The following is a 71,345-nucleotide window of genomic DNA, read 5'->3' on the forward strand; positions in this document are numbered from 1 at the left end:
ATCGGGACAACTGGACACAGTGTTTCATACACAAAAAATAAAGATCTCAATGTATAAAATGTGCAGAATTTAAAGGAACAGCAAAATAGATGAGAATTTGTCACAGACAGCATTTCACATAGTTCGAGTTTATCCTAACAACTGACAGTTGACTGTATTTTGTCAAATTTGACTTGTATACCATCATTAAGCTAAGACACGCTTTAGACATGGAAGACGGGCTGGTACAGCGATGAACACGTTTTACAAGGGTTAAACACAACTTATTGTGCGACATTTAATGGTAACTTTACAATAAGGCCGAACATTGTGCTCACAAACATCTGCTGCTAACCATGGCGGCTTGAGAGAGCTCATACATGTCATTTGCATGAGAGGTAACCACATGTAAATCAGGTGGCGCGTGATCCTTATAATTCCCTGTAGGCCGGGACACCCCGACAGCCACCGCATCCTGCATGGATCGCATCCTACAAAAGAAACTTGATCCAGTGCTTTACAGACCACCTTGACAAGCAGGATGATCGATCAGTGCATGTTGGTGATCATGTACGCTTGTATTTAGAGTGTGCTGGGATCAACTAAAACAAATTTTAATGCTGGGTATAAATGGGGTCATAGTCATTTTTGCAATTTCTTCATCAAAGATACACACAAATCACAAGTTATTCTGTTTTAATTACATAAACAAACATTAATTCTCCTGTATTTTGGCCTGAATGTTGTAAGTCTGGAATAAAACCTTTCTGTCTATGTTGTGCTGTTCTTCTCCACAGGGTATGCTATGAGCGCTGTGCCATCAACCCCACTGCTGCCACCTTCCTGCTGTCGGCCATGTGGCACGGGGTGTACCCCGGCTACTACCTGACCTTCCTCACTGGCATCGCCATGACCATGGCTGCGCGGGCAGTAAGTGTGCACACTGTTTTCCCTCTCTACAGCAGCTTTTGTTGGAGCTTTCCTTTCCAGATTGAGTCAAATAGATAAAAATCACAATTCTAGAGTCGTAAATGATTCTCTTGCAGCCTCGGAATCATAACATAGAAAGTCAATCCAGCGGACTTAATGTAAATCTGGGCAAAAAATTAGATTTATTTGTTTTTCATCATCCTGCAAGAGTCTTAGAGCTCCTTAGATTTACCACTGCTACTTAGCAGACCCACAAACACACAACCAAATCCCTTCACGGAGAGTGAGGGGATAATGATAAAGTAGTATACCACTTATAGCTCATGTTTCAGAGTGAGGCCATTACCACTAATCTCTGCTAAACCAGACCTCTTCACTCTAGACTTATGAAGGCGAGAGACGAGAGGATGTTTATGTGGAGACAGTGGAGTGATGGCACAGGCAGCGACTCGCACTGTAATTCCGGGTAATCTACTGGGAACGCCTGCACAGTAAATTTTGTTGTGCAGGTGAGTTCCTCCGGGGACTTCATTTCTTCTTTATTTGAAGGAGGGCAAGGAGGCCCCTGACCCAGTTATGCCACAAAACCACTGGCCGCCGCCGCACGGACGTGTTCAGAACTAGATGTCTCTGAAGAGTTATGAGATGGAAAAAGACTGAGAGAGGGGGAGAGGGGGAAAATAGAGAAGGATGAGCAGAGGAAGGCATTAAAGCCTGCTGTCGTGAAACATTTCTGGAACTAGGTCAATTTGTTCAATTGATGTCTGGTTTACTGTACGGTAAGAATAAGCGGAGTGCCAGTTAGAGTCTTTTGGATTCATTCACTTGAAAATGACTTTTTTTTTCCCCTGCCCTTCCAGGTAAGACACAACATCAGACCGTACTTCCTGGTCTCTGACTCGTACAAGAACGTCTATGATGTCGTCACGTGGGCATCGACCCAGATCGCCATTAGCTACACAGTGGCGCCGTTCGTCCTACTCGCCGTGGGACCCTCACTCAAATTCTACAGGTATGTGTATTTGACTGAGTTGTGATATTGCTTTGAGCTGTGTTGTCATCACAGTGGAGTCTATTAAAATATCAGCGTTGGAGAGAGAGTACTGTCGATTCTGCTTTTTCTGTCCCCAGCGCAGTGAGCTTTCTGCATTGCTGTCGTGTCCAGAGACCACTGCATCAAGCATGTAAATGAAGCAACCGGCCGGAGTGTAGAAATTAACACTTTTTCATTAGCCTGGTTGCCTCTTGTCAGGCTGTAACGGTTAACGAGGCAGCTTAATGAGCGGAGGATAGGGAGGATTGATGAGGAGCAAATGAAATGAGCGGCCTTAACAGCGCTCGGCCACTGCCGTGAAATAAAGGCCCAACAATGGTCAAGCGCCATTCAGTCGTTAAATCCGCGCGTGGCCGCTAAACGGCTGATATAAAACGGACTCGTTAAAGCAGCTGGTGTGGGGGAAGGAGGAGGCAGAGCTGAAAATATACATAACTGTGGATGTTGTTTAGATCAACCACATAATGACCAGAGCTGAGCAGTCTGAAAGGGTACATTTCCCTCCACATTGACGTGAGTTTGACACAGAGCTGCCTTGTCTTGTCGTGCACAAATGAGCTATTTTAGATGATTTCAGCAATTTTTACAGCTTTTTTGTTTTTGTTTTTTTCAAACTAGACTTATCACCCAGCAGAAATAAAAGATTGTACATCCAGGTTTTAAAAAGAAAAGGTTTTGGTCTGTATAGCTAACTTCTTCTGTACATTTTTATGTAACTCACATGTTTAAGTGATATTAATTCTAAAGTTATGCATAGTTAAGGGTGTAGGTGCCTGGACTAACAGCTAGCTCCCAGCTGTCTGGCCTACTGTCAGTAACAGGGTGTCATTCGGCCCGTTTCCTCTCCGCTCTAATCTTCGCCCAAGTTTGGATTTCCCAAACAGCTGAGCTGTGGTCACATGTATGCAAAATTTCCAGGCCAATTCGGTTCGCTCCCATTAACGTGAGAGGTGAAAACAACATTTTGCATCCAGTTGCAAAGTAAATCAGCATTTGGGCTTTGCATAGAGTTCAGCTTTGAGGGCCACAACAAATAGCAGAGACGTACACCACAAACAGACTATAAACCAGCACACCCTGTGCCGCTCATCCTGCACAGCTCACTTTCAGCCCAGGCAGGTGATTTTAAACCACCACGGTGACTTTTCAAAAACCTGTGGGTGACGTCCATATTTTATACGGTCTATGCTAATTGTCACTTTGGATGTCTCTGCAGGTCCTGGTACTTCTGCCTACACCTCCTGTGTCTCCTGACGGTACTGGTCCTACCCGTCAAATCGAGACGCAGGCAGGCCAAAGAGCAGCAGGACGGCCCACAGAAGGACGGCCTACAGGACAACCAGACGGACCACAATAGCACAGACAACAACTGCAACCAGAAAGACAAAGCCACATGAGGCTCGGAAACGGCGACGCAGCAGCAGCAGAAAACACTTGAGACGAACTAGAAACCACTGAGAGCCGGAGTGTGGCGGGTCCGTTTACCTGACGAAGAACCAAATATCGGACGCTCTGAAAAATCCTAACAGACAGAAAAACACGAGTCCAACGCTCTGTCAAAACTTCCAGTAGCAAGGATGACAGCAATCACACTTCTAACACGGAAATACGAGACCTGGATGTAACAATGGCCATGGTGTAAACTAATGAGTGATAGTGGTTACTTTACATTACATTAGCGGAAACGAAGACTTCCAAGCTGCCTTAAACCCTCTATGTACTCGTGTGGTGAAATAAAAAAGTCGGATCGGCACACTGCAAGAAACCATTGTGGTGTCAGGTTGCGCAAACAAGTGCAGTATGTGGAGGGTTTTTGTCATTGTCTGGATACAAGCCTCTGTTAGGTCGCAACGGAAAAATGTGTTCATGTAAAAGAAACATAACCTTTATCATCAGCTGCCAACTTCAAACAGGCCTTAGGATTCTCAAAAACATTGTTTGGTTTCTATGTCTTTTTTAAAATCTTTATTGGAGAAGAAATTCACATTGTACGTGTTTTGTATTTAGATGTTTGTGACAACACTATCTGAAATCCATTCTCCTGCTTGTTTTTTTTTTTTTTCTTTCTTTTTCTTTTTTTTTTTTTCTTTCCCTGGGATGATTTAACTTTGCCTGACATAAGTGAGGCCCGAAGTGGAATTCAGATCTCGTCCGGCTCCAGCAGTGGAAAGTCTATACAAGGCACTCAAGAGTTAATAAATGGATTTTTGTTTCTTTTTTTAAAAATATTTTTCATATCTGCTGCTTTTTCTTTTCGACAGACCCATCAGATAAATGTGTGTTGCAAAGGGAGTTTGTTTTTTGTTTTTTATTTCACCCTGGCGTGATTTTTAGATTTTTATTTTTCTTAAGGATTTCTAACATGGGGTTCGGGTGTGTGACCTTTTTTTTTTTCTGTCTTTTTTTTTTCTTTCTTTCTTTCTTAGTGTGTTCAGATTTTTCATGCAACGGGTTTCCTCTACGTTCAGATGTCTGGCAGCAGTTATTTAAGTATCTGAAACTATTTGAAACTAAAAAATGATTAAACATAATAATCCAATAAAGCTAAACTTGTACGCGCAGTCGATTGCTAATGTCACTGTTGAACACTATTTAATTCATTGTCTCAAATTCTACAAACGTTCCAGATGACCACGTTTGCTGAAGACTTATTTAATTTATACAATTCTAAAAGCCATAATTATTAGAAGCCAACTGAATGTAAAAGAAAAAAGTTCCCAATTTGATGCACATCGCCTTCTTTAGGCCGAAATCTGTCACAGTTATTTATGTAAGCTACCTGACATCATACTATTGTACAATTCTCAAAGATACAGACCAGCTGTTGTGTCGATGGTCTTATTTCATATTATGTGCACTTATGTTAGAATAGGGGGTGTTTCAGGGTGCATTTACTGTAAGGCGTAAGAGACACTGGATCCCCGTGTTGTTATGGTCCACGGCTCACCTTAAGCCTTTTTCAAAAATCAGCCAGTTCACAGCACGCAGCAGCTCAAAAAAAAAAAAAAAAAAAAAAGCCACCCGTGTGATTCCTTTGTTTCATTAAACGCTCAAGAGGATGTGGAAATCCGTTGCAGAGGAGGCAACCTAAAAGACACATTTTAACGGATCCGTTGGAGCAGGAGACAGTCTGGGGGGGGATGTGAAGCCCACAATATCATAAACACTTTGAAGTTGTGCTATTTTACTTTTTGTTTTTCCCAAAATACTGTCAACAGTTTGATTTGATTTGGTGCATTTGTGTTATGTAAAAATAACAAAGCAGCAGAGGTGAGCTTTGACGTATGGACCTCTTTCATTTCTTTTAAAAGGTTTTCTAACATTTGCATATTCCTGCCATAAATGTGTGTATGTATGTATGTATGTGTGTGTGTATGTATGTGTGTGTTCCAGTATTCACGTGATCCGTACATGTCGATGTGGTCTCATGTGAACTATATTTGTAGCCTGGGCCCTGTGTAGGTGAGAGCGGCCCACTTAAGGGAAAGGGATGTCATTCTACGAAAAAAATAAAATAAAACATAGCAATTATTGCACTGCATGGCCACCCAAACCAGCAGAACAATGCAAACTGCTCCATATGTCCAAAGTGCCAAATCAAGAATGGCGCATTTTTTTTTTTTTTTTTTTTGTTCTTTCGCGTGTATCTGAGCATGTGTGCCTGCGTGTGTGTGTTTGCGTGCGTGCGTGTGCATGTGTCGCTGTAGTATGCGTGCGCCTGTGTAACATAATGGTTATTTTTGTGTCAGAAGGAAATTTATTGAAAGATTTGTATAACAGTACATTAAAATTCTGATTTATGTGGCAAAATAAAGAGAAATTATTTTTAAACACTAAAACAGATGTTTGAAAATGTCTTTCTTTGAATAGAGGCTATAGAGTTAAAGACAATATGTTATTTGTTAGTGACAAAAACTAATATTAGCGGTAACACTGATGTTTAAATTCTAGCTTTTTATGCACACACAATGTCCCTGCATTGCTGTGGTGCCACATTATTGCATTATTATGAAGGACCCTTTATTACAGCCAAAAGACATTTCATTGGCGATGGCTCACCTCCATCAATTTTCCCATTAGTCATGACAGTGAGCCAGCACGCGCCTCGCTTAAATGTCATGCAGGTGTTAATAATTTTGTTAATCACACCTTTGCTTTTTCTGCTATAATGTGAAAATGTCTACTGTTAGAAATGTTAATTACTGCTGAAATTTGACAGAATTACATAGATTTTGAAAGGGGAAAAAGAAATAAAGAGTTCCCCGCCACGCCGTCTCCGTATGACGCTGAAATGCTTTTGCCAACGTGACACGTCTGGCTGTGTACCTCCTGACTGAACGTCGGTGCAGATTAATAACAACTGTGTTTGGCTGCTGGGTTTCAGAATGGATGGAGCCATTGTCAGTGTTATCAGACACACCTGTGTATCTCCTTTTACAACAAGTCACAAAATGTCAACTGTAGAAAAATTAAAAAAAAAAAAAAGGGTGTGTGTTGTTCAACTGTTCTCATGATAACAGCTTGTTTCCGGGCTTAACGTGTACTTAATACTCGTAGGGTGGAACTCTGACGTTAGACCTCTCTTCTTACCTAAAGCGAAGATCTTGGTGTCAAACACAATCACAGATCACTGTATGAAATATAATTCAGATCATTATGTACGCAAGACTTTTATCAGTGTGGTTATCATTTTATGTGGTATTAGACTGACCATTATCTGTCCTCATCTATTGTTTCATATCAGTGGTGGAATGTAACTAAGTATAATAACTCATGTACTGTACTTAAATCCAGTTTTGCAGTACTTGAGTGTTTCCATTACTTCTACTTTATACTTTCATTACTACAGTTTTCAAGTAATATCAGATCCATTAATCAGTCAGAAACATTAAGACTTTCACTAAAGCACCAGTTGTTTGGGTGACTTTCACTTTGCCCAATGTCAAGTATGACTTTTGATACAATTTAAAAAACTTGAAAAAATTTTTTTTTAAAAATCCTATTGTAGGAATACTCCATTATGGGAAAGAGTTCCGCAAAGTACAGAGTACATTATAAATGATAAAGAAAAATCATTGATAATGCAGACAAATGACCCCTGTGAGTGCTGTATTATTCTCCTGTTTAATGTCCTGGGAAAGTATTGATAATATTAATATTTTATCATCTCCTTTTTTTTTGTCAAATAAATGTAGTGGAGAAAAAGTACGATATTTTCCACCACTACTACTACTTAGTACTTCACTTGATTACAGCATTGGAGTGATTCCTCCACTGCTGAACATTCAGAAGCAGTGGACTTCTGACAAGTTCAGCTGATGCTTGGTATGTGACGTTTAAAGGTTAAAGTTAAATAAATAAATAAATAAATAAATACAGTAATCCTGTAAGCTGAGGTAACCAGACAAGGCATGATAATGCGGGGGAGGGTGTTGAGGACCCCGGCTGCTCCGCCGCTGGAGCTACGGGTAGTCGGAGGCGGAGCTATCGACTTGACTGTAGCAGCCGGGGGAGCAGGTTAACGCAACACCGCAGCCACAGTATGACGTGAAAAAATAGCGTCTTTTGGTCATGTTCTCCGGACTGGAATCAAGACATAAACAGTTACAGAGCAGCCCGGCCTAGGTAAGAGGACTTCATGGTGTTCACTATAATATATGTCACCTTAAAAGGTGATAAAAGTAAGTGAGGACCTGTTGGAGAGCTAGCCGCCATGTTAGCCGCTGGGAGTTTTCGCTCGCTGGTGTTTTGCTGTCGCTTCCTAGTAACAGTGTTAAACACGGGAGGTCTGTCTGCCTGTCACATCTTCGTTAAAACCCGTCCATTACAGAGTAAATTACAGCTCTACTCGTCTTCGAGGCCACAAGTCATGTGACGTGTGGTGTCATCCAGATGTGGGCTTTCTCGACCACGCGACACGCAGTGGAAGCGGCTGATGTTTCCACAGCTGTTCTCGTCAGATATTGTTGTTGGTTTATTTAAAAAAAGTTGCAGAATCCGGAAGGAAACGCACTGTTGCTACATCACCACGAAACTGTCTGTCTGTTTTTCTCCCAACGGCTGACGGGGATGTGTTCCAAACAGGAGCTTTAATCATTTTTATGGTTAACAGAGTCAAATCAGAGTAGAAGTGCCTCTATTATTGACCGCTGCAGGTTTTGCCCCCCTACACCTCCTTTAAAGTTTCTCCGACAAGTCATTAAAGCAGTTTTTTGGAGCAGACCCAGAATGTGAGGAAACTGAACCCTCAGCAGTTTCATGCCCACATGACAAGACACCAAGAGCTGACTGGTTAAATTTAGAGATCCTATCCAGTGCTGGCCTCCAAGTTCATGTTTGTGTGTGGTCAGATAACAGCACAGCCGCCATGGGCTTTATCTGAATTTGTGTTTTTGTTTCAATACTGGACCATGTTTGACCTGAGATCTGGGTGATTCTGAAAATATAAATAATCATATATAATAACTGGTATGCAGTCAAATCACAAATTTGTCAATAATTGAATTTTTTATGCAAAAAAATGCCACAAACTTACTGTTTGCTGCTCCCCCAAATGTTTGAATACTTTTATTGTTGTATTGGACGGCTGGTTGAACAAAACAAGCGACTTGATGATGTCACCCGGTTTTGGGGACTGTTGTAATATATTTCACTCTTTTCTGAAATTTTGTGGTAAAATAACATAGAGCTGCAGCGATTCATCCACGAGTTATCAACTCAAAACATATTCGGACACTGTTTTTGATAGTTGAACAATTGGTTTGAGTGATTTTTTTTTTACAGAAAAAATGTTAAATTTCTCGGATTCCAGCTTCTCAAATATGAATATATTCTTGCTTCTTTAATTTGTAGATTTTGTTAATATTTTCCTTCCAATCCTGGAGCTTAGGAGATTTCCTATGGCCAATAGAGCTTATATTTAAATGCTGCGTTTGGGGATTATTTACCATTTTGGCTTTAACTGCTGAGCAATTGAGTCATTTAAACACACTGAACTGACATGAGGGATAATCTGCCAGTGACAGCTCCCATTAAAAACAAATGCTATTTTATTGCATTGCTCATAGAAACTAAACTGCACAAATGAGGCCAGTATCTAAATTGCCTCTCCCCTTTTATCTGCATCAGTTGGTGCTGAGCCAGTGCATGTAATGAATGAGAATCCGGTCGCGTGTGTCTATTGTGTTGGGAAGAGACGGGCGTAGGCCAGCCCCCCTCATCTAATATTCTGGCTTGAGTGAAGGGGGGATGCTGAGCGTTCGCCGGGCAGTGCTTGTTGATACTGTGTGCGAGTGAGCAAAGGATAAAGATTGGTGCTGAATAGCCAAATAAATACCTGCATCACCCTGCACCAAGGTAAGTGGAGTCTTCTGAAGTGTTTTCAAAAGGCAAAATGCCCCTCTTGTTTCAGTGCCTTTTAGTGTTTTTATTGGTGTTTTGTCTTGACTGGTTTTCACTGGGTGCCTGTTCTGTTTAAAATAAATGTGTGTGAGCTCCTGTCTGGCCATTGCTCAACAGTGAGGGAGCTAAATGTTTACTGATTGGTTCTTGTGTGCCGTTATCGTCCACCCATTGTCCTGAGAGAGAAGGAGCTGAGGAGGGTGTGTCAACAGGCGCCTATTGCCTTCACTGTAAACAAAGGATTTTTTTTTTCAGTTATGTGTGATACTGTCCAATATGGGAGAACAGCTGGCAGGGGATTCCAGACTTGAGATACAGTGTCAGACTTAAGAAGAAAACAAAGACTATATAGTTGTTTATTGATCGGACTCTCTTAATGATTGAACTGAGTGTTTTTGGGGCCTTTGTACCGACAGCCCAATAGGCATGTGACATACTAAGCATTGACTGACCTGAGCCCGAGCTGCTTGACTCGCAGATTATGTTGAAATAAGTAGCAGCATGTTTGCTTGTGCTAATGTGAAGCCCATTGCCACGGCAACCTGCAATCAACGAAGGGAGCTCATTAATTCTACAATACTGTGGGCAGGAAGTGAGTCTGACCATGATGGAAGAGCCCAACTTGATGAATCATTAATGAGTTTTTCATCGATTGGATGAATCCCTACAACAGCTACAACAGAAATGTCTGAATGGGTGAAGTAATACACTTAATAAAGGGCTTGGCAATATGGCCTCAAAGTGATATGACTATATTTTTAGGCGAATACAGGACAGACATCATATTTTTCAATATTTTGAAATCCCCTCATAAATGCTTGTAGTATACATTAGTATTGTGGATATAATGACTGGGTGGGTAAGGGCAAGTATTAGAACAAGAAGAGCATTCTGGTAAATCCAGATAATCACTTGACTGTAATGCAGCCATTAAAACCAGGAAATGACAATACCTATGTCATGTCACAATATAGTGATATTCAGAATTTGAGATGATGCATAGTCTCCTATCAGGATAGTGATATAAAGTAGATATATTCCCTCTTGGAAGCTTTAATATTTTACAGTATATTGTTTTTGGAGGAGGTCCTATCAGTGCCCAGTAGTTACAGAAGTGTCACGTGTAAGTACTCCTGTTGAGCTCCAGGACGAAAATGTTTAAAATGACTTAGATGTTAGAAGAACATGCTGGTCTGCATTCTGTGTAATAATCTGTGGATAATCTCCCAAAGTGAGCTGTCTGCATTGATTTGTTAGATGCAGACAATTGCCTGACTGTTTCTTACTACTATTTGGGTTCAAAATTGATACAAAGCTGTTCCAGTGAAATAGTGCACATGCTGTACTCTCAGACAGTTAAAAAAAGAAGTACTTTTCCTCCACAAAGTCAGATCCAAGGCAGTGGAGGAGGGTAGACTTAAGTCTGTCTTGATATAATTAGAGCGCACAGTCGAGCGCACCTATTGTCCCTTGGCATCATTACCTCAAAGGATCAAAGTTTGACGACTGTTGTTTGTTTTCACTGAAATCTGATGACTTAGTGGACTTATCGTGGTTTAACTGCCTTCATTATACTGAGCAGACCAATTTCAGTTCACGTTTTCAGCATGAGCAGACAGACTGAGCTAAACTGAAGTGAACCAAGGGGCCTCAGTTACCTCTTGAGTAATGAGCGTGTTCAGTGCATAGTTCAGTTTAACCCATAGTTTCATATTCTGGTTGAAATACATACATTGCTGCAAATCTTTTTGTGGGGATCCAACTGATTTATGGAATTTATTGTGATGAAGAAATGCACTGGCTGAATAGTGGTATTGACTGATATTCGCCTCGTTGACCACAACCGATTGTGTCACATAAATTTTGTTTGATATGATATCCCTGCCATCAATTTGCAAGTTTTTGTGAGAACTGAAAAAATCTTAACATTATGTTGGTTGTTGTATCACAGGCATGAAAGGCCTTTGAAGCAATGATTTACTTAAAAAATCATTGTTCCACATTTAAAGGAAGGTTATATGATAAATATTGTTTCCTACATTTGCATGATTTAAGGTTTGACCTGTGAAAGGTAGTCTAATTAAGGGCTGAGTTAAAATTGTTCCATCGTTTTTTGTTTTTTTTTTTGTAATCAAGATTTATGTTTTTACCTTGGCACAAAAGGGAGGAAAAATAACAACAAACACAAAATAACAAGGAATTTTTCAGAATTGGTGTGTTTGTGCCTGGTATGGCAGTGAAGGCAGACAGAGGTGCTTGTTCAGCCAAGTGACAGTTTCTCACAATCTGTTTTTCATTTAAATCAAAGAATAATAGAAATAAATGGAAAAATGTACACATACAAAGGCAAGCTATACTTGTTGTAAAGCAAGCTGTGTAACTGGTTCAAAAATCTTTTATTTATGCATAATTTATGCAGCAGAATTTTCTTTTTTAAGTGAGACTTGCTCATGTTTTTAAAAAAATCTGACTTAGTGATGGCATGTCATGATGATTATAGCTGAGAAAAAGCTCTGGCATGGCCTGTTTTTTGTTTGTACGTCTGAGTATGTGCGTGTGAGCCGGGCCTGGACAGGACGCGTTTGTTCCCGAGCATCACTTCAAAGACACACCACACCCTCTTCCCGGCCTCTATTTTACTGACTCTGCTTTCTCTCCTAGTTCTGTACATTTCACTGTGCAGGCCAGATACATACCACTGGTGTCTTAAGCCTTCTGTAAATGCTAATCCCTTTCCTCTATATCTACAGCGGTGTACAGGTGGTTAGCAGTCAGCCATGGATACCACCACCTCCCTGAAGATGACCTCTCTGGCCATCCAGAGTCTGTTCACCTACGTGGAGGAGGAAAACCTGGCTGCCATCAAAACACATTTGGACAAGTTCAAAGATGTGGACAGCAGGAGTGATGTGAGTCAGTCATTAGTTAGTGAGTGTGTGAGGTTATTAGAGGCTCTTTGAAATCATGTGTTTTGTGGTAAAAGGGGTAATAGAATAATTTGTGATGATGTAAAGAATACTATGGAAGGTAATATGCAAAGAGAAGACAGAGCATAGTGTTTGATATGATGTTTGGCGTCTGGACTTTCATCTTTTCATATGAGACACAGTGCATATAAGGAGTATTCAGCCCCATTGGAAGTTTTCATGTTTCATTTTGTTAATTATTTTTTAACACTCTGACATTTAATGGTGTTGATGTCCATCAAACAGCCAGTAAGAAAATAATAAAACATGAGAACTCCTAAGGGAGGTAATTAGTTTTTGTAGGCATTAAGCATTCATAAAAAGCCCTCATGAAAAAATTAATGTTGTGCACCCTGGATGGAACAAATGAACAGTTTAGAGGGGAACTCAGGGCTGCTTTATTTTGATCTATTGCAGCTGCTGTCATTGTGATGTTAAGTCTGGTACTAGTACATACAGTACAAGACTAAATAATCAACTGGACACTTAACAAACTAGTGAACCCTTATAGTGATCAGTAGCTGTGCAGCCTCCACCAATAAACTGGGGATATACATCACTGTTTTGCATGAAGGCTCCATATGCGAAGTCAGGGAAATAACATTGTGCACTATATAAGACGGCTTTATTCATAAAGTTTGGGCATGATAAGTTTGTAAGTTCTTGGATGACATTGTTAAACTGAAGATAACTGCTGCTCATCAGGTCAGCTATAAACATATTGTTGCAGTAACAACCTTTTAAACCAGCAGAGGCACAACTTTTAACAGAGGTGGTATCAGCTGATCAATCAGCTATCTGCTATATTATATTATATTGACCCTTTAAAATTCCCCTGTCTGTTGCCTCCAGTATTATCTCTACTGTTACAACCTGTTAAAGCCTGCTCCTCTACATTATAGCTGTCCATTGTTGTCCAAAAATACATCAGTGAGCCAGTCAGTCACGCTGTCTGACCTGCTGCTTCATTTCCATCACTGTAGTTTATTTTCATATCGGTCACACACAAACCGTCTTCCTGATGTAGATACTCAACAGTGAACCACATCTACCTCTGACAAAAGTCTCCAGCTAATGTACTTTTACTACTCTCAGAATAACTTTTGCTAAAATGTGTAGTTTTTGATGTTTTAGGGAAGAATTCACCCTTTTTTAAAGTGCATTTATGACTTATTTTTAAAGTAAGAACAAATGGGCCCAGACTTGACTTTGACTTACCCTGACATTGGCTGGAGAAATAATGAGTTAGGACTTGATCCAAAAGACCTGAGTCACATCTCTCTTTTGGTCTTTTCATGACATTTCTGGACGTTAACATTAGATGATTGCATCAAGTAATCTATTATCAGGTTCTCCTACAGTACAAGACCAGAGATGAATCATCAAAGAGTCTCACTGCCTGCCATTTTTTTTTTTTTTTTTAACCAGTGACCTCACAGAGGGTCACTGAGAAAACAGTGTAATTAATTGGCTTGTTGGTTTCCGTTCCTTCCCTCTCTCTTTGTTCCAGAATGGGCAGACTCCCTTGATGGTGGCTGCAGAGCAGGGCAGTCTGGAGATAGTACAGGAGCTCATTAGGAGAGGAGCCAACGTTAACTTGGACGATGTTGTAAGCATGCACACGCACAAACGTGACCTCTCAAACTCTCTAATGTGAGCACGCCCTCATGTGCAGGTACACGTGGCGTTATAATAGATCGCAACAGGGTCCGGGCACAGGTGAAAAACAATGCGGTCATTTTAACCACATCATCCACTTCACAAAGAAGACGTCGACGAAGTAGTGGTCTTGATGTTCCATCTTGCTGAACTCACCACACTCGGGCTTAGTCCACAGCTATTATGAACCATAATGACGACCTATTATACACTCTTACCTTCGCTCTTTTGAGTAAATGACAGGATCCACTGGGTGGCCAACACCCTGTGCCTTCGAGAGCCAGCCCAACACACGCACACACGCATGCATGCATATACCCTCCCACTTCAACACACGCATGCATGCTCACACACTACACCTCACATCAACCTTTCAGGTACATGCAACCTGCTATTACACATAGCAAACTCATTCTCTTACTAACGCAGAAGAAGAAAGGAGAAGATACTGCAGTCGCTGTTGTTTTTCACACTCAACTCTCTGACACTCCTCTATGTCCATGCGACACCCGGTTCAAATGAGCACCTGGTATGACCAGCTGGTAGGTACACTGCTTTGACAGTTCCCGGGGCGTCCCACATAGAGCTCGGAGAGCTCGGACGTTTGTCCCGCTGGATTTGGAGTCTGATGGGAGTTCCCAGGTTAACAGGTTGTCTGTGTGTGCAGGACTGCTGGACGGCGCTGATCTCGGCAGCTAAGGAGGGCCACATCGATGTGGTGAGGGAGCTGCTTGAGAACAAGGCAAACCTGGAACATCGAGACATGGTGAGGTTATAGAAAATTACCATAGGCTTTTTCTTCATTAAAACTGCTGTTTCCACTGATAATATCATGTTTTCTGAAAATGGTAATAGTATCCTTAAGAACACGTTCAAGTTTAAAGGCTGTCCTGGTGGCGTCGTGGATGAAAAGCGTCACGTAATCACAGCGTCCTCGGTTTGTTTTTCGGAACATGTAGCATATCATGATTTCTCTCCTTATAGGAAAAAAGAGTCAGTAGCTCTACAACATGGTACAATAAGACGCAGTGTTAAACTTCTAAATATACTTTAAATGTAAAAAAGTATAAAATTAGAGGTTGATAAACAAGCTGCTCAAACTAGTGCTGTAAGTTAACTCTTCTTATGTATCCAATACACACAATTTAGATTAAGTCTCATGTGCATTAATGATTTGTATAAAATGTGATGAGCCCAGTGCTGGTTGAACAGGATGAACCAGTAGCCTTGAAATGGACACAAAATGAAATTACTTTATGTGCGATGGCTCCTTTCGACTAGTAATCCCATTTACTGAGCTCTGGTTGTCTCCTCATGGGGCAGTGATATGATTTAGTCTTGTCAGAAGCAGACAGTTGTCTGCAGAGTTGCTACAGAAGCTATTCTGTATACAGTATTCATAAGCAGACTTTTGGCAACATGCAGATGAGACGCACATGTTTGTACAGTATCACCTGGGAATGAGTGTGTTTGGTATCAGTGATTATGTGGATGTGCCTGCTCAAGAGGTAATGTGCATTTCAAACAGAGGGAACACTAAAAATGTAATCCTTATGAGCAGCAACTCTCAGGAGGTAGTCTAAGTGATGTTTTAAATTTCTGTGCCGGCACTCAAAAGATAACACTTTTTTTATTTACTTCACTATTTTATCACGTATATGTCGAGACACTTTGAGTTGATTTCTTTCTCGAGTGACTATGGAAGTGACTCATGACATCAACTGACTCACTGCCGTGCGGGATGTGTCTAAGCTGCACAGGATAAATCACAGCCAGTCATCACGGTGGGATTATGATAAATCGCACTGTGCGATACTGTTCGCTCACTGGAAAGTGTGTCACACCAGCTGTAAATAGCATATTTTCCTACCACAAAATCTGCTTGGATTTCACCTTTTCTGTAAGGCTTGAATTTAATACTGTCGGTACCCCCCTTTACACACACAGTAAATATTAAATATATGGATGTGCTTTGCCATCATGTACATATTTACTCCTCTCGCCTTTCAGATTTGAATAATTTTTTTGTTAATCTCAACTCTGTTCTGTGTATTTATCCTACTCAGGGAGGATGGACTGCTGTCATGTGGGCAGCCTATAAAGGTCGAACAGATGTGGCCCAGCTGCTTTTGGAAAAAGGAGCTAACCCGAACATCACTGGTCAGGTACTGCGACTGGACACGCTGTGTAGCATTATTGGCAGTTGTTGTTGCTTAATATCAGCATTGAAAATGATGCATATAATACGTACGTGCAAAGTACAGGAAATAATAATAATAATAATAATAATAATAATAATAATAATAATAATAGATGGACAAAATGTATACTGCCCTGGTCAAATTGAAGCTCATGGTAAACCTAATGACATTGTTCACATGATGTGTTTAATTTTGATTGCTCCAGGTAATGTTAATGATATAAACATAAGTTGTAAATGTCAGTAAGCAGAACTGACAAAACAATGTAAACACTACCACAAACCTACACAGCGCGATACCTTGCTCCACCATCCGCTGTTTTAGTCATGTAAGGTGGTTTAAAGCATTTGTACGACCGCAGGCCAGACACTGATCATTAGTTACTGTCAGCATGACTTCACCCCTGTCCTCTGCTCCAACAGTACAGCGTCTACCCCATTATCTGGGCAGCAGGTCGAGGCCACGCTGAGATTGTCCATCTCCTGCTGCAGCACGGAGCCAAGGTCAACTGCTCAGACAAGGTAACTACATACTGACAGATGTTTGTCATTTACTTGTTTTTAATCACGTGGAAGATGCAGTTAAAAGATTTGTCCTTTATTGAGTATCCTTCCTTCTTAATTATTTTCGAGTCCCCAGCTCATTGACTAAATCATCTCTTGCCACTCGTGTCATGCACTTTATTGCATATTCTTTTTCTTCTTTGCAGTATGGCACCACTCCTTTGATCTGGGCAGCCAGGAAGGGCCACTATGAGAGCGTGATGCACCTTCTAGCAAATGGAGCAGATGTGGACCAAGAAGGAGCGGTAAGTCGATTGTAGATTTTCTGTGAACAGCTGTCAAAGATGTCCCTTTCATACCCGGTCATGGAGCTGTCACCTGTTAAACTGTCTACCTCTGGAATTTTCCAACTTGCCCACCCAGTCTTTTGCTGCCACTGTCCAAACATGTTTGAAACGTGTTGCAGGCATCAAATACAGACTAAGCATATCTTTCAAAAATCTGTGGAGTTGCTGAGGTAAAACATTACATATGTTATCTTTTATAGTGTTTTCAAAAGAGTATATCATCAGAGATGATCAATTTATCACATTCTGCTTCATGTATGGTTTACAGAGTGTAATTATAGTAAACATAATAATGATGACATCTGAAAATAATGACTTTAGTGCATATACAGGGTCTTTCAGAGCTTAAAGTAGACAAGATATTGGTCGAAGTAGAATATAATATTCTTAAAAATGAAATATTAGATAATGTTTATTAAGTTTGTTCACAACATCTACACAAAAATCTATAGATTATTGGAAAGTGTAAAGTCTGGAAGAATATGGAGCATTTTTTATCTTTAAAATTGGTGGTACAATGTCCTCTATGTGGCTTTGCACCCACAGTTATTTTGACCTTTTATAATATTTGGCAGTGTTTCCTAAACAGTGTTAATATTTGATTTGGTAGTCTGAACAGGTAGCTCAAGAGCTAAGCTAGTCTAATTTTGTTTTGGGTTCATCGTGGGTGCCATGAAACACAAAGCGGCCTGTTCTCGTGAGTGTAGTTTTCACACAATCAAGATTTAATGCTGCCAAGCGCCACAAACACATTAGTGAACTTCAATATTAAATAATTGATTGCGTCTGTGACGCAGCGCATCTGTGCTCCTTCGAGTCATGTTGCATCTGTGCTGACACAAAGTGAACGATGTGATAGCTTGATATGTAGCATCAATAATCAGATGGAACTATAGTAGCTAATGTTGCAATTAATTTATGTCTAATTTATGTCTAATTAAAAGACTGAGAGAGAAAAAAATATGAGTTATTGTGCTTGGTAAACAATATTACAATTATAGATTGTCATTGAGTCTGTAATGTCTCCCAGAGCTGCTCAAATAAACTGATCACAGTTGGGAAATATAGTTTGTTAATCCTCAACTCTAAATGATTGAACAGTTGACATATTGGACACATATTGAGTTAAGTGTTAGCACCCAGTCTAGTCAAGATAAACATCTGTAATCCTTAATGTTCAGGTCAGAGCGATCCTCATTGCTCCATTCTGTGTGTTTTCAGAACTCAATGACGGCTCTGATTGTGGCAGTGAAAGGTGGCTATACAGAGGTTGTGAAGGAGCTGCTGAAGAGAAACCCAAATGTCAACATGACTGACAAAGATGGAAACACAGCCCTGGCCATCGCTGCCAAGGAGGGACACACTGAGATCGTGCAGGACCTGCTGGACGCCGGAACCTATGTCAACATCCCAGACAGGGTGAGGCCGGCCTGCAATAGTATTAAAAGCTTTCTGTTTGAAGATATGAAAGAGTAGTTCCTATGAAATGCAGACGCTTCATGTCTCTCTCTGTCTGTTTTTCCTTTTTGTCCTACTTTCAGAGTGGGGAAACGATGCTGATTGGAGCAGTGAGAGGAGGTCATGTGGAGATAGTCCGAGCTCTGCTGAACAAATACGCTGATATTGACGTCAGGGGCCAGGTAGGAGCTCCTCTCTCACCGTCTTTGCTGCCTTTTTGATGTTTAGAAGCAGGCAGGAGGCCTTCTTGTGTTCCCCCACTCTATTGACTCTTGGTTAAGTGAACTTTAATCCATGGATTAGGATTACAAAAAGCCTCCACAAGTAGTATTGCTATATAAACAGACATACTTTGATGCTCTTATTTGTAATGCTCAACATTATACATTTTCTGTGCACAAAACAAAGCAACATAATGCATTCTCAGCTTCCATATGTGTTTTTTTATGCCTGACAGTTTATTTTCTCAAAGATAAACAAACTTGTATTTGCCTTGTCTTTTCCACTTCAGGATGGAAAGACTGCCCTCTACTGGGCAGTGGAGAAAGGTAACGCTACCATGGTGAGAGACATCCTGCAGTGTAACCCTGATACTGAGAGCTGCACTAAGGTAAAGCATTAAATGTACTCTCTCTTGAAATAAATATATGTGTTTAATAATATAATTTCTTCATTTCTCATGATTTCTTTTTTTTTAAAGAAAAGGTCTAAAACAGACAGGTTTAGAATATTTGCATTCTGTATTAAATTACAATAGTAACAACAGAAATCACCCGTTGCTGGCAGGGGTCGCCAAAGCTTCACGATGGAGTCCTTTTGATTTTAAGGGATGTAGGAAACCTGAAAAAAATATATACAACAGTCCGTTTTGGAGCTTTACTTTAATTTCCTTAAAAAAGTTCAAATTATTGTAAGTTTATAAAACGTCATAGGATAAGAGTGATAACCAGATCATTCACAGAGTCTTCACTTCCTGTTAAACAGGAGCTCATTCTGCATTATAACAGTTCATGGTTTATAAAACATAGTGATGACAGAACGATAACCAAGCCAAAAAGAAGCCTATTATGTATATACTATATGACTGGTAGCTCATCTCTGATACAACATTCACATGAAACCTGCTCAAAATGTGTTTCTCCTTTTCCAACAAGTTCCTGCCGTTCATTGTTTGTGTTCATTGTAAAGTTGATTTAATCTTGCACCTTTCACAGAGCAAAGTCAATAAAAGTGCTTCACAAATAAATCCAATCAAAATGCATCAGTTGTTCTTCACTGTTATTGTCATGCATTGAATATGATATATAAATAGGTTAATTAGTCACGGGTCATCAGTAAAAATATTGGGACCTACTGTTCTTGGCTTTCTTTCTTTCTGAAAAACTGTTGTGTAGAGGTGGTGGTATCAAAATAAATTTCAGAATGGTATTGATGAAAATGTATATCTTTTTTTTTTTAGGAGGGAGAGACTCCTCTTATCAAAGCCACTAAAATGAGGAACATCGAGATAGTTGAACTGCTGCTGGATAAAGGAGCCAAGGTGTCTGCGCTGGACAAGGTACTTTTTGAATACACACATTACACTCACCACAACAGGATTTCTATGACGTTATTTAGTTCAGTGATGTGGATGTTTCTTTTCCTCAGAAAGGAGATACGCCCCTCCACATAGCCATCCGAGGGCGAAGCAGAAAGTTGGCCGAGCTCCTGCTGAGGAACCCTAAAGATGGCCGCCTTCTTTACCGTCCAAACAAGGCTGGAGAGACACCGTACAACATCGACTGTACCCACCAAAAAAGCATCCTTACGCAGATATTTGGAGCGAGTATGCCCCATTTTTCGATCTTGTTTAGAAAGACTTGTGATAAAACAAGCTCATAGCCAAAAAAAACATTAAGCTCCTTTTTGAAAATCTTCGTACTTTTTATCTTTTCCTCCATTTACATTTATCTCCCTCTCTCTGCTCCACTCTCAGAGCACCTCTCCCCCTCAGAGTCGGATGGAGACATGTTGGGTTATGACCTGTATAGCAGTGCTTTAGCAGACATTCTTAGCGAGCCCACCATGCAACCCCCCATCTGTGTTGGACTGTACGCTCAGTGGGGCAGCGGCAAGTCTTTCCTTCTCAAGAAACTGGAGGGTAAGTAAACCCACAACATTGAAAAACTGTCTCATTCAAAGATGAAAAGTCCTGAATTGTGAAAATTTCTTCTTGGACAGCCTCCGCTCCTCACTAAAAATCTCCAATATTCTTAATTCAGTTATCTGACATAACATTATTTATCCTCCCTCTCGTCCCACAGATGAGATGAAGACCTTTGCAGGCCAGCAGATAGAGCCGTTGTTCCAGTTCTCTTGGCTTGTGGTCTTCCTCACCCTGCTACTGTGCGGCTCAGTGGCCGTGGTCCTGGGCTTTACTGTTAATCCAAAGCTGGCCATTGCTGTCTCCCTCAGCCTCCTCGCCTTGCTCTACATCTTTTTCGGTAAGGAGATTAAGCCGAAGTTGGAAATGCAATGCTGATGTGCTAAGTCACTGGTTCTCAACCTGTTGGGGTTGGGAAAGTTGCCTGTTTCAGCTTAAAGATAGGATCCTACTGAAGTTACATAGTGCAGAGAAGCCTCCTTAGAAGTGTTTGAATTGCATACTGGGATATTTTTATGATTTTAAAGAGTTCTAAATTGAATAAATATAAATGCTTACCACATGTTTATTTAAAGTTGTTACAAAACAAATGGCACCTGTTATAATTGTAATAATAATCATCTGTTCTCCAGTGTTGGTGTACTTCGGAAGTCGGCGTGAGAGGGAGAGCTGGAATTGGGCGTGGGTCATCAGCACCCGCCTGGCTCGACAGGTCGGTTACCTGGAGCTGCTTCTCAAACTGATGTTCGTCAACCCGCCTGAACTTCCTGAGCAGACCACCCGCGCACTGCCTGTCAGGTGACTATTACCTCTACACTGCAACACTGTTAAAATAAATACTTAAGTCACAGTCCCGGATGCAGTTTTCTGTGTAACTGAGCGAGTCAAAGCATCGTTTCTCTTTCTCGCATGCCACACAGGTTCTTGTTCACAGATTATAATCGACTGTCCAGTGTCGGAGGGGAGACCTCCATGGCTGAGATGATCGCCACGCTCTCAGATGCCTGTGAGAGGGAGTTTGGCTTCATGGCCACCAGGCTCTTCAGGGTTTTCAAGAACGATGAGGTCCAAGGTGAGGTCATAATCAGACCTTTTACTGAGTTCAGCAGAGTCCTACATTTGCAGTCACAAGCTGTCATTGTTATCAGTCCGTGGCTGACATTATGATGTAGGTGCACTGTGCAGTTTTTGGAGATTGTAAAACCATCATTGAAAGAAGCAAAATATATCCCAGTTAAATTACAGTAAACGTGGCCCTCTAAATCAACTGTGATGTTATTGGTCTTAAACCCTTGTATCACTTCAGATTAAGAATGGAGCTCTTGGTAATATAATAATGAACTGTGTGGCAATCTTTACAACATATTTTCTCAGTTGATCTGTATGTAAACATTTTGGTTCTTTCAGGGTACATTTCTTTCTCAATAATTGTGATCTGACTTCTCTCATTCTCCAGGTAAGAAGTGGAAGAAAACGTGTTGTGTTCCCTCCTTCGTGCTCTTTGCTCTGACACTGGGATGCCTGATCACTGGTGTGGCCCTGTTGGCCATCTTTAAGGTGGGTAAGAGCAATTAATCGAGGACCCTGCATTTCAACAGTACACCCTGGAACCACTAGGTCAAAGAATGCCCCAGTAATCAGTTGAAATCCTTTTTTGCCTCTTAGGTGGACCCTGAAAATTTCACAGTAAACGCAGTGCTGATAGCCATGGCCAGTGTGGTGTGCCTGGCCCTACTGTTCAACTGCAGGACCTGGTGGCAGGTGGCCGACTCTGTCCTTAACTCCCAGAGGAAACGACTGCACAGTGCTGCCAACAACTTGCATAAACTCAAGAGTGAAGGATTTATGAAGGTATACTAATACATTTAATACATAGTACCAATGGAAATCCCTCAACATCCTCTTGGCCAAAGGGGCTTTCCATTTGTCTAAGAAGTTATGAAGCTGTATGTCCTGATCAAATCAGTTTCCTTTCTCACATTAGCACTGATAGTTGAATTGTTTTTGATCCATTTATTCTTTTCCCTACACCAGGTTCTGAAGCATGAAGTGGAGCTAATGTCAAAAATGGCCAAAACCATTGATGGCTTCACTCAGAACCAGACCCGCATGGCTGTCATCATCGACGGACTGGACGCCTGTGAGCAGGACAAAGTGCTGCAGATGCTGGACACGGTGTGTGTTTGCTCTGCATGGGCGCTTGAATGATGAGTGCAGCTTCCTCTTTGTTGACACGTAAATAAAATGAAGGAAATACTTTTTGTTAACATCTGTAGCTCACGCAGAGCAGCTGCCATGTGGCCTCACAGTAACTTTCAGTGGGTCTTTTCCCCCATGCACACAGACCCCACACATCTTCTGTATCATGCAGCCACCCTGGTGTTCCCAGCTGCCTCAGCTCGCCTCCAACTTTAGATTCATCCTCCCAGCTGCTGTAATAGAATTTCCTTTAGCTAAATGTTATTATTTAGTGAAGTAATCCCAAAGAAGATGGCAACCTTCTGTGTGCTAATGTAATCTTCTCATCTCTGCAAGCACCTCCCAGTCACTCTTCTTCAGTTCAGAGAGATTCAGACACAGCACTCTGTGACCCAATTTTTGCAGGTTGCACAAATAACAAAAATGTTTTTTGTCTTTTCTTAAGTCATTTTTTTACCGGGTAATATACATGAAAGATGCAGATCATGTGATGGCGCCTTAGTTGAAGGTGCTCACAGCTGCTGTGGGGACAGAGGTCCATCATCCTGTGGGGGCGAAGCTAAGGGTGTTGGCCAGGGGTTAACAAACCATGTATGCATGTAACACAAATTGATGTCCTGTGACCATTGAACAACGTCCCTTAGTTAGCAGAGTGGAAATCCCCGACACCATGTGCTGTTGACAGTCAGTTCTCACAGGGATCATTAAGCTCAAGTCTACAGCTGACAGTTAAAGCCACTGTTAAAGTAGTGACGACATGCCTCCACATCCTGCTCTGAAAAGTGGACTGAAATAAATTGGTTTCAGTAGAAACAGTAGTGCAACAGGCTGATGGCATTCTTTGAAAAACATATTTTATGGAATAATTGTGAAAAACTTGGTGGATGATGTCCTTTACATAATAACTCATGGTTCCCTTCTCACTCCAGGTTAGGGTACTCTTCTCCAAAGGCCCGTTTATCTCGATCTTTGCCAGCGACCCGCATATTATCATCAAAGCTATCAACCAAAACCTCAACAGTGTGCTGAGAGACTCCAACATCAATGGACATGACTACATGAGGAACATCGTCCACCTACCAGTATTCCTGAACAGCCGAGGCCTCAGTACGGCCAAGAAGCTCTGCATGGTAACCCCCACCAATGGAGAGGCAATGCCTGCCGAGGGTAAGGACCACATATCGTACTGTACACACATATATAGAGGATTGCACACTCTTTTGAATACAAATCCAATATTTGGCATTTAATTTCAGCTGTTAATCAGCTGTCATTGTCTCTTCCATCTCGTCTCCCTCCACAGGATGGCATGAAGACTTGGACAGGAAGATGTCCTCGACTAGCCTGGGCCAAGACCAGGCCAAGTTTGGCAGCAAGAACGCCCTAAACCGCAGGGTAACAGCTATTCAAGTCATGGGCATATGTCACATGCAGTGTTTTGTTGGGGTTTACAACCACATCAGTGTTCCTGACCCCACCCAAACTCTCTGACTTGGATGAATGCAGTATGAGTTGTAGATGGAAGAAAGGCAATAAAAATAGACGGCCAATACTAGAAATGCAATCAAAGAGCAGGATTATATTTATTCCAAATTAGATATACCAAGGCAAACAGACACCCCACCCTAATGCACAACAACCAGATCAAAAAAGCCAAATGATAATAACACATTTCAGTGGAGGCAGATATGTTGTTTTTACAGCGAGGTAGAAATAAATGTGCTTCCCTCCAACACTTCGGAATAATCAGAAAGCACGAAATGAATGCTTGATGTCCTGACATTAATCAAGCCAAATTAAAATGCAGTTAGCTCACCGCAACTTGAATAGAAAGCACTGCATTAGGAATGGAGATGCTGCCTCGTCGCTCTCTCTCTGTTTTTCAGCCTCCTCCCTGAAGGGGGAAGTGGGGGTTGTGTTTAGTACAGGCGTGGTGTTGGCAGGCAGCGCAGAGGCCAGAGGACAGAAGGAGACACACCGAGACGAGAAGAGAGAGGTGCTCGGTGTGCGGCCAAGGTTCCTGGTGTAATTGATGTAATGACTGTTTATCCTTCCTGCTGCGTTGCCACAGCCTAATGACAAGGCCTAGCAGCAGTGGGTCCCTGTGACAAAACACTGGCACCAGGTCTGCTGGCAGGAGGCTAAGTGACTCTGCTGCTGTCGTTGATGCCTTCCTCCCCCCCTGCGAGACCTTCCTACTACCCCTCCTTCCTTCCCGCCTCCCTCTCTTGTTTGTTTGTTTGACATTTGTTTTGTACCCCGGGTTTATCTAGTACACTCAATTATTGGTGTTGGCCTTTTATTATGAGGCATCGTGCTCTTTTTATTTGCCCTCCGCCACTAGCTAGCTCTTGGCAGGAGGGCCCTCTTCCTACAAGTGGAGATTAAAATGAGGGCAGGAGGGGAAAATGAATTAGTGGCTCTCCATTTTCATGTGGCTCCTCAAGTTGAGGATGACATTAGGAGTATCTCTGCCATCTTATTGCCATTTACTGGAATGAAATGAATCCCATTTACAAAGAAAACATCCATTGGAAAATGTTGTTTTTAGAAAAAAATCTAACTCAATACGTTCTTCTCAGCATCAAAGTATATCAGCAGGGGGAATAAGAACCACTATAAGTAAGCCAACATAAATACAATAATCTAAATGAACCAATAAAGCTGTAAAACTACAGTAAAGTCAGCCACACAGGGCTGCCTGTATGATAGACCTTTCTGGTTCTGACTGAGTGGTGGCCATATGTTTCATCTCTCTGAGAAAGAGGTCATGAGACTGGCGTTACGACTTCAAAGTCAACCAAAAGCCTCGCCTTGGCTCATGACCATGGCAGCTGTCTGATATCATCACAGATGTTCTCCGGTAGATCTGTGTCAATAGCTCGCCTGTGTGTCATGACTGTTTGGTTTTGGACAGTGGCTCTTTGATTTTGATTTGCAGTCACAGGAAATGTTTATGTTTTTCTCATGAAACATGGACTATATAGGAAGGGGGAGAGAGACGAAGCTGGTCATTTGAATGACAAAATGTTAAGAAGAAAAACAGTGCTTTTAATTGGATTCAGTCAAGTTTTTATGGCATGGAAAAATAATTATATTAAAATGTATGTTTTTTAGTTTTGAATGAGAGCAGTTGGGTTACATATAAGTAGATTCCAACATGGATATAGTGCATAGGAAGTTAACAGTATGAGAACTCCAGGCCCTGTCCGCCTATCTACATGTATCTCTCAATCTGTTCAAACATATGGCTTTATAGTGACATGACCTGAGATCACATGGTGGCCCTGAAACGCCTGCTCTTTTGTCTCATGATCCACAGCTTGCGGCAGTGATAATGTAGATATGTACAAGTAATCACACACTCTACAAGAGCCAAGAGTGATATACAGTAATGCCTTATGTTTAACTTGTGCTTTCAATTTGTCTTTGAAGAGATCGAATTTGTATGCTCCCCCGTACGTTAAATGGTTGTTAAATGCCTCCTTTTACTGTCACTAAGAATGTTCCTGCTCTTTCTTACCCACTCATATACTGCTTTAATTGACACTGTCACAGGATTTGTGTCAGTGCTTTCTGTTGTGATTTTCCAGCATCATGTCCTGTCACTAAAAAGACCATTGTGTAGTATTTCTTGGCATCTAGCAGTGAGGTTGCAGATTGCAAACAGCTGAACACCCCTTGTCTCACCTTCCCTTACAGTGGCTCGCCAAAAATACAAAAAGCATGCCAGTGTTTGGTTTGTCTGTTATGTACTACTGTAAAAACACAGTGCAACATGGCGAACTCTGTGGAAAATCCGTAGATGTAAAGGGCACGTTATAATGTAACAAAAACACAATCATTCTCACTTTCAGGTGATTATCTAGTGATGAAAATGTAATTGTGAATATCATATTCCATTTACATTCCTAAATCCCCTTAAATAGTAAACCCTGGACCTTTCATGCCATGATTGGATGATTCAAATTGCATTAAAATGACAAATTTAATTTTAGTCCTTGAGTTTTTTTTAAATCTTGCCAAGCCAGCTGGAATCATGACCAATTCAAATATGTAAAATTCAGATCATTTGCTAATTTGATTTTCTGCTTTTTGTCTTTGTGCTCTGTTCAGGACACATACCGTCGTCGGCAGATGCAGAGGACCATCACCAGACAGATGTCCTTCGACCTGACCAAGCTGCTGGTGACCGAGGACTGGTTCAGCGACATCAGCCCACAGACCATGAGGAGGCTGCTCAACATAGTGTCTATAACCGGTAAAGAGTTAACCATATTCTGCTGTAGCACTGCCCTCATCTCATAATATTAACAAAAGACATTTTGTCTATCTAGCAACATCAAGGTTATCAAATCAACCCACTTCAAGGGGATTAGATGGCTTACGTTTGTCAGTCATTGACAAGATATGACTGTGGACACAAAACAAAGCTCTGATGGGATATAATTTGAGACTGGCAGAAGCCAACATGTGGTTGCAGAGGCTGCGCATTTAACCAGGGGTTTCAGTCAAGAATACATTTTGCAAGTCTTAGAGGGCATTTCAGTTAACAATAAATAGTAACTGCATTTGCAGGAATGACATAGCAGCATGCAAGGATTCTAAAACGTTGGACACAAATTCATGAATATATTGATGTCCGATAATACGAAGATAACAGAAACAAGCAGTAGGTTGAGAAACCGTGGACCAGCTTTTGTTGAAGTTGACGGAGACAATCATTAGGATGGACTTCTGCTGCCTCTAATCCTTGATCCGTCCATTGTTGACAGGTCGTCTGTTGCGGGCCAATCAGATCGTCTTCAACTGGGACCGGCTGGCGTCATGGATCAACCTGACAGAAGAGTGGCCTTACAGGACTTCGTGGATCATCCTGTTTTTGGAAGAGACCGAAGGAGTGTCAGACCAGGTCGCTCTCAAGACCATCTATGAGAGGTATAGAAAATCACGATCACTCCGTCTTTAGTTACCTATTTGATCTACAAGGTGTACAGTCTTCTTTGATACACCTGCATGCTTTCTTTTTTGTTTCAGTATCTTTTTTCACTCTAATTTCCATTAGCCTCTTTCTTACTTGGGGCATGACAGAGGCTACCTTTAGCACAAGATAAAATGGAAATAAGGTCAGATGAGTTTAGTCAAAGGACCAGCAGCTCATGTAAAATGCTGTAAAGTGGCTCCTGTGTCCTGACCATCATCAAAAAACCATAAAAGAATTAAGAAGTGGAAGTCAATAAATAATTGTATTGTTTTATATTCTATATGAAACACTGACATAAATAGCCATGACCAGCAGGTGGCAGTAGAGTATTTTGTTTTTGGTATGGGCTGCATTAGTCCACAGCTACTGCCAATGGCTGTGAGTGCCACACTAATTGGCAACTGACAGACAGATTTTGTAATTGATCATAATGCACGAGGCAATGATGACTGTATTATAGCTGGGGCAACAGATTCATGAAAGGACACAATTTCCTTAAAACTGCACAGGAGACAAATAGCGCTCAGTCGTCTTCAGCTGAGCAGTGATGGAAAAGTCCCGTACCTCTGTGTGTGTGTGTAAACAGTACGACTGCTCATGGATTTGTATGTGTGTGGTCATGGATGCTTTTAGGCGTGCTCACCGCAGATGAGAGGAGGAGAACCGACACAGGCTGAGTCGTGCATCAGTCGCTGGCCTTTAAAGGTTGCACTCTGTCACAATACACTAGTGCCTATGATTCCTGCGGCGGTGAAGTGTCACAGACCGTTACTGTCAGCCAGTCAAGCCAGCAAGATTCAGCAGACAATCCTCCCTCCCCCAATTCCAAGGCAAACCACTGCCTCATTAGACTAGGTTTTCTCTGTTTGGTTTTCAAAGGACAATAGACTTTACCTTGTATTTGTATATAGCAGTCAAGTGTTATGGAGGAGGTCTACAGTATGAGAGGAGGACAAGAGTACAAGGCATTAAATGAGACTCTTCTTTGTCGGAAAGCTGAAATCAATTTGTACTTGCTATAATTGTTAATTTTACACTTCTCTGCCATATATCTCTGTCATGTTTAAGTATAGTGGACACCCTTAAGGAAATGTCCGTACTTTTACCACAATTACTGTGTAATAAAACTGAGAGATGGAATTAGACAGCCATACAATTCTACACCAAAAGGCCTGGATTAGAGTGCCTGTACCGCAGCATGGGACTGGGGCTCACGCTGTTCGTTAGACTTAATACAGCCATCATCTTGTTTTTGACCAACGGTCCTGTCTTCCTTTATCTTCTTCCTTGTTGAATGTCTTTCCAAATGGCTGCTCTGTTCTGCAGTGGCTGTCGGAGAAGCGGCCTTAATGATGATGACAGGAAGCCTCAAACAGGCTAAACACAACGCCTTGCCTAGAGGCCTTATCTCTTGCACTAATCTTCCGCTGATAAGAGTCAGGCCAGTCTGTCTGTGTATCTTTTTCCGTCTCTCTGCTCTTTTCTTCCTCTTTCTTATCATCTCAGGCTCTAAAGGTCCCTTTTTGTTCTGGATGAAATATTCTGTCTTTTACCCTTAGCGATGGACAGGCACTTGACTGGCCTCTCAGAACCCCAGGCCTCCTTCTCCCGACTGTCCCTCTGCTTGAGAAATGGATAGCTACCTCTCTTTGCTTCCCCATGCCGCAGTGTGTATGCATAGGCCCATGCACAGCAGATGTGCACACAAATAACGCATCTTTTTTTCGTAGCCTAAATTCAAATGGTGGACCATTTCCTGCATGTTATACTTAACATCTTTTTCGTTAAATTCTGTTACCGCGAGACCTGCGTGGTTCAGACCTCATGCACGTGCTTTGTTCTTGTGTTTTTGCATGCATATATGTGTTGTGTTCAGCCATTTGTACACAGCAGAACTGCACATCCCCTGAGCGTTACTAAGTGAATATATTAGTGGTGAAGTGAACGTGGGGGTGAGTCAGCCCCTTATAGGTCAACTGTCGCCCTGCATCTCAGTCACAAGGCAGCATGCGCTTCCTCTCCGCATCTCTTTGTAAGGCTTGCTAAAGCTAGGCAGGCCACAGCACACAGAGAATTTAGAATGGTTAGATTTTTTTAAATCCTAGTCCTAGATAACCATTGTAGATAAATCTTTTTTAAGGTAAAAATGAAATGCAGGTTTGATTCTTGCCTGAGGTCCCTTTTTAAATTTGGCCCAATATCAAGATACAGTCTCAGTTTAGACTTAATACCCTACCTAGCCTTCTAAATTAAAACTAGATTAAGCCATGCTAAACAATAGGGAAGGCAAGAGTACCTCTCAGTGTGGAAGGCGACAGATTCTCTCTGTGGCATATACCTGAACTCCTAGAGACGACAGAAAAAATAGACACACGCCCACCTTCCCTCATATCTCGCACAAACACACACGCTTTCAAAAACGTCTGAAAGCTGTTTTTAGCAACTTGCCTGGCAATAACAAAACGTCCACGAAGGACTGTGAAGTGTCATTGTAGGACGTGGCACAAAGAGAAAGTCATGGCGCTAATTCCCGTAGCGGGAGCGGACCAGTACAGCCCTGCTAATCTGATGGAGAATGTGTAATCGGTTAATAACCTCAGCGATTTCTATCATTAATGGTAAGACAGGGGGCTGCCCACACTAATGCACAGTAGCGGGGGGACGCGAACTGTGCAACAAAGATGGCACTGTCTGCAGGAGATATTGGCTCACAGCAATCAAGCTCACACACACAAAGCGTAGCTAAACTGTTTGTGTCACTAGTTGTGGAGGGATAACTACACATTACACCTCGAGCAGTGAGCCAGCGTCATGGCCTCTCCCTGCACACTGACACAGAGAAAAACAAAACAAGAAGCTTTTTGGACCGAGCCTTGTATTTGTAGCCGTCAAATTAACAACCCTAATTCTGTGTTTCGAACACAGTTTCTTTTTATTTATTTTTTTTATCACAAGCAAATTGAATTTGGAGCCTGCAGCCTTGTGACTATCATTTTCAGCGTTATCATTTCTTTCCTCTCAGTATCGTCTCTTCTCAGGAGTCAGTTGTTCCTTGTTTTAGCTGCCATTAGAGACTTAATGACTCCAGCTAACCTAGCTCTCTCCTGCTTCATGGTTATTGCTCTAAAGCAGCCCAGCCATTTCCGAAAGAGTGTTAATGAGCTTTTGTATTTTTTATTTCCTCGATGTTGTTTAGAGCCATTACGTTACATCGAGCCTTTAGTGGAAGCTCTTCAGTAGAGTGATTTCAAATGAGTGAGCAAGTACAGGTTCTGGGTGTTTCTCAAGGACGCTCTTGTTGGACACATGACTGTTGTTCTCCTCACCTTTGTTGTTGGAAATATACACACCGTTATTATTTTAATTCTGAATTTAGATCCCCATCAGCTTTAATCAGGTGGTTGGTCCTTCTGTTGGCCTGTTTGATGACATTTTGTGATTCAACAACTACAATGTTGTCCCCTTTAATGATGCATGTTAACACGGGGGCACAATATTTAAAAAAATATAATAATAATCATGTGATTATTTTGACAGATATTACTATTGGGATTTTTCCGCCACAGTTTTCTTTTTCACAGAAAACACCATTAAAATCATGATGATATAAAATTTACTGGTGTTGTGCACCAAAGAAACACGCTGTAGTACATCTGGTGAACAAGATTGTGTCTCTGCAACACTACAGTACCTCAGAGTTTTTAAAATATCTCTATGATTTGTGCAGGCCTTAATGTTACAAAATAAATGTGATTTGTTACATAGAGACATGACCATACAGTTTAGTTAGGTTTCCTCAATAGATTAGTTAGTCAGTTAATACCTTACTGATACCTAATATCTTATTTTTGTTATGATTCTGTTGTTTTTGATAATAATTTTAGTCATTTTTCCAAGGAAAATGACAATAAATGTTGGAGTCCCAGCTTCTAAATTGTCGAGATTTGCTCGTTTTCATTGTTATCTATGCAAGTTAGCTGAAGATCTTTGGCTTTTGACTATTGATCAGATGAAAAATGTTGTGTAGATGTCAACTTTCAATCCGCAAAATTATGATGGGTATTGTCCAAAGTTTTCCATTATATAGCAGCTCGTAGTACCTTCAAGGACTCTTCATGCAGTCTGTGATCAGCAGTGATTGTCAGTGTCCCTAATTATTAGTGTTTAATTTTTTGACGGTAGTGATTTGTTTAAAAGCGGTTCTGTGTTTCGGCTGAGGGGTTAACATATTTGTACATAATGATGTATGGGGGTGCGTTCAGTCAGCCCCTCAGAGAGTTTATTCCTGGACACCCAGATCCTGTTTTCAGCTCAAAAAAAAAAAAAAGTGTCACTGGTCCACTGAGCAGGTTCCTGCACTGCTCTGACATCTGGTGCCCTGTCTGTGCCAGGATGCCCCCGCCGCACTCAGGAGTGTGTTTCTGGCGCTGCACCTGAATCTTCTGTTCATTACACACACCCACACATACATACACACAAAACTATTGCATGCCATACACATATAGACACACTCACATGCTCTGCGTGGTGAAATTGAAGCTGTGCACACAATATTTGCCACTTCAAGCATAGTGATCAAACATGTGCATGTGCTACACATTGCAGCACACACAAACACACACACACACACCTAGCTCTCACACCAGTGCAAGAACATATGTCACCCCCAACTCCTCTGAGAATCGGTGTAATTAATCAGACCCTGAGATGCAGGCTGCATTCAGCAAACACACATATGCACACACAGTGCAGGAAGCAGAACACAGCAGATAGACTGTTGTCAGGTAAAATTATGGTGTCTAGTAGTGACTTTAATGTGCCAATATTTGGGTGTAACAAAAATCTCGATGCACTTCATGCTTTTCCTTTTATTTCACAGCTTATAAAGATTCGACTCTTCCTCTCTGCCCTTCATCCTCTCTTCAACCTCATTTTTGTCGTCCTGACCCTGTATTCAAACAATCCTCTTCTCAGTGACGTGACTAGAGCCAGGCACTCTTGGACACTTGAAAACTTTTTTTTTTTTTTCTTCACTAATCGCACTCTGAATGAATATGTAGCCAGGCAATTCAGTCTTAATTAGAGAGACTCTTATCCCAAGTACTGAAACATTAAGATGACGCTCTCCTCTCGTTCAGGATTACTTTAATTGGCACAATTATTGTAATTTGGATGCAATTATGTGACGGGATAAAAGTGCTGTTCCAAAGCTCATGCGGGTGATTCCCTTTATGTGGAATCCTTTAATAAGCTCTTAAATATCTTGCTGCAGAAAAATGGCAAGATCCTATTCTTTTCTTATGATGAATACTTTTGAACTTTTCCTGCCCTCAAATGAAAAGTCTTTATTCTCTGCCACACTGCCTATTGTTCACGAGAATTCCCGTCTCATTCGTAACACTTTCAGTCATCTGGATGCACGGTCGGTAATGCTCAATGTTTTTTTCTCGCTCCCTCTCCTCTGAGGGAGGAGGCTATTGTCCCCATGCTGAATCCCTCCAGGAGGTATTTCAGTGGAAGACGGAGTAAAACTGCCATCGCTCATCGCACTGCCTTTTGCCAAGAGGCTTGGAGATGTGTGTGAATTTGTAAAGGTTGGTGTGAAGCTACCTGTGTCTCAATAGAAATCTGGCTCCTTCACTACGACGCCGTCATTGATTCTTCTACGCGCCAGTGTGCCGACCGACCACCTGACTGACGAGCAGATAAAGACAGACAGAGACAAAAAAGAAAGTATGGTAGGCGTGAGATAAAGATGGCAAAGGGAGAGGGGTTGGTATTTGATAAGGAATGGCATTAAGAGCGGTGAGAAGAATACGAGAGTCCAGTCTCAGGAGGTAAAACGAGGCGAAGGAATCTGTGTGTGAATGGAGGATCAGAGCAGATACCAGCAGGATTACCGCTAGCCGAGTTTGCCACTGGTGGGTCTCGAGTGTATTTAAATCCTCAGGTGGTGCTGCTGCTCCAAGTGAGATAGTCCGAGTGGTGGGTCCACGCAGATTCATGCACATGTCCCCTGGGTTCCCACATGGGGGTTGATACAGTGAAACCCGTCGTCTACTGATTAAATGTGTGCACGTGTGTCGACCCCGCTTGCATTATCGTTCCTCCACCTCTCAGGTGTTTGGAGATGGTGACTCATTGATGAATCAGCCACAGCCAGTCCCACCACCACTCAACCCCTGCTGAGCTGCTCACGATGTAGAAAAACTAAACAAAACACACCACACAAATCCCCACAGGTGAAACAGGAGGAGTTTGGGTGCAAGGTGATTTTTCTGATAGCGTATTCATGTATGAGCAGGCCACGACGTGAGGACGGAGAGAACGTCATGCGGCATTCTTTGTCAGAAAATCCTTAAAGCCCTTTTCATTTCTGCCTGTAAGCCGAGGTTGAGGGATTAGTCTAATTGGTCTGAAACAAGAGAACTGTACTGTTCCCGTTTAGTACAAAGCAGTTATTTCAAAAGCAATGAAACCCTCTACTACACCTCTAACTGGCCTCTGCTCTTCAGGCATGGGCTCGTCCATCAGCGACGAAAGGTTGGATTAACATTTAAACGTGACACTGAGGTGGAAGTAAAGGAGCGGAGGGCAGAGGAGCAGATATCTGCCTGATAGTCTGGTATTTCTGCGGTGTTGCGCATTATTGCTGATCTCTCTCCTGCTCTGCTGGAGCTGCTGGAAGGTGAAGGGGGGGTTTGGATTATAAATAGCAGCGCGAGATTGTGAGAGGTTCGGCGCTGACCTTTAAGTGGACAACGAGATTCGCCCTCAGCCGCTGCAGGAGCCATGGGGCACACACGCACACACGTCCGGCCCTTAACTGACGTTAACATCCTGGCCCTACAAAAGTCAATGGAGGTCAGGGCCTTTTGGGGTGTGTGTACATGTGTGTGGAAATGACACTTACATGGCAAGGAGAGGCGAACCGAAGATTGAGCCAATCCAGCCTATATCCAGATCGATCAGGAGTGTCCTTTTCTTCCCCCATATTTTGTCATAAAGCAGCCTTTAAAGATATCAAATGTAATATTTCTGCATTTAAATGTCTGAAAACGACTAGACCTTTGTTTTGTATAATGTTCAGTTCATTACTAAACATCATTCCAAAAATTTCCAGCTATATTCAAAACCAGAGTGATCAGCAGTTTCATTCAAGGTAGCGCTGTGCATCAGTTGGTCGCCTGTCACTAAAACATCTTGGAGTGAGTCAGAGTGAGGAAGGAAGCGTGCGAACTTGAGGACCATAACATAAATGAAACTTAAAAATATGACCTCTTCCTAGAACTTTCATGAGTCAAGTAGATAGTTTTTTCTTTTAATCGGCAATCGTTGAATGAAGACAACAACTCCAACGATCCCGAGCTACTTACAGTCTTTTGTTTTGTTTCGACTGAGAGACTTCTAGTGGCACAAATTACGTACTTTGTGTTTAATTTGTCACATGTTTCCAGCCACCAGGATTTAGTCATCAGGTTTGTCTGGTTAGGTCTTTTGAAAGGCTTTTCCTATTTAAAAAAAAAAAAAAAAAAAGATCTGTTTTGACTGATTTACTTCATTTTTGTTGTTTTTTGACATTCGCCTATCTCTCACGCATCTCATTTGTGTTGCACACATCCCACACTGTAAAGTTATTTGGATTAGTGGTTCAGCCTGAGAATCCCGGGCTTTATTTGTCACATTCATCACTCACTTTGGATTTTTGCTCCATAACAGACGTATGCCAGATGTATTATCTTCTGCAGAAGAGCACATTTGTCTTCATTTTAGCAGTCCACCACACTTAATTCTGCATCATATGGCCTATCACTTGGCCATTAAGGCTATCAAACAACCACATGTGCTGATATGAACTCCGTGGCGCAATTAGTGTCACAAAGAACAAACTTTGCCATGGCCCAAGGATGCTCCAAGCTCTCCTCTGGAGCGTAAATCACCAGGCTGAGGTTTAGTGTTTTACTATTTGTCAAGAATGAGGCCGTAGTTAATCTGAGTGGAGGGTTCAGTTAAGGTTTTTGGGGTCTGGAACAAGAAGGCTCCGTTTCGGCGCTACACATGAGTTTAATCAACATTTCAGGGAACCACTGAAAGTCCTGAGCACGTCTCAAAGGGAGGCCGTTCTCTCCGAAGCAGCTTGGTTTTTATCAGCCTGGTGTGTTTCCCATTAGCCTGCTTGTCTCTGTGGTTTGCTTTGGGATGCACAGGTCCAGCTTAGTACAAAGGAGTTTCAATTACTGGACTAAACTTTGCCACGAACGTATATGGAAAGCAGGCGCTGCCACAAGTCGTCAGTTGGCACTGCCAAGACGAGGAAGCGAGAAAGAGAGAGTTGGGAGACGGAGACGAGGGCAGAGACAGAGGGTGTCCACAGTACATGAAGCATTTGATTCAAATCAAGGAAATAAGTCTGGATTTTCAGGAGACAAAGAGCGTGGCGTCATCTAAAGTGAAAACATGTTTTTGCTCTCCCCCTCTGCCTTTGGGGTGGTGGAGGCTTTGGCAGCTTCCACCGTAACAATAACCTCTCTCAGCATTGATGCTGCGAGTCCACGCGCCAGCTTGCTGGTCTGTCCGCCTGTCCACTGTTTTCCCAGAGAGGGCCTCGCTGGGTTCATCCACACGCTTGGCAGACACTGTGCCAGCGACTCCAACATGACTCTGACCAGGAGAGGAATGCGCCGGACCCAGGCCTGGTTAACTTCTGCACCCACACACTGTTGGACTGGCCGCACAGCGTCTGACATTGAAACTCTTGAGCTTCTCAAACACAATGTGCACAGGCGTTTGTCTGTTCTGCAGGCATCTCCCTCTGTCTTTGGGCCCCTTTATGGAAATGTTTGGCAGCAAGACCACCTCTTTGTGGTGTGCCTGCGCATGTCATCTGTAAGCACAGAGGGCAGCTGTAAAGCAAAGTGAAGTGGCACATTCATACTTCCACTGCCCAAATAGCAGACGGAAGGGATAGAGAGATGAATTCTGCTCATTCCCGTCAGCTGCAGCGTGTGGGAGGTTGAGAGGAGAAGAAAGGCTACGCTCCAGTCAGCTTTGGGACCTATTAGCATTTGGATAAGCTCAGAAAGCTCCCAGTGGCCACACCACACAGAGAGTGGTTGGGCCTAAGCGCCTGTATTGCTGCAGCTATAAGCTGGGTCCTGTCAATGGACCCATTGTGCAGGAACGGCTGCCGGGATGCCTGACGGCCTTTATCTTGCCCGTCCTCAGTCTGCTTTAAAGTAGCACGCCGGTTTCCTTGGCACTCCAACCCGAGCATCCATCTTGTCATTTGGCAACTGATTGCCGATAAGAATGGCTTTGTTCATTTTGTCTGTCTCGTCTGTTCACTGTGATGATGACTAAGTCTGAAGTGATTTGTGTCAATTGCTTAATGCCAAGGCCAACAACTCATCATTAGTTAACTTCAAAGGGTGCCATTTGAAGTGGTTAAACCTCATTGACAAACTGCTGTTGTCATTTAATGGGTACTATTTGTTCTGTAACACCGTGCAGTTCAGCATGTTGGCCAGAATCACTCTGAGGGATTATCAGCTGTCCGTTCATCAGTATTCCAGTAATTCTGTTGTCCTTTTTGCTTTTCTACCGTTCTCCTTATCAACCATCCACTGATTGGTGCAAAGTGTGAGCTCCACTTCTGCGTCTGGCCAGCCCTTCCTGCAGACATGTCTGAGCAGTCAGCAGGGGAACGCCAGGAATGGACCTCTGACTCTCTCGTTTCTTCTTTCCATCTGTCTGGGTGTAACTCAGTGATGGATGTCCTTGAATTGTTCTTATCACCAGCTCCTGGTTGTCTTTGGAAGACACAGCTGTTTGTGCTCCTGCGTGTTTGCACTGCATGACAGCAGGCCAGAGCAAACATGCAGGTCAGGAAAATAGAGATGCCATTGTTGTCAGGTCGATGTACATGAAAGATGTATTTGTATGTAGCCCTTGTGTCAGATTTCCAAAGGCCAGATGAGTTCCTCTTTTCTTACTGGCAGTTTTGTTAACGGCTCTTTTTGCTATGATAAATGTGTGAAATGAAGAACCGGAAGTTGCAAAAAGTGTCCGATATCACTGCAACTTGATATGTTTGAGTTTGACTTTCGTTGTTATTGTCCATTCTCAGTTTTGGCACAGTGCAACCAAAGTGTGTTATGTTAGATGGTCCTATAAAAAGACTGCAGATTCCTTAGAAAGTCTTCGGAGGGTGTTCTCTATATAGCAAAAGGAAGTGCCCTGTGTGTGTGTGTGTGTGTGTGTGTGTGTGTGTGTGTGTGTGTGTGCGTGCGTGCGTGCGTGCGTGTGCGCGTGTGTGTGTGTATTTGTGCGTGTGTGTGTGAGTCACTGGCTCCTGTTGGTCTGTCTCTGCAGACCCACAAATAAACAGCAGTAAGCCAGCTGGAAATGGGGAAAAGCACAGGCTTCTCTCAGTCTGCATATGGGTTAATACAGTTCATGGGAAAAGGAACCAAACACCCACACGAACTGTGCGTGTACTCGCACACAACATGCTCCACCCTTCATCTGCGCCTTTGAATTTCTCCATCATCACTGCACAGGTGTACGTGCTGGACATGACACTGTCTTTTTTTTTTTTCAATGTTGTTTGAATCGGCACCGGCGCCGTTGCTGTTTATGCGTGTGTGTGTGTGTGTGCAGGTAACATCTGTGCCTTCAGAGGTCCAACTCCTCCTCACGAGCGGAGGTCACATGAGCGAGGTTCATCAGTGTGCCAACATGGAGCTTCCTTGACCTTTTGGGTCTTGTTAAAGGTTCTAATGGAAGAAGGACTGAGAGGGCTTTGTCCACTGGAGCCCAGCTGTGTCTCTGTGTCCTCCCTGCTCACAGTCCATTCCCTCTCCTTTCAGTCTGTGTGTGCCTGTACTGGCAGACGTCGGGTATAGACAGTGGGGTCGGGTGACCCACCTGGGCTGGTCTGTGGGGAAGTGAATCTCTGTAGGAGGATCAAGGGATTAAGGATAGGCGTATGACTGGAGCACGGATGCAAAAATATAGGTTTATATAGATTTTGGCACAGGATGAAAATCAAGCGTTCTAGTGAAACTCTATAACTCCTTAACTCTTAAATGTTAAAATCTTCACTTACTCATTTTTTTTTTACTTCCTATCAAGTCTCTCTAGGACACCTCCATCCCTGCTTTTTTTGCCAGACTTGTACATTTGGTTAGAGACATCCTGTAACCACAAGGTCACAGGTTTGAGCCCTGCAACAGCAGATGTGTCCATCACCAGCCATCTGTCCTGTCAAAATGCCCTTGAACAGAAGACTGGACTCCTACCTGTGCACTCACTGTAAGCAGTCTGGACAGGAATATCAGCTAAAAGCCAAAAATGGAAATGATGTAACCCGTAGCGCAGTTATGCTTCTAAGGTCTTGTTTTTCGTCCACCCATCGCCGAGGTATGAGAACCTCGCTCAAGTGGGCTGACAGGGAGGCATTTCGTCCGGTTTGCTAACTGGATTATCTTTTGCTGATAGTTTGGTTTATTAGCCAACAGTGTGCTGTGTTGAACCTTCGCCAGATGCTGACCTCACCCTGACTTAGCTAGCGTGCTGGAGTGACGGTACTAATCATCCAATCAAGACACAGAAAGGCCAGCCTGTGTTCACTCTAAAAAACAGATCAGGCTCAGGGAAAAACCCAGCTCATCAGCCGGTGTTCTCAGAAGCTCATACCAGTACACAGACTGGGTGATGCACACAGAGGGAGGGCGGGCTGGGCTGGGGTTGAACTGGAAGGAGGGAAGGTTGAGCAGGATGTAGGGAGAGAAAATGATGAAGGGCTCGGATGAGAAATGGAGGCAGAGATGAGAAAAATATCTGCTCCCTGCTGGAGTCTCCTCATTCATCTGATAAGAGCGGCACATTCTGGTGATGAATGGCCGGTGTCAGAAGTCACTCCGAGTTTCATCTTTTCACGTCTGAATGATAGGATTAACGAGATGTACCGATTGCGCCGGCTTGTTGGTGTGTGCTTTACTTGTACCCTCGGCCACATGTTACGCTGTCCTTGATTAAACTGATATCCCTTTTCTTTACCTTGTGCAGACGAAAATTGGATTCCCCATCTCGTAACACTTCAGTATGCATGTTCAGTGTTCATCAGTTCAGAGATGATTTTCACCCTGCTAAACAAGTTTTTTAACTCTTTGTTTATTTCATGTGGTGCAAAAAGTTGTGGTTTTCAACAGAACATAGTGTTTGCCGTTTTTAATCTGCTTTCTTAACGTAATACAATGTTTTTTTCCCGTAGTATAAATAGAAAAAAACTATCACACAGCAACGGAAAAATCTCCAAACATGGTATTTACTTAGAGTCTGTGATAACAAACATCACGTTAACTGTGGCAGCGCATCATGACGTGCTTCCGTCTGCTGCTTGCTAAATTACCCTGATTGTCATCTTCTCAGGTTTCCTCCTCTGCTGAGAAAAGATAACATCCCTCACTCTATCTGTCCTCAAACATCCCCCCTTTCACTATCTTGCCTTCTCTAAATCCAGTTATCTCTCTGCTCTCATGATGATGATGACCGTTGCAGATCTCTTCAATCTTAACAGTACCGCTTGCTATTTCCTCTTTTCTCTTTTGTCAGAATGTGATGCTTTGTGTTTTTCTGCTGTGAAACTAGCAGTCAAAATTTAGCATAAACTGACATGTTGACATATTCGTGTCACATGCCAATTAGACTGCACAGTTTAGTGCGTTGTTATGAGCATTTTCGCCAGTACGGAAGTTCCAACAACCAAGTCTAGTTTCCTTAATTAAATTTTTTTTAAGTAAACCATCATGTTAACCAACACTGCATCAACTCCTGCTAACACCCTCATCTATTTTCCTTTTTCTGCTGAAGAATCTCCAAGAGCATCCCCACCACTAAGGACGTGGAGCCGCTGCTGGAGATCGATGGAGACATCCGCAGCTTTGAGGTCTTCCTCTCCTCCAGGACACCCGTCCTCACTGCCAGAGATGTGGAGATGTTCCTGCCCTGCACCGTCAACCTGGACCCCAAACTCAGGGAGATCATTGCAGGTATTGGATGGGAATTTCTAGGAATCACAATATGATGTGATTCAGAGGGCTTTGATCTTTGCCATCCTTCACCAAAAGTCAAAAAGTAGCCTAGTTTAGAATGTAAACACAATGCACATGTGTACATTTTTTTAGGTCTGACCATCCAGCTGGTTCAGCCATAAGAAACGGACAGCCAGGTTTTAAACAGCATGAAAAGTCTTAGTAAGGTGTTGGGCCGCTTTGAGTTGCCAGAACAGCTTCAGTGCACCTTGGCATGGATTCTTCATGACTCTGGGGCTCTGCTGCCGGGATTAACATTCTTCTTCCAGAAGACATTCCCTCATTTGGTGCTTTGATGATGGTGTTGGACAGTGCTGTCAGACCGTCACATTTTCCCCGTGGCTGTTTAACAGGGTTGAGATCTGGTGACTGTGAAGACCACAGCATTTGAGCACAGTTTATTGTTGACCTTGAAAACAGCAGTTCGATGAAACAAGAACACGAAAACAAGCTCATGAAGCTATCAACCACATCTCATGACTGCACTCGGCGAACAGACTCGCTCAGTTGTCATGGATATGGTTTAGCCGTTTTAGTGACAACAAAACAACAGCTAAACCATCTTCATAACAACAGAGAGATGTGGTCTACAGCCTCACAAACACCAAATAGGTTGGCCACAGCTTATGACCCATTTCTATTCTCATCAAACCAATGAATGACCTGTCTTCAGTATATAAACATGTCTACATAATAGATTTTGTCTGACATTTACATGCAGTTAAAGGGTTCCGGGATGCAACTGTTATGGTAGCATGTGCTCCCAAAAATCTGTCAAGTGGAACTAAACATTTTTATTGGTCGAACTGGTGTCTCGTCAGCATCATGATTTTTTTAAAAAATGTAGCCTTTAAAAATATATGTTTTTTACAAACACCATCCAGGTGTGTAGACAGCCATTGTCGACCGATACACAGATTTTCTATGGATCGTTTTTCAGTGTATAGTAGGATTTAGGATTTATTATTTTGTAATACCCAAATAATATTTGAGTTTGATTTGTTTATTTGAAATGTTCAAACTTCAGCACTCTATGACCTTATTTCAAGGGCCCAAATTGGTGTGAGGGCCGCACCAGCCTTCTCACCTCAACCCCCAGGCATCCCGCCCCCTCTACCTCTGCTGTTCACAGCAGCAGCAGGTGTTGCAAAGCACAGAAGAACCATCCCCTCAACACAGGAGATAATGGAATAAAGTTACCCTTATATGAACCATGTCAAGTGACAATGTTAGTCCATTTGAGAAGTGAGATTATGTACACCTATGTACACCTTATTATTTGCTTCAATAACCACAGTATTGTAACAGTACTGTGTTCGGACTCACGCCACTTTTGGGGACAAACACCACAGTCAAGGCAGCATGTGCATAAAAAATAGGTCTATCTAACCTTCAACACTTCAAAAGTAGCCAAATTATGCGGGAAAACCGCAGACTTGGCAACCCAACTGGCTGTGTCTATTTATAAATAGGGCGGTCCAGCGGTTCTGAAGGGAGGGTGCTCACATGCACTCACGTGCTCGCACAGCCAGAGACTGCTTATCCAAAACAAAAACAGAGAAGCTCGATAACAGTGTGACGTCACTCTCTGTTCAGAATGTCTTCACTCCCTTCTGTCTTAACATAGTAAATAATTGTTTCCTGACATCTAATGAGGCTAAATGTTGCACATCAGACCTTTAAGGTTATCTCAATTTTCTGTTATGTGTGTGTGTGTGTGTGTGTTGTCACTGAAATGAAGAAAAATGTATATCTGCACCTTTATTGTGGTTTACAATGATCTAAATAAAAAATGAACATAAAATGTATTATTGGGTGCGCCAAAATTATGGGCCGGTGCACCTAAATGAAAACGTTAGGTCACACCAGAGCAGCCAGTGTAAAATGTTAGTCTGGAGCCCTTAGTTATAGCCTTGTTTATCTACATTTCGCATTACTGTTCATTTATGCTTCAAAAGTAACCATTGACATGTTTGCCTAAGATCGACTTTCACCAAGTATAGCTCCATAAACTGCAGTTTTACACCGCATAAATCTGATGAGTGTACTAAAACATAGTTTCCTCCTCGCTCAAAAATCTTCACATGCAGCAAAAACAGATAATCAGATGTTACCAAGTATCTTTGCTTCACGTCAAACAGTAAACAACTATTTCCCTCCGGGTTAGCTCGATGATGTAATTGTTCTCAGGCATCATAATATGGAGCATGCGCATACACGTGTGTGTGTTAGTGTGTGTATGAAGGAGAAGGAGGTTAATTGTACAGTTCTGTCTACATGAAAGCGTTTTGTATACAATTACATGGAGAGACAGAGAACTGTCCTCTATGTGACGTGTTGAATTCATTGCCAGCTCATTTGGCAGTGACATTACTCATAACATTGCGGCAGGGTCTGCTCTAAAATCACCCACTGCAGGGGCTCTCAGAAACCCACAGCTTGCTTCTCATTTCTACACAATCAAATGTCGAGCAGGTTTCCACTACAGCCCTGTGGGATCATGGACAATATTTTCATTCGCCGTCACCAATCTGCCCCCAGCGCTGCACCGAATATCACAGTGTGTAGCCGCGATGACGTAATAGAGCACCAGTATTAAACTGTAAGCCAGAGCGGCGCGGTACTTTTGCTACAGTGCGTCAGCGTCCGTTCAGCCTATACAGGAGTGTCAATGACGCCTAGTGTGAAGCTGCTGCATCATAGTGTTATGAGACCACAGAAAACACACACACACAAAGTCTGTTCCATTGAGCCAAGGTTGAGTCATGGAGAGCACAGCTGACCAAGCTCCACAAGCAGACATCCAGTCTGTAAGTCCGGTCCGAAAAGTGTTTAGGTGTGTGTCCACGAAACGTGTTTATTTGCGTGTGCACTCCAAAGTGTGTTGGCGTTTTTCACGTCCACATGTGTCTCCAAGGGATCGGAAGGTGACCAACGCTCCTACCCAGTCATCCCGCTCCCTCCACTCCCTCCGTGGCCACTCGGTACTTGGTGCCCAGTGTCCTGTGGCCAGCCAGTGGGCAGTGCTGTCAGTGATACCCGCCCATGAGCCTGACTCACATCATAAGGCCCCCATTGTGTTCGCAGGCTGGATTGGGTCTCACTCAGCGTGTCATTCAACAGCCACTTGTATAACCAGGAGACATTCTGGTGCCTGCTTCTGTTTCTGCTTCTTACTTTCTTGCCAGCCACACAGAGCCACTCTGTTCTGTCTGCGGGCTTATTTAACTTTAATTTGAGAGGGTTTTTTTAAATTTTTTTTTTTTTACCAAAACTCCCTCCTCCGCTCCGACTCGACTCCTCTCCAATTGATATATGCGAAAACAGTTGTGGCAAAGTACTTACTCTGATTGTGTCTGATGGGTTCACATGGTCCACTTTGTTTGTTTACATGGGTGAATTTATTTGTCAGGGACAGCGAGGGGCTCCATGTGCCAGAGTCATCACGTGGCCGGCATATCATTTGCAAAAGACAGAGTATCAGCGTGCCTGCTGGTTTATGAGCAAACAGACTAATAGAAAATCAAAGTGAGAATGGAATTCACAGTCGAAGGCCGTTGTAATTGTAACATTGCGCCCGTTTTCTCTGCCGCAGTAAGTTGTTGTTGTCTTCTGTTTTGGAGGAGGAGAATATGTTCAGGAACATCTTCTATTCCCTGTAGTGCTTCAAGAATCAAGGATTTTTTGTTCTTGTGTGCGTCAATTGTTTGATATGTATTTTTCTCTGTGGATTCACAGCCGTCTAAACTCTCTTGAGATGATGAAATAAAGCTAAATTATTGATGCGTGGGTGGATCTAAAGGGTCTTTATAGTCATAGCCAAGACATGAGCATCAGTATCACAGATACACACTTGTCCTTTCTTCTCCTCTCTTAGATGTGCGTGCGGCCAGGGAGCAGATGCACATGGGAGGGGTGACCTATCCCACGCTGCCCCTGCAAGAGGCAGCTCCACGTCCCCAGTCGGGTTACGGCCAGCACTCTGCCGCCTGCTCCCCGACGGTCGCCTTTGCCAGGCCCCTGCCTCCTCAGCCTCACAGCGCCTACTTCAGCGGGATGACTGGTCCTCAGCACCCCTTCTACAACCGGGTGAGAGTGGACGGAAATCAGATTATCAGACCTCAACAGAGAGTCCATCAGTTCTTCGTAATGATACAGAAAACTCCGCAATCTACCACATTGTTATTTAGGCTCTTTATTGATTAAGCTGGTCAGTCCGTTGCACATTATCACAATCATGCTCAACAAAAATATGAGCACAGCACTTTTTTACTCCCATTAAAGGAAAAGATCATGCAAAGACATTATTTCTCCCAAATTTTGAGCACTCATTTGTTTAAATCCATCAGTATTCACATTTTTGGTTGTCAACAAGCCATTTCTTGGCATTACATTTAAATGAATGATATAATGAGGACTCTAACTGATTGTGGGAGTAAATCGTGCCAATAACAGGTCTTCTTAGTTACCACATGATCATTGTTTTTTTTTAAATAACCTGCACCTCACTTTTATAAGGAATAACAGGCAAGTCAGCGCTCTTGCTTTTGTGTGTGTGACCTCCCTCATATGATTTTCATTTTATTTTACCTCCTCTCCTCTTCTCCTCATTTTACCCTCATAGCCTTATTTCCCCCATCATGTGTATCACCTGCCACGGCATTACCCCCACCATGCCCCCTCATCCTCGCGCCCCTTCATTAAACCACCTGGTCAACCTAAGGACAACACCAATGGACTTGTAAGTAAAGAAGCTGTGTTGGATCCCATCAGGTCTCGCACTGGATGATTGTAGACGCAGTTATACTGCCTGTAGTCGTATTTAAATGATGCAACAACACTGATTGTGTGGTTGAAGTGATTGAAAGTTATAAAAGTGGATATTACTTTTATTATTAGTGCTGCTGATAAATATAATTAAACTTTAATTATTGGGCTCATGATATAGTCCTGTTAATAACTCAGGGTTTAATATGTTATCAGGTCCATTGTGTCAAAGTCTGTCTTGCATGCCTCCCCCCCCCCCCCCCCCAAGTCTCCCTTTTACTTAATGTGATGTCATATGTTAAACATTTTACCTCCTGATGATTTTAACATCACTCTGTTCTCACTGCCCAACATCTGTCCAGCTGCTGACGCTGGTTGTTCTCAGTTTCTCTGCCCAAACCCAGAGAAAAACAGCGTCAGCTTAGCCCATGAATCGAGTGGTAAAGAACACAAGCCTTTCTCACTACACAACCCTTGTCTCTATTCTTTGCCCACGTCAGGATGTTATTGCAGAGGACAGCAGAGAGGGCCTCGCCTCCTGTCCCTCTGAACCCACCATGGTAACATTTAGTTACAGCTGTGGAGCGCTAGGGATATGCAAATAAGCAACTAGTCCTTCATTATCTGCCTGTTGACCTGATGCTTAAACCTCATATGTTATTTCTTGTGTTGCATGTGTAAAATGCACGCCTACTGTATATGTTTGACAGACTATTAATTTTGTGGTTGTAGGCGAGAAAGACAAATATAGATTGTCACACTCGCTGCAGAATGCTTACAGTAAATACTGTTACTGCATCCGGTGTGACGTCTAACCATCACAAGGTGTATTTGTCACAAACATCAGCTTAGATATTTAAATGTAACATGCTAAATGACAGGAGCAGTTCCTATTCTCTCATAAGTGGACATAAAAGTATTTTTTAACTCCACTTTCGGGATTGCCTGGAGTTGCTTTGACAAGAATTGAATCTCTCCACGCAGATATTCATACATTTTTAGCGAAAAAGCCGCCACCATTAGAACAATTTGAAGATAACACTACTCAGGAGGTTTCTGCTCCACAAAGCCACTTATCAGGGCACTGCCAGCACACATTTAAAGGAGCTGAATGAAAGATTTGAATGTAGATTACTGTGAAATGTTCCCTCGCTTCTCCGTCTGTATTTTCCTTTCTTCAGCCTCTCACTTCGATCTACCTCCTTTTCTTTAAGCCCTCGCCGCTTTTTTAAACATTTTAACACCCTTTTATGTTCCTTATATCCTCTCTTGCGCTTTTGTTTCGATTCCTCCCAAGTATAAATGTTCTCAGTTTCATCCCATTCTGGCTCTTCTCTGTACATTAGCCCATCTTATCCCATTTATGGTTCACACTTGATCTCTTTGTGCAGCGTTCACATGCGCCTGTATTTTCTGCAAATCTGTGAATGTGGACGTGTGCGCGCGCTCGCTTGTTTTGTGTGAGTCTTTAGGATGTGTAAGCACGCCTAGCCCAGTGTAATTGCTTAGCTGATATAAGTGCGAGTATGGATTCCTCGGGCTGCCGGGATTATCATCAGAGCAACTGTTGGGGCTGGCGACACACACACACACACATACACACATGCACACACGCTGACAATGAGCCCAGCGCTGGTAGAGCTTATCTCCTTACCAAGACGCTTCCTCCCTCGCAGAGCTCTGTTTCCTCTTTCCCATCCTTCTGCCCAGCCCTGAGCTCAGCCCAGCTGTAATTACAGTCTTATCACACACACACACTGGGAGGGTTCACACAAACACACGCAGACATTGACGCTTTCTCACTCGCGTTCTTAGAATACACGCTCTGCAGGCTGAATCAAGGAGTCGTATTCGCGGCCTTCCCCGAATCGGAACTTCTGCTTTCTCTGCGCGGAGTGTGAGATGTCTCATTCTCTTACCGCGTCTTTCCATCTCTGTCCTGTCTGCGAAGATTATGACTGTAAAAGTGTGCTGACTCCAGCGAAAAAACAAAAAATCTCCTTGTGTAATAATTCTGCCTCCAATAGCCTCTTCTTCTCCAGTCTGATGGGCTTCTGCTGTAAAGGAGTCTTCTTCCTCCCCTGCTTCGAGACGGATAAACGTCTGTCTGCTCTGTTGTCAATGTTTGAGTGTCTTCCTGCTTGTCTGTCCCTCTTCTGTTTTCACAGGAACAGTCCCGGCTCCATGACGTTACCCGTGTCTGTGTGTATTTTGTCTGACTTATCTGTCCGTCTGCTTCTTTTTGTCTCCTTTATCAAGAATTTAAAGTCGCTGCCTTACAAATTAAAACAGGTACACTTTTGGTTTCATGCCTACTTTCATTCTCGGCATCCAACCCCTTTTACTCCATCTTCCCACGTATTTCTACCTCATCTCTAACGCACTGGGTTCGACTCTACCAAGCATGCTGTAGAAGGAGATAATGTAGACTCATCACTTAGAAGTCAGTGCAACAACTTCACGTCCAGTAGTAGTTCAGTAGATTCACTAACATAGCTTCATTTTAGACTAAAGCCTCTGCTGTGTGGACATGGAGAGCAGCTAAAGTCCCCGAGTTGCCAGTCTTCATCCTCGTGCCCACCACTACAGGAAGTTGGCACCTACTATTGTGCGCTGTATTGTATGAGCTGCTTGTGTTTTTGTGTTTAACAAGCACTCACAGTCCAACTAAGCTCTGCTCTTGTCTCCCTCGAAACCAGAAACAAAGCCGCGGGGCTTAGTCTGAAGCCACGTCTTAATAGTGTTAATAGCCCGAGAGAGAGAGAGAGAGCGCAGAGATGGCGAGGAAGGGCTGGAGGAAGGAGGAGGAAGAGATAGCGGACAGAGAGCGATGGAAAAGAGAGTCAGCGCGGGAGGCTTAGAGGGAAAGAATGTGAGAGGAAGGAAGGAAGGAAGGATGGGAGGAAAGGAAGGAGGGAGAGGGGCGAGCGAAGAAACGGAGGGGGGGAGGGTGGAGTAGGTTTGTTCAGTTTTTGTGCCAGCGGGCGGCTGCGTGTGAGGCCTTTCGACAGCATCAATTGGCCACTGGCATTAGTCACATCAGGCCTCGGAGCTGCTTCAGTGTGGCTCAACTCGACGCAGACTTACAGGCTCCATCCCCTAAGTGTCGCGCACACACTTATGTATACACAGAGAAAAAGAATAAGAGCAGGTAACAGTGTATTTGGATTGGTTGGCAGCTTTGTTTACTTTTACACTTACACTGTGTGACTGATGGAGAGAATTACTGTGTGGGATTGTGGTTTTGCACCTCTGTGCGCCTCACAGTAACAAGCCTGCGCGTCTCTTTGCCGGGAACCGTTGCTCGTTTTGCCCTAATCAACATGTTCGGAGTGATGAGATGGTCTAACAGAGTGCGAGTGTGCCCTGGTAACCCTAACTCACAAAAACACTCTGGACTAGGTGCTCATATTCTAACATTATGTGTGTGTAAATGTGTGTGTAGGTCCCTCCTGCGGTCCTGCTCAGCTCCATGAACACAGATGCGGTGTGTGAGCGCGTCAAACAGATAGATGGAATCGACTACAGCATGCTGCCACAGTACACCTCCACCATCAAGAAGGTGTGTTTGAGCATGACGTTCAGAATTTGATCTTTGTTTTACCTGTGCGGGTTATTTTCTTCATGCAGATACCTCGTGGCCCCTACCTGTTTGTTAGAATTATTCTTTTGGGCCTGAACGGACCAGTCAGTGTCTTCGCTCTACGTTGCAGGCAAACATAAATGGTCGAGTGCTGTCGCAGTGCAACCTGGAGGAGCTGAAGAAAGAGATGGAGATGAACTTTGGCGACTGGCAGCTCTTCAGAGGAATGGTGGGACTAAATTTATCTTGTGGACAGGATTATAACTAATAATTAGTTTAATTATCGGTCAATCTAGAAATTATTTTCACAATTAACCCATTAACCTGTCAAGACCCAGGACACCCATAAATTGCTTTCTAAAACCTAAGGCATTGTTTGAAAAACTCTCCTAAGACCTGAAGGTTTTCGAAACTTGGAGAAAAGCAAAAAAATGAAGAGCTTAAGACTTTGGCTTTGATCTGAAATTGTTGCCCTTGCTCTAATACTCATTAAAAACTTCAAATTGCTTCATGTGTCAAGCCAACTGTCCAAAAATCCAAATTTTCTTCATTTACTATCATGAATAAGACCTTGCATAGGAAAAGTAGCCAGTCTTTAGATTTAAAAAGCCGGAACCTTCTAATGTTTGACCTTTTATTAGGAGAATGACAGTCTGTTAATAGTTAACTACTACTTTCTTTCAATCAGCAAATCGAAAATTGATAAATTGCTGCAGCTCTGTTTATGGAGCATCTTTACTTGCCTCCCAGCCTGGTTTAATATTGTTGGCATCATACACGTAACATATAATTTTAGGATCAGAATGGAAGAAGATTTTTCCTCTAAAGAAGTGATCAGTCAGCAGACATAAATGATTAAGAGACATCGTTGCAACAATAACAACAAGTCTGTAAAGTTCTGTAATAGATTTAACATCACATTCTCCTCACTCTGTGATACTCTGCAGACATTTAGCCCTGCCAGCACCCTCCCGTTGATATCTTTCATCTCTTGTTTATTCCAAAAAGAAGCAAGACAGCATTTCATAATACGACATCTTGTGCCGCAGCTGAGATATTGGGATGGAGATTTTATAATCCGTATTACGAGAAGGGTGAGAGTCAGTCAGCCAGGAGTCCAGCAGGCTGAGCTGGGGCTGAAATCACTAACACATGTAGCCGGCTCCACTTCATCAGATGTCAGTCTGTGCTCTTAATACCGAACCAGAGCCCTGGATTGGTCGTGTTTTACAGGAGATCCAATGCAGGAGCAGCAGGAAAGAGCAGTGGCCTTAAAGCTCCCTGTACTAACCAGCGATGTGTTGCCAGAGTGCAGCCAGTACAGACATCTGGTTCAAGATGGCTGACTGATATTTGGATGAAGAGAGGTTATTGTTGGTAGGAGTGGACAGCTGAATTGCTCCACTTAAGAAACAGCTCACCCTCACAAGCACGTTTCTGTTGCTGCTGTCGAGCTCGTTTTGTTTGTCACGTGCCTCAAAAGACACGTTTCCTTTAAACAAACGTCAAAACCACTGCTGAAATATCGTGGCGTCTTTCCCCAGGTGATGGAACAGCGTCATGCCGAAAGCCAGGCTCTGATTCAGGATGAATCCCGAGCTGCCAGCGAGCAGGGCAGCAGCGTGCACCACGGGGAGCCCAGCAGACTCTCAGGGGGAGCCCAGCATGAAGCGGCGGCCTTTAGCCTCAACCTCAGCTTCGAGGAGCTGAGCGGAGCGGGGCTGGAGGAGCCTCAGAGACACAGCAACAACTCACAGTGGCCGGTCAGTCTTCCTCTTAACGGCTCAGTGTAAATATACCGCAGGGGTTCGTATCACACTCACCCATATACACATGCAAAGTTAGCGTACGCATACTTGTGAGCGTGTAACACTCACAAATAGGACTGCAAAGTCGCACACCCAGAACTGTTGCATGGCCACAAGTCCTCTGCAGCTGAGACAGCGTGTTGGTGACCGCCGTGGTTGCACATTGATGTGGTTTTTGAGTGGAAAAGAGCACAGCATAGGAAGCTTATGGTATGAACACAGCAGAAATAGAAATGCACACACGCATGCACACAACACACTGCAGTGCACCGAAAGGTGTCAAGGGGCCCCCGTTTGTTATTTTCACCTTCCCTACTCCCAATTTGCAAAATCTCTGAGACACGAGCAAACACTCACACGTAGACAGCTGGCTCTGCTGCTATTTTATATGATCTCACTTTGTGATCTTTTTCAAATTCAAATCATCCGACACTGAAAACACACCACGGCGTTCGTTTGCCACCCCGCCTGCTGTCTCTGCCAGTAACTTTATCACTGTATCCAATTCTCACATTCTGATTATTTCATCGGTTACTAATGTAATTATAGCATTTTTAGGCACTGTTGTAAGCGCCACGTTTTTATATTTATTTTATTTATAACTTAAATATGTTGCTCGACAAACTACTTCCTCAGGTGGCAAATCACCGCACCGCAAGCATGTCCAGCCTCAACTCTCAGGATTCTACCAATGACATCGGCAAGCTGACAGACAAGCAGCAGGCTGAGTACCGTGATGCCTACAGGGAGTACATCGCTCAGATGGCCCAGCTGGAGATGTCCGGCGGTGGGGGAGAGAGGCCCGTGCAGCCCCACCCTGGACAATTCCTCCAGGCTGCCAGCTCAGAGGACAAAGGGGTGGGTGGACAGTCACAAGTACACTGTTGAGTTTCTGTCACCACATCACTGACAGTATGAAATACCTCTTCGTAACTGTTGTCGCAAACTTGTGTGGACGTAGTTTCTGAGTTTATGTCATGTTGTTCCTAAACTTGTGGTTTTTTTAAATTCATTTCTCTGGCCTGTGCAACAGCAACAATCTTATTCTGGGCTGGGAAAAAGGAGATCACTGCTTCTCGTGTTTCCTAATTATTAGCTTATACGCTTTGTTTCTCTTGGCACATAGAGACAGACTGGAATCTCCTCTTCAGAGGCCTCTCAGCCAATAACACAGGATACTGTATATTTTCCTGTTCTTCTCATTGAAACCTCTTCCCTCTCCTCAGGCCAAGGAAGGAGCTGACCAAGACAGCCGCAAGTCCTTCACCAAGAGAGGCTCCAAGGCTGCTGATGCACCAGACTTCCCCTCAGGGACCGATGCCCAGCTCCTAGACCCCATCAGCGAGGAGGATGAGAAGCTGGACCACAGCTCATCCTCCAGGACTCCAGGCACCAGGAAGAAGGGAGCCGGGGCATTATACCACAAGCTGCCCAACGATGACGACTCCAGCCCAGAAGAAGCCGAGACCACCACACCTCTTCTCCACCGAGAGGCTGCCGCTCTGTCCTCCTACAGAGGCTCCCAGCCTACTGGCCCGCTGATCAAGCCTGGCTTCCTCGCCGAAATCGCCCTGGATAAGAAGGACTCGTCCGACTCAGGGATGCGCTCCAGCGACAGCTCCTCGGACCGCTCCCTGGAGGAGGCCGAAGGGGACGCTGACGGAGAGAGGGGAGCGGTGAAGTCCAGCCTGATCGAGCTCGAGCTGGAGGGCCTGGTGAAGAAGAGAGGCCTCCTGCCCAGCAGCCTGAGCGGCCTGCAGGACGCCACCATGGCCCGCATGTCCATCTGCTCCGAGGCTCCGTCCGAGGCCAGCCTCATGGCCAGCAGTCCGGACGAGGGGTGGCCGTCCGGCAACCTCAACCGCACAGATAGCAACTCCACACTCAACAACAACACGAACGACACCACCTCCAACAACACCAACACCAACAACAGCCGCCAGCAGCTGGCTAACATCACAGGCACAGAGTCCACCACCTCCTCCTCCAGCGTCGACGGCTCGCCAGCTGTCATCATCGTGCCCGGCAGCAGCGGCAGCACCGCCAACACCACGGCTGCCACCATCCACAACCAGAACCTGCGCACCATCAGCCTGGGAGATGAGAGGGAGAGCGTCCTCTGAGAAGCTGCCCGTTACTCAGAGAAGGGTCACGTAGACTGTCGTTCTTGATGTTGACCATGTTTTGACTTGAGTAGAGTAGATTGTGAGTAGACTGTGTTCAGCTGTTAGAAAGTGTTGCTGTGAATCACAAGTACTGAGTTTGAAAGCTTTAATTAGCTGGTTCGTTAGAATAAAAATCACCAACTCAACACAACATTCCTGATTCGATTAGGAATGAAGTCGCTGTTACAAAGCCTCTTACAGCCTCTTTGGTGCTGTGGTGAAAATGGCGTGTTTAGTGATGAAATGTTACATGTCGACGAAAATGAAAAGATTAAATGTACCCTTGATTAAAAAAAAAAGAAAACGCTCAGAGTTACTGAGGTTTTTTGTCTGTGAAGTGTTTGGTGCTGTGCTGTTTGATGGTTAGAACGTTTAAGAACATAGACGGAGATGTAGACGATGTGTTTTTGACTGTTTCTGTGTTTCATGCACTAGTCTCCAACGTGATCATTGCGGTTTGTTTGTTTTTTTTTTGTTTTCCACAGGTCTTTTGTGGAAATGGTGTTTTGTGAACCAATAAACATTTTTCTGCTCTGCGGACCCTCGAAACGAATCTCGTGTTTCTCTCTTTTGCACTTGGATTTGTCTTGTAAATAAACCAGAATATTTAATCGGAGAGTCATCCCCTCAGTCTCTAATGCAGCCTGTGGTGGGAAAAAGAGAGTCGCCGACAGGATTTGTTTTGTCCGATAGATGGCGCACTCTCCATACAAACGCGTGCTGCTGTCACTGTGGCTGTCAGTGGTTTTAAACTGCTGAGGGGAACAACTTCAGCTCTGACACTCATGTGAGGGTTTGAGGTAGAAATGGACTCAGAGTTTTGCTTACAAGGATTCCATAAAGTGGTGTAGGGCGGTAGAATCATCAAATGTGTCTCCATAGCATAGAAATTTTGAGTGTCATGAAGAAGATGATTGACAGCAGGGTTTTCACTACATGATACCAACTATGTGACCCAGTAGCTCAAGTGTAACCCCACAATCAAATAACACCACCTTTACAGGGCTGTACGTTCTGTCTAATAATAAAATAACAATTAAAGGCATTTGAGAGCAGTGAACTAGTGGCTGAATTATCCAACCACCGCCCTGCTGTCACTGCTTCATTTCATCTGGCTGGCGAAGACAAACATCGGACACCAGCGTGAATCTGCTCCGTCACACGATAGGATCATTTCTGAAGTGCAAATAAAAAGGTGCACTTTAAGAATAATAGGATGCGACACAACCCCAACAAAGTGACGGAAATAAAAAGAGAAATAAAGAAAAGGTGAGGTGATGATCAGTAACGCATAGCCGGCCCAGTTTCACCTAAAAAAAAATAAATAAAAAGTTACATTTCCATAATTGCCTACTTTTGTTCTAAAAACAGCCTACAGCCCCGCTGCTTTAATGGCTCAGGCTGTCACGCTGAACCATTTAATCCTATTTACTTTACATAGCATGTGAGAAAAAGTGAAAGTGCGCCCTAAATACGCCCCCCCTCTCTCTTTTTCCTACGTAACCGTGCGCCTCCGGGTCGTGTTTCGCCTCTGGGAGGTGTTGACGCTGTGTTTCGGATCATTATAGGTCACACAGGGCAGGTCTGATAAGGACACTTTGTTGTAGGATTTGTTTTTCTGAAGTGCGTCAGATGTTCAGTGTGTACACACGGCGCTGTCGCGTCCAGACGCACAGCTGGGGGAACTGGTTTTACGCGCTGGTTTGGGGAAAAAAACCCAAAACAAAACACTTGAGTTTCTCACCGTTTCCACCATCCTCACCCTCCCTGCCTCCCTCCCCCAAAATGAAACATGTTCCAACTTGCGTTTTTGATTTATTTTTGTATAAAAAAGGTACAATTTACATTACTTTTATAAAAAGTTTCAGCATAATTAAGTACAACATTACACTTTTGCAGAAGTTTCAAATTCCTGCAACTATACAAGATAAACTCCCGATAAGAGTTCACACGGTTCATTCTTTCATTTTAACTTCTTTTCTTCTTTTTTCTTCTCTTTTTTTCTCTCCTTTAAACAACGTCCAGTCCTTCATGTGCCAACAATTCTGACAAGACAAGACTAAACTTTTTACAGTAACTAAACCAAGTTGTCTTTTTCTATTCACGTTCCCACCTCCGCAAAAAAAGCGAAGACTTCAACAAGGAGGAGAGGGGGGGACAAGAGGGGAGGAGGGATAGAGAGAGAGAGAGGGGGGGGGGGGGGGGTAGGTTGAAATAATCCTTGTGACAATAATCTCGTTTTTCCTCCCACTGTCGGGAATATAAAAAGCGCCTTCCGTTTTCCAGAAAGGACCCACAAATAATTAAAAAAAAAATAGTCTTAAGTTAAATAATAATGAAAGTGTCCAAACAGAAAACACATCACATAAGATTGTCCCATAATAAGCAAAAGTCTCTTGATTTTCAGCGTCAGAAGAAAAAAACAAAAAAAAAGAAAAAAAAAAAAAGAGAAAAAAAAAATCCAGGCCTGGAGGACAGAGGGTTGGAGTTGGAGAGGAGGGGGAAAGTCCTGCTCCCCAGGTCCTGCGAGTGTGTGTGAGTGCGCGTGTGTGTTTTCTGTGTGTGTGTGTGTGTGTGTGTGTGTGTGTGTGTGTGTGTGTGTGTGTGTGTGTGTGTTTTGCGTCTTGACCAAACACCTGCAAAAGATTGAGAAAGAGAGGCGTGTTTAGAAAATGCAAACAGGGCAGAGATCCGGACAGACTGGCGCCAGGGAGGAAGCCGCAGTTTTTAACATTTAACCAAACACTCCCAATACTAAGCAAACCCTGCGCTCCAGATGTACACACACACACACACACACACACAGGGAGAGAGAGAGAGAGAGAGAGAGAAGAGAGAGAGAGACACACACACACACACACACTCTCTCTCTCTCTCTCTCTCTCCCCCTCTCTCTCACACACACACACACACACACACTTTTCGCACAACTTCAGCCTACAATCTGGGGAAGAATCAGCGTAATTGCCGCTCAGCTGGCGCCTACCCACTTCTTGTACCAATTATGTGCAGACATCGTAGTAGCAGTAATCCAAACAGCCATTATTTTCCTGTTGCAGATGCTCTTCATTATAGACACAAGAGGGTATAATACAACCCTGACGACTGCTACTTATATACAGTAAAAAAGAAAAAAAAGCCCCACGCAGCCTGGGAGCGAACATCTTCCATTATTTTTATTTTCATTTTTTTAATATCCAGCAGCGAGATGAGAATTATTGGAACCATCGGGGCCACCTTACTGACACACTCGCGTCCTAACGCAGCCCGTGGTGCTCATTCTTTTTTTTTTTAAAGGGCTGACAGAGAATTAAAAAAAAAAAATTAAAAAATCTAATGGGATCAAATTTTGGATTAAAACCTGCCCGCGCCCTCGTCATATCCGACGCCCCGGCGCTGCAGCGCATTCTCATGCAAAAAAAAAAAAAAGAAAAGAAAAAAGAAAGAAAAAAAGAAAAAACATATTGGGAGCGTTACGGCGACGCGAGACGAGGAAGCACATTAGCGAGCGAACAAATGGGATTGGTGAATGGTAATTCTAGCTCCCATTCTGCTCCGGCAGACTGGGAGACAGGCTGTAAAGCAGGAGCCTGAGAGCCCTGGACAGAATGCAGCAGCAGACATGAGGACAGCCTACTTACCGCTTTAACGATGCAGAGTCCGGCTGTCATCTGTCATCAGCTCTGATGGCAACTCCGGGGACTGAAAACAAACAAACAAACAGACCCAATGTTAATTCTTTACGCATCGAGGTGTCGGCCGGTTTGAATACAGCGTTATGTAGGTCGGATATCTTCCTCCTCTCTTGCTGTACAAAGACAGAGAGAGTGAGAGAGAGAGAGAGAAAAAAAACATGCCATTTTCTTTTTCTTTTTTCCCCCCCTTCCCCTCTCCAACAAGCCATTTTGTGCGAGTTACGCATAGGCTACAAAAGGCGCACCGGCTATGCGCACAAATAAAAAAAAAGAAAGAAAAAAGGAATCCAGCACACGACCGGGCGATCGCCTGGCTTGTTTAGCTACGGTGTAATTACCTGTAATGACAAGATGCTGATATCTGTGTTGAGGGTGGTCAGAGGGGTCCTGGACGGAGCCTGCCCCGGCCGCGCAGGGTGATGCAGGCTGGTTATTGCGACGCTGGAGTCCAGCGCGATCTGCAGGTCCAAAATGTAGTCGATTACATGCTGCAGGATTTCCATCTTGCTGACGTTCTTGTTCTGGGGGATGCTGGGCACCAGCTCCTTCAGCTTGGAGTAGCAGTCGTTCATGTTGTACAGCAGGCTGAGCGGGTCATCCACCGGGGTCTTGCTCCGAGAGATTCCCAAGGAGTGCTCTGATAAATTCGCGTTGTTTTTCCGGAAGGACCGCACGGGGCTTATTGCTTTCATTTTTTTTTTTCTGTCTGTGTTTGAGTTAGGCGAGAGGGTTAGTGTGTGTCGGTATCTTGCTTCTCTTAAGTCCTGTTCCTGCCAGACGATCAGCGATCAGACTGGATTACCAAGCTGTCAGTGTGGTTTATATAGGCAGCAGGCTGGGCATGCGACACAGACGGGTCCGACGCTCTCATTGGCCAGGGTCAGCCTGTCGGTCAACGCCTTCGCACTCTCCCATTGGCTCGTCCCGCTCAGATCCCTCCCCTCTCCATCGCGTTACCAGTGGCAACGCATGTTGGAGGCGGGGCGCAGAGGGCGCTTCAGCAGCTCCGGTGGGCAATTTGGAAAATTAAGCCCTTACCTGTTTCTGATCAAGAAAATTAATGATTCGCATGGCTGTCAATTGACTATGGAAAAAAGAAAGTGTGAGCAGGCGCCAGCACCTTTGCCTGCACGATTTAAATCTGATGCAGTAGTTTTGTCATGAGAAACAAAGCAGGAAACGTGTGTTTAAACATTAAAAACAAGCCCCAGTCAAAATAGAGGAAACCGTTGCGGGTCTCTGTGTCTGATAACTAATCTCACAGACTAAACACGCACACATTGTCAGCCATCACTCATTCCTCCAGTTGTCATGTGCCGGTTTGTGGAGGTGTGGAGCTGTGATGAGAGGTGCCAGATCAGGCGCGCCTGATGATTCCTAATTCACTCCAGCCCGGGCCGGTGTGAGGGCAACTTTTGTGTCTGACTGAGGGAGAAATGTTTGAAGTTGCTTCCGCCAGGAACATGGTCACACCAGCCACAACGCAGATACTTTTATTATTTTTTTTTACACATGGGAAGATAAATGATCAGGGATCCAGTGTTCGGAAATACGTGTTTCACTCACTTGACGCGCTTCAGGGCTGTCTCTTTATTCTCTGTTCCCACCACTGAAGTCTATCAAGTCTGACCAGTTACAAAATAAACACATTAAGATGAGCGGACAGACTTTAATACTCAAGTTTTTTTTTTTACGCAGTTCTGCCTGCATCACATATAACAATTTCCGTGCGCGCCAGATTCCACTTAACTAACGTGCACACTTTAACCAAGCGGCAGCAGCGGCGCGCCTGCCTCTGTGCGCCTCTCCGTGTCCCGTGCTCCTCGGCGGCGTTAATTGTCACCTGAGTCTGCTGTGTGTCAAAGTTCATTACGTCGCGGCCTACAAATGCGCCTTTCATACCGGCGCACGTGAGGAGCTGATTAACTACTATTGACACTTTAATGTTTTCTGAATGAGCCGTTTGTTTGTAGGAATTACACGCTTCATTCTTCAACCGGGGGTGGGAGGCTGTTTGATGCCGCACTAACTAATTGCCCCCGGGGGCAGTTGTGGACTGTTGGGGATGTGCTCATCCCCCCCCCACTTCTTCTTCTTTTGGTTGCTTTATGGATTAAATTTCCGCGATAAAATCAAATCAATGAATTTTTAAAGAGGCTGGGAGAGGGGTGATTGTTAAACCACGGGACGCAGAGAGACTTGAGAGGGAAGGATTATGATTTTGATGTTTTTTTTGGGGGGGGGATTTTAATGACAATTCGGCTGAAAGACCAACGAGGAAATCCTGAAAGCCGAAGTAATCCTAATGGACCACAAGAGGAGTGCACGGTCTGCAGAGGCAGGTAAGATCTTTATGGAGCACATGCGAGCTCTTCTTTGGATTATTGTTGTGCGCAGAGACAGAAAGTTGTTCCGAGCATTAAACAATCTATATATTGCTCGTTTTGTCAGTTAAATGTTTTGCAGTATTTCACACACATACACACTCACACATAACATACACACACAAGAAAAAAAAATCACCATCTGTGTGACTGTTCTATTCAGCAGGCGCGGACACCTTCTCCTTCAGCTGTCTGACGCTTTTTTCCCCCCCATTTTTATGCATCTCTAATATAATCTGGAGCTCCTGCAGTCTGTGTCCACATCTGGTGCAATCGGATTTTTCCATTTTCTCCCCGTCTTCCTTTCGCCGCCACAGCTGTGTACATTTCGCACGACACCCCTGACTGATGCCTGACAGGCAGGTGATGAAGTGGCGCAAGAGCACGTCGGTGCAAAGCCGAGCGAACCTCCTCCTCTCCCTCCTCCTCCAGCGGCAGCAGCAGCGGCGGCAGCGGCAGCCTCACTCCTGCCTCTCCTCTCCTCTCTCCTCTCCTCTCTCTCTCTTCTTCCCTGTTTCTCCCCTCTCTCGCTCCGTCTTTGGAGCAGACTCTCTGGCGCCGGCGCCGTGACGTCACCCCATTCACAGCAGCCCTCGAGCCAGCCCTCGCGGCGCCGCTGAGGCGGTTTCCATGGAGATGGGGTTTCGGGGTTGTCAATCAGAGGGGGTACTCAGCTGATCGACCCGGGACCGAACCGGGGAAGTTCCGAACGCCTCGGACAGGGTTTAACTGGGTCGCTGCGGGTTACTTCTTCAGTGGTGGCCGGCGTATTTACTCAGTATTATATAGTAATCGGATACTTGTACTCTACTTGAGAATGTCATCACAGGTCTGCTTACAGTTCAGAGGACAACAGTCAGCTGCTTTTCACCCAGTCATCCTCCAACAGACTGTCTCCTGTCACTTCACAGAATATGATGATCTTGTAAAATATAACGCGCTGTTGAGCACTTGTTAAACTGAACTCCACCTCCACCCGTTTGTTGCACAACAGTAAAATTTTACAGAGGCCTACGCCCTAATGTATTAGTAATAAGAATCTATTAATAAAATATATGAAAGCCGTGGTGTGACATCCACAGGGGCCGTTTTCTGCTTTATGAGTGCTTTTGGTATTTTAAGCGGAATAATGATTTAGTGAGGTAGAGGATCTGAGTGCTTCATTTATTTATTACTAGTCATAATCTTGATTTTATGGTGCCAATGTAAAGGCATCTTTATCTAGATCCTTTTTTTTTTAACCCCCATCAGTCAGTTTGGGCATGAAAAATGTTCTTTTTATTGTCAGGTTGACAATAAAAAGAACACTTAACTGGAGTTCAACCCAAGTTTAATGTAGTTTGTACTCTTCTTCTCGTTCTGAGTCACTACACTGTAGTTTCAAGGTGCACTATGTAGATCTTTTTAATGGCTAAACACACTGAATAAAACAAACTCTCATTCCACGACTGAATAAACAATCTAACCTTTAAAGAGTGACACTATTCCGTGCTGTTTCATTCTGTTTATAATTGGCGGACCCTGCCACCAAACAGCTTTCTGGGGACCCTGTTTCCCTCTGAGAGCAGCTGGTTTACTCGCTTACAGGAAGAACATCAACATTTCTGAGTTTGTAGTGTTACCTCTTTAATACTGTAAATATGAAATAAATAAATAAATAAATCAGAGTTTGGATTCATTCTCCAAACTGACATAGTGCCCCTTTAACCCATCTGACAGGAAGGCATGTTTCATACTCCAGATGTTGGCAGTGTGATGACCACCCCTCTGCTACATGTGACCCTTTGTCGATGCTGTCGGATGAACGGTCTTGTGAATCGCCTCGCATGCTGACGTCACGTCACGGGCGAGATTTCTTTTGGACCAAACAACCCCAACTTTTCCCACGCAGCCCAACGCACAAGCGGAGGACTAGTCACCTCTTTTTTTTTTTCTTTCTTTTTTTTTGTTTCTCGAAAAAGTTTCTCTTGCCCCCCCTCCGAGAATCAAAGGCATTCCTCAGCCGCAGCGAAGGTCACAAACCTATTAGTTTGGGTTCAGGAGATAAGGTTCGGAAAAACAAAGCGGAGCTGCCAGCCGGGAGGAGTGCGCCCTGCAGCCCCGGCGTCGGACTGTCTGCGCTCCGGTCGACTTGTTGCTCCTCCGCCCTGCAGCTACACTGTCCTCCAATTAATATCAGAAATGATCTGAAACAATTAACCAACTTTTTTCCGGAATTGTTTTACGAAAGAAAATACCTACTACTATTATTATTATTTTGTAAGTTAAAAGTCCAATCGCAGCTGAGGGTGAAGACTTCCATCACAGAATGACAGCAAGTCAGCAAGTTAAACGACAAAACACCGCACATCTCGACTATCTGGAAACGGTTTCAGTCTAATAGTGAGAAACAACGACGACGATTAAAAAAGAAAAAGAAAAAAAAAGCGCATTAAAAAAAGTCGCTCTGACAGCACGGAGCAAACACCGACGTCATTTGAAAAGTAAAAATCTGATTTTTAAAAAAACTTATTCTAAACTCCCTGCCTTGATTTTCTGATCTGATTTCTTTCTCTTTCACCGTCCGTGTCCCTCGGAATAAGTCGAATTATCGCAAATAATCGGCCGCTCTCCATCGTCCCGGAGCACAGAGAAGTCTCGCGCTCTCTCTCCCTCTCCTGGGCTGCCACGCGCCTGTCGCGTGGAACAGTGTACACATCTGGTGGCGCGGGGACTCTTGTAGCAGCGTCGACCCTGCGGGGGGCGTGGTCTGTAACACCCCCAAACTGCTGCAGCGCCACGAGCAAACACGAAACAAAAGAAAAGAGGAGGGGGGTGAACTATGATCTGTAACACCAAATACCTGATCTGGTAGTGCATATGCTGGTGCATCTTAAAGCGCGTGCAATGCAGCCTGATTTTGCAAAAAATGTCAAAAAGTACATTAAATAAATTCCATGATCTATTATTCGTTATAGTAATTAGTCTATCTGCTGTCTTTATATTGTCAGAGAACAGTAAAAAACAATAAAAAACATCTTTAGATTTCTTGTTTTTGTCCACCGATGCTCCAAAACCTGAAGCTATTTAATTTATACTATTATATATGACAAACACAAATGGGATATCCTCATATTTAAGAAGCACTTACCACAGAATTTGGGCATTTTTCATTTAAAATGGACAAAAACCTAGACATTATCCAGCTCCAACTTGAGCTCTGTGTCTGATATGAAATGTACTTAAGTATCAAAAGTATAAGTACAAGTAAACTACAGATATATTTACATACTTGTATATACCGTGTACTGTGGGTTGACCAGTCATCAGCCTGGCCTATTGTCAGATTTGATATTCAGCATTTCCCTCTTTTTTTTTTTTTATCGGACTCAGTGTTTTTGAATTAGTGACTAATGTTATCAAATAATTGTAGTCTAAATAATGTAGAGAGGACAACATTTGCCTCCAAGGTGTAGCATTTAGTAGCAAAAAAATGCAGAAGTACCCCAGAAAAGTACAGTACTTGAGTAAACATAGATAAACATTTCTTGATGAAGGCTCTCAGTAATCCAGGTCATGGTAATTCTAAGTGCTGTATGGAAGGCAAATGGACTTGTTTCAGGTTCTTGAGGACGTTTCACCTCTCATGCACATCGGTCAACGACCCACAAGTGGCCCTGAAAATCAGAGCTCACACGTGTAAGGACTCCATAAGGACACACCCAGACAGAAGCCTGTAAAAGACCTTCTGGTTAGTTAGAACTGAAGAGGCCTCTTGGATGAGAGGTGAAACATCTTCAAGAAACTGAAACACGTCCGCTTGCCTACGATACAGCACTGAGAATAGAGAAAAATGCAGCGTCTGATCTGAAAAGTTACTAGTAACTAAAGTTATCGGATGAATGTAGTGGAGTAAAAGTCCAATATTTGTCTCTGAATTGTAGTGGAGAGGAAGTATAAACTAGCAGAAACTGGAAATACAGGAGCTACAGTTGCCGCAGGATGTACTTCAGTACACTACTTTAGTAAATGTACTCTGTTGCATGCCATCGTCGATATTCAAATCAAAACGTGACAAAGCAAAGTTGTGTGAAAGCTTTCCAGTCAGTGACCGTTCACAGCCTCGTCAGTCTGAAATAAGCGTGCAACAATCCAACATTTAGCAAGAATTCATCTGTTACCAATTAGTTTTTTTTTTTCATTCTTTCTCTAGAAAATGAAAACCAATGCACCCAGGTGGAGAGTGGCTCTGATTTAACCCGTCTTTGGCCTTGAGTAAAACACATCTGCTCTGTCCTCCTCTCTGTCCACCTCCTGCCTCTTCAGTCTCTCCTGTGGTCCAGATGGGACTCTCTCTGCTCTCTGAGCAACAGCCATCGAGGCCTGGCTCTATTGTAACGTGAGAGGCTGCAGCAGGCGCACGGGCGGGCAGGAAGCTTTGGGAGAGATGGATGGTAGTGATGAGGTGGCCAGATTGGACTGGGAGACAAAGGCACCATGGCTGCCCGAGTGGCTTCCAGGCTGGTCGTTGAGTGGCCACTCCAAGCCTCCCGGGAGGCCGGCCCTCCCCTGCCCTGCACACACCACTCCTCCACCACGCACAGCTGGCTGCAGGAGATGTGACAGGAGGGAGATGATGGAGGTGGACAGCTGAGGCTTTGAATTCTATATTACGCCATACCTTGTTACTATAGAACTCGAGCATCTGAAGTTGTCAAAAAAGCACTTATTTTCTCTTCGAGTTGAACCGCTCGGATCTTTTGGCCAGCGTGATAACCACCAACCAGTTGGCAGCGTGGAAAAGTTGGCTGCAGTTTAACTTTTGGGCAATATTGCCCGTTGGCATACAATCACACGTTAACATTGCTGTGTCGCCCACCTATCACTGCGGCACAGCTGTCACTGCAGCTAGCAGTCTGTACCCTAGTAATCAGATATCTGCATATCTCCACTTTTGCACGGGGAGTATGACAGTGTGGTTTCCAGACGCACGCGCTGTCAGGCCATGATTGTTGGAATCAGATTTGATTTTAATGCGGCGGGGAGAACGGAGGTTAGCTGGTGTCTGCGTGGTGAACGAGGAGTTAAGTTTTATCTGTCACCGAGTTGGGTTGCAGAAAATTATCGGCGTTACCACTCGTGTTAACGACCACTGAGTCAGTTGCTGTGGAGATGTAACAGGTGCAGCAACAATTCAATGTCACTTCACCGGGCCTTCGCTCGTCAGCTCCAACTGAAGCTTCGGTGTGTAAACTGATGAAGCTGGGTGTCCTTTCAATCCCAGGGCGCAGGCGGTCAGGTTCCTCTATTCCGAGGGGAATTGAGAATGTATGCGAGACCTGAAACTAACTTCTGATACCACCTCAGCCCGAGACTTCTTGGATTCTGTGGTGAAATGGTTTTGTGTGCGTCCAACGGTCCAACTCTCAAGTTGGATTCAATTTCAGGGAACCTCACCCCTCTGTGCGCCTTTGATCACCGCTGCCTTCGCAGTTATTCATTTTTGGTTTCAAGATCAAAAATAAGATTGTGTTAGCCTGTTATGGAAGCAAAGAGTGACTGCACTGTTATGTGTAACACGGTTTAGTTAAAATTATGATAAATCTGATGAAATTGAAAGTCCATTCTTGACCACCGGGTCAATTTAGTAGCTTTCACATGACTTCCATCAGCAGACCTCAGCTCTCAAAGGACCTTTTAATGTCTTTCTTTAACAAAGTGGATGAAAAGACCATAAAGGGGTCAGAAAAAGTGGACGTTTTACACCAAACTCACCTAACTGAGGTGAAAATTGCCAAGGAACATTTAACCAAATATTACAATCACTGTTTGTATGTCTAAGGTCACATTTTCAGACGACTTAACATGAATTAACTGTTGAACCAAACTTCATGAATGTTTTTTGTGAGTGTGGATATGTACTAACAGCTAACCTCTACCCTCAAGTGTCAGGATGTCGTGGATCTCCTCTCAGTAAGGACTTGCGCTGGCATATTTACTGGCTACGTTTAGGGCTCACTATCCACCACTGTGACCCCCTCAACCCGGTCAGACAGGACAAATCAGGAACACGGGAGATCAACGTTTTGGACGAAGCAGAAGTCTGTTTCCTTCTGCTGTATCTCTTTGTCGCAGCAGAACCCACTTCCCTTATAACCTCAAACCATCTGACCACAGTCATCTCGCTCTTACTCAATCTTTGTATATTTATACAGCGCAGGGGGAAGGGAGAGTTAATGTAGGAAACACACTCCTCTGTGTGAAAGCAGAGAGAACAGCTCCGTCCTGGCTGATTCATCGCAATGTCTCAGGTGCCACCTCTGACCACCCATGCTCGTGTTGCTTCTACAGGGGTAAATTATGTGTCCGGTGTTTGAGAGGACGGCTGCAGCAGTGGGGTACGAGCTGCTGGGTACTGCCGTAACGCGCGTACTCAGGTGTGACACGTGTGCAGGAAATTGTCGTATTGGTGCCTCTGTTGGGCCTTTAATAAACACGGCCAAGCTAAAGAATTGTCAGACTCCTGGAGAGAATGTCATTTTTTCAATTCCACCAGGCCTTTTCTGATCACTTTGTAAAAAAAATCTTCCGTCCACGCCGAGAAGCCAAAACGACAGAAAAAACACTTGAATCTTTTCTATTCTAAGCCAGCAGCCTAACACCGTTTACTGCCAAGATGCTTTCCACTGTCTTTGAAGCGTTATTTATTGTTTACAGAGCACGTGTGAAAAATATAGTGCACCAGCAAGTCCAGACACTCCAAACTGGATAACATGTCAATGAGATGGAGTCCAAAGTCACTCGCTTTGCTGCGTCATTCACTATTTTACCAGTAATAGAAATTCTATGTCGAGCACAGGGCTGTAACCAGGGTTTTAGAAACGGATTCAGAGTTGAAGTCCCCCTGAGGCCCCGCCCCCCACCCCCACCAGACACCACAATGGAAGCCTTCAGATTGTTTTAATTATGTGAATCTCTTGTCATTTAATTGAATAGGGCAGAAAATTCCTCTGCAGGCAACAAAACCTACAAAGCTCTCCCACGTCAGAAAGTCCTAGTGAAGTATGTCAGATCAAAAAAAAAACCAAAAAACCCTGACTACTTTGATCACTTTCATTTGATCTATTTATGTTTTAGAGCTGAAATGTTACAAATATAGTGAGTGTGGGTGATGAACAGTGTGCAGGATTTCAATCAAGGACATTTTCTGGAAATCAACACGTGGGAATTTTACATATAGATGGACTTCAGTTATAGCGAAGCCCTTGCCAAATGAGCTCACACAGTGTTGATCGAGCCTTAAAACAGCACCAGAGAAATCGCTCTGTATATATTCATCCACGGTGCCCTTTGGGGGGGGGACCTTAACTAATGACCTCAGTACATCTAAAATCTTGGTTACAGTCCTGTACGGTCCCGGAGATGAAGTGTGATCATCTACAGCAGTAGAGCATACAGAAGCTTTGTGGTGCCTATGGTGTTATGAGCACATTGACAGTATTTGTGTATTGGAGACAAAAGTTCCACACCGCAGGTTTAAGGTCAAATAACTGCCTCAGATGTTTTTTTTTGCTACTCTGCCCGCAATCGGTGCCAGATTACGGAATTCTTTCCAGAAAGTTAGTGGAGCCATAAAATAAGGTATTTATTTCCCAACACTGCCAGAAATAAAATTCTGGTGGGAAAATCATCACACCGGAATTTACTGTGTTGACCTGAAATCAGTGTCCGATTTTAAACTGCGGGATTTGTTCATACTAACAATGGCTGCTTTGACGTGAAAACAACTCTGCACATTGGTATCACGTGGCACGCTAATTTCAATGTCTCGTAGCTCGTTGTTTTGTTTTTCACTCTCACTGTTCTCATTGCATCAGATAGCAGGTTTCTGTGGGAAAGTTCCTAAAACTCACTGTACGCTACCCGCTTACCAACGAAACAAGCGTAAATTCTCCCTCAGCCGGCAAAACCCTCCGAATTCCCAGTTAAAAAACAGAAAGGTTGCGACCTCACTGGCCCTCATGTTGGCAGATCAGAGGACTTTGTAGGTCACTTCCTTCATTTCATGTTTAAATTCAACTTTTTTGCCCTGCTTGTTTGTAGGCCTACCTGTGAACCTTCGACCTATGTTGAACCTTTTCTCCCACTGTGCTCCTGCCAATATCCCATGTTTATAGTAATGCAAGTAAAAACTGTGTATCTCAGTTTCTTGTGGGATGGGTGCAGCCCAACCCGGAGCCCCAGGTGAGTGCTCAGGCCCTCTGCTACACACAGTTTGCCTCCACAGCTGGATGAAACGCGTCCCAGAAGGAAATATGAGTGATTTCTACTATTTATGATTTGGGATAACGCCACTATAGTTTTTTTAAAAAACTCAGATTCGACACAAAGAAAACTTTAGAATATGGTAAACACATTATATAATGAGCCATATGGTGTCTAGTGAGGGATTTTGGACACAACCTGTGATCACATGACAATCATCCATTGGCGTTTTCGAAAAGTTTTCTCCGTCTGCGCTGCAGTGTGACTCTTTTATTTCATAGGCTCATGCACTTTGTCGGGACTTTAACGCAAAAAGCGGCCCAAATTGATCCAAATCTGCCCGAGCTACTGCAGACGTGGCCTCGCGGATCAGCTGAAGGTGTCTTGTCATCCCCTTCGCATGCAGATCTGCTGCTGTAAGCACGTTGAAGTGGTCAGGTGGATCACTGAGAGCCAGTGCTTTTAACTGATCACAACAACAAAGGTTCTCACGGCCCTAATCCTCTTTGGCTCTTATCTCTCACCCCTCCTCACCCGCCACCCATCTCATCGGCTCACATAGGATCAGACCTACCAACGCAGACTTTCCCCTGTCTTTCTCTTTTGGCATGCGCTCACTATCCCTATCACCTTCCCTTTCTCTTTTCCTCGCAGATTATCCGTCTCGCGCCGCCATCGCTGTCTCGGCCCTGTCAGGGTTTTTTTTTTTCTCCCCCTGCCTCTCTCACTTTTAACAATTTATCTGCTCTTTCCCGCCGAGGGCATCTGGATCTTTTGGGGACCCTCTTCACCTCCCGGCCAACAAAATCTGAGTCACTTTTTGAAACGAGGAGTGGAGTCTTTGAACGACACTTGCTAAGCCCCACTTGAAGAGAAGCTTCAGTGTCTTATCAACAATAGGTTCAGCCCCGTGTGTGGACCACGATCAAGCACATGGCGGTTCATTCAGGATGGTGGGAAACTGAGCAGCAGTGGGAGAGGAAAAAACGCCTGAATAACAACTTTCCTCAGCTGTGACGTCTTTGTGATGTAATTACATTAAATCCTCCAAACCTGCTGTGTTTCATATTGCCACCAGTTCTTTTTTCATTTTTTTTTTTTTTTATTTCAGCTCAGCTACAGTCTGTCCCAGCCAGCGCAGGTTAATGTGGCCATTTACTTTGATATCAGCAGAATGAATCAACCTTTAAAAGCTGTTAGTGTTATTAAAAATACCCCAGAGGGAGCAGCCATGGCTCGTGTATTTCCAGCGTCTGTGTATGCGTTGCAGTTAGCTTTAGATTATTGGGACTTATTGGAGTAACAAGCTAATGGAATTAAGGTGCTGGATTTCATGCGCCGTTGCCAAGATTCAGCATTAAAAGGATGTGTGCTGAATAAATAGTGCCTTAAGTAGATGAGATTCCGACACGGGAGAGATTCGCTTGTCAGAGCAGCATTGTTTGCTTGGCTCCTGAGCCAGTGAAACTGTCAAGTGAGCTAGTGGTCGCGGATAGACGGATGGATGGAGCTGGTTTCTCTTCCGAAAGTGCATTTTTAAAGAGGCTGCAGTTGACAAACTCTTCAAATGCTCGAAGCAAAAAAAAAAAAAAAAAAAAACTTTCCTCTGTATCTAGTTTTTTTTTTTTTACGCATGAAGCACTTCTGAAAAGAACTGCTGGAAGCACACCTAAAGACACCAACACCCTCTTGATGAAAAAAGCGAAGGATTTCTATAGAGATCTATATTTGCCAGCTAATTACGTACATGAAAAGCTGAATCAAAATGAAATCCAAATATTTACCAAAATAAACTCATGTTTTGTTTCATTTCTCCGTCAGCGGTGCCAGAACAGAGTCCTCTCCATTACAGATAATTCATCTGATGTTTGTGTTTGTTGGTGGATTAGCTGGGAGGCGTTGCTGTTGGCCCAGGCTGTAAAACGCTCTCATCTGTATTTTAATGGACTACGAAGCAGTGGGAGGATGTGGCTCCGTGCCACGATTTCACAGTGAAAGAGGGGATCGTATGTAGCAGGTAATCTATTTGTGAGAGTGTTTTATCCGTATAAATGGAATTAGCGGATGGTTTGACGACACATTAAAAAGGCAACACTTAGTGTGTGTGCGTGTGTGCGTGTGTGCGTGTGCGCGTGTGCGCGCCTGAGCCTCCGTGCCTGAGGAGCCATATTTGATCGACCCTAATTGGGGTTTCTGTGCGAGGTGTTTCCTTGCTGGGGGTGCGAGGTGAAATAAAAAAAAAAAAAGAAAAACACAAATGAAAGTCATTGGTATGAAATTAGAGTGCACACAGACTTGAAGTGGGAGTGGATTCACAGAACACACGGCTTGAAATCAACACTGAAAGAGATACAGCTGTATGTCAGTGTATATGTGCGAAGTGCATTAGCGGCTGTAAGTAAGATGGGGAGTGATTACGTTGGGAGTCTTTTCACAGGAGCAGCTGTAAATTACATTTGAGAGTTAGACCGTCGCTGCCAGTTTCCCGTTCAGGAGAATGCGTCGGAAACCCGCGGATGCTTTATTTCCTATATTTCGCAGCAAACTTTGGAAGCTCAAAGCGAAATGAAGGCGTCACGAGCACGCAAACACACACACACGGAGCTTGCAGATGGTAGGGTCTCTCTAACCCGGCTCTTTGTAGCCCTTTCACAGTGTGAGCAGGGGAAGAAAAGGCTTGTCTTTTATCAGGCTCTGAACGCAGCAGTGTTGACATTGGGATGGCACCTAATTAGGTTAGGCCCAGCACAGCATGCATGGTTAACTAGGCTGGCCTAGGCCTCGGGCTCCGCAGATCCCAAGGTGAACGCCGCGCTACAGCTGAGGAATGATACCTCCAACGACTGATGTACTTTTAACATTATCTGTCTTCTAAAAATATGAGCACAACAAAAGCCTCGCCGTCTGCAATTAGCAGGTAAGACTCTTGGCGCTGGCGCAGTCTGATAAATATGGTGGGAGGTGGGACTGAAACAAAAGCCAAGTTTTGTCTATTAGAGTTATAGTTCCCATTACTTTTTATAAAACAGTCTCGAATTAAATAGACTGCTCATTTTGTGGACATTCGTATTGTGACATACTTCCTGATGCGCAAGGTCAGTAGAAAAGTGACTTGTCTTAAAGAAGAAGTCATACTTACTTTAACTTGTTTTTGGAGCTATTCGCGTCCGCTCTATCAGTTATGCTGACACTGTGCTCTCAAAAATGAATTGCAAAGATCTGAGGGTGGGGCAACTTTGCTGATTAAAGGTCAAAGGCTAAACAAGGCAAGAAAAATGAGTGGAGAGGTGAACCTGCAGGTTTTAGGCCAACAGAGAGGGAGGGAACCCATGATGTTTTTTATAATTCATCAACAAGCTGGTCTGTTAACTGAAATGTGACTGTATTTTCTTTCCCAAAAGAGACTGATTAACCTGGGAGTTTGTCTGCGACCTGTTTGACAGCTTGTGTTTATTGCTTCCCTGCCGCATCCTTAAATCGCAGCGATTGCTTTGCCGAGTGCAGTGAGCCACAACATTAAATACATTTTTTGAGCTTTTTTTTGTGCATTTATTATTTGATAGCACCGCTGGAGATTATAACAGGATTGCAGAAAGGAGGCAAAGGGCTGCCTGGTTGGAATCTCACCTTTTCACACAGAGCTTACGTGTTGCCCCAATCAAATACGTTTTGATAAAAATGTTTCACATTTAGGCAGGGTGAGGTCCTGTCTCTTTAAGAGCTTCCCTCTTGAATACCGTGGTCTCCTGTGGATGGTCAGTGCGCACGTGCCTGAGCCAGC

The 71,345-nt window shown here is 43.6% G+C and overlaps 3 protein-coding genes across 10 annotated transcripts in view; 2 read left to right on the plus strand and 1 right to left on the minus strand.

The window, feature by feature from the left end:
* The window catches only part of mboat2a (membrane bound O-acyltransferase domain containing 2a), a 45,529-nt gene extending 40,479 nt beyond the window's left edge, over nucleotides 1-5,050 (plus strand). For 5 of the 6 annotated variants that reach the window (XM_037072091.1, XM_037072088.1, XM_037072093.1 and 2 more), the window contains 3 exons: nucleotides 777-909; nucleotides 1,770-1,921; nucleotides 3,180-5,050. In XM_037072091.1, the coding sequence (XP_036927986.1) occupies nucleotides 777-909; nucleotides 1,770-1,921; nucleotides 3,180-3,360 (466 nt within the window). In that variant the 3' untranslated portion in view covers nucleotides 3,361-5,050. Of the gene's footprint in view, nucleotides 1-776; nucleotides 910-1,291; nucleotides 1,376-1,769; nucleotides 1,922-3,179 lie in introns of those variants that run through there. The other variant, XM_037072089.1, reaches the window with a different exon arrangement.
* Nucleotides 5,051-7,430: 2,380 nt separating this feature from the next.
* kidins220a (kinase D-interacting substrate 220a) lies at nucleotides 7,431-53,790 on the plus strand. 3 transcript variants are annotated; one of them, XM_037071407.1, is made up of 32 exons: nucleotides 7,431-7,588; nucleotides 12,115-12,273; nucleotides 13,841-13,939; nucleotides 14,657-14,755; nucleotides 16,056-16,154; nucleotides 16,613-16,711; nucleotides 16,900-16,998; nucleotides 18,262-18,459; nucleotides 18,582-18,680; nucleotides 19,010-19,108; nucleotides 19,958-20,056; nucleotides 20,146-20,323; nucleotides 20,474-20,638; nucleotides 20,802-20,981; nucleotides 21,274-21,439; nucleotides 21,562-21,713; nucleotides 22,098-22,198; nucleotides 22,307-22,492; nucleotides 22,676-22,816; nucleotides 23,770-24,007; nucleotides 24,144-24,235; nucleotides 26,957-27,101; nucleotides 27,616-27,778; nucleotides 40,698-40,876; nucleotides 44,796-45,007; nucleotides 45,543-45,659; nucleotides 47,945-47,977; nucleotides 49,131-49,247; nucleotides 49,399-49,497; nucleotides 50,813-51,031; nucleotides 51,713-51,934; nucleotides 52,303-53,790. In XM_037071407.1, the coding sequence occupies exons 2-32, from the start codon at nucleotides 12,142-12,144 to the stop codon at nucleotides 53,197-53,199; spliced, it is 5,124 nt and encodes a 1,707-aa protein (XP_036927302.1). In that variant the 5' UTR covers nucleotides 7,431-7,588; nucleotides 12,115-12,141; the 3' UTR covers nucleotides 53,200-53,790. The 3 variants fall into 3 exon arrangements, with proteins under 3 accessions (XP_036927302.1, XP_036927303.1, XP_036927304.1); XM_037071408.1 differs by lacking the exon at nucleotides 47,945-47,977; XM_037071409.1 differs by lacking the exons at nucleotides 45,543-45,659; nucleotides 47,945-47,977.
* A 1,253-nt stretch (nucleotides 53,791-55,043) lies between these two features.
* id2a (inhibitor of DNA binding 2a) lies at nucleotides 55,044-57,749 on the minus strand. Its single transcript, XM_037125138.1, has 3 exons — nucleotides 57,275-57,749; nucleotides 56,883-56,943; nucleotides 55,044-55,877 (listed from the first exon to the last, which is right to left on the minus strand). The coding sequence occupies exons 1-2, from the start codon at nucleotides 57,626-57,628 to the stop codon at nucleotides 56,887-56,889; spliced, it is 411 nt and encodes a 136-aa protein (XP_036981033.1). The 5' UTR covers nucleotides 57,629-57,749; the 3' UTR covers nucleotides 55,044-55,877; nucleotides 56,883-56,886.
* Between the last annotated feature and the right edge of the window lie 13,596 nt (nucleotides 57,750-71,345).

The sequence above is a fragment of the Acanthopagrus latus genome, chromosome 16, assembly GCF_904848185.1.
Source record: "Acanthopagrus latus isolate v.2019 chromosome 16, fAcaLat1.1, whole genome shotgun sequence".
Classification (NCBI taxonomy): domain Eukaryota; kingdom Metazoa; phylum Chordata; class Actinopteri; order Spariformes; family Sparidae; genus Acanthopagrus; species Acanthopagrus latus.

Coding starts and splice junctions, on each gene's coding strand:
- id2a (XM_037125138.1), bottom strand. CDS start 57,628: ATGAAAGCAATAAGCCCCGTGCGGTCCTTCCGGAAAAACAACGCGAAT. Junction 56,944..57,274: donor TCAGCATCTTGTCATTACAG/GTAATTACACCG, acceptor GTTTGTTTTCAG/TCCCCGGAGTTGCCATCAGA.
- kidins220a (XM_037071407.1), top strand. CDS start 12,142: ATGGATACCACCACCTCCCTGAAGATGACCTCTCTGGCCATCCAGAGT. Junction 20,057..20,145: donor AGGTGTCTGCGCTGGACAAG/GTACTTTTTGAA, acceptor TCTTTTCCTCAG/AAAGGAGATACGCCCCTCCA. Junction 24,008..24,143: donor AGAGGCAATGCCTGCCGAGG/GTAAGGACCACA, acceptor CTCCCTCCACAG/GATGGCATGAAGACTTGGAC.